The sequence below is a fragment of the Eleutherodactylus coqui genome, chromosome 3, assembly GCF_035609145.1.
Source record: "Eleutherodactylus coqui strain aEleCoq1 chromosome 3, aEleCoq1.hap1, whole genome shotgun sequence".
NCBI lineage: Eukaryota > Metazoa > Chordata > Amphibia > Anura > Eleutherodactylidae > Eleutherodactylus > Eleutherodactylus coqui.
Window position 1 is genome coordinate 138,159,798 of NC_089839.1, and position 72,089 is coordinate 138,231,886.

Sequence of the window (72,089 nt, forward strand, 5' to 3'; positions counted from 1 at the left end):
GCATTGAAGAGAGCAGAAGACCCGGACTGCGCAAGCGCGGCTAATTTGGCCATCGGAGGCCGAAAATTAGTCGGCACCATGGAGACGAAGACGCCAGCAACGGAGCAGGTAAGTATAAAACGTTTGATAACTTCTGTATGGCTCATAATTAATGCACAATGTACATTACAAAGTGCATTAATATGGCCATACAGAAGTGTATAGACCCACTTGCTGCCGCGGGACAACCCCTTTAAATCCTAGATCCCTGAAATCATTTTTAGAGATCCTTCATTACCTCTGACTTTGTCATTTGGAAAACATGGCACAAGATGTGCACTGGACAGCATTGCCAAGCATGGAGCACATTCTAATTTGGGGAGACTATTTAACGTGGCCTTGCACTTAGCTCATTGCTGTTTATTTTCGGTCTTCCTCTGTCTGTGGTGGAAGTCAGAGCTTGGTGCTGGATCTCCTGTTTGCCTGATGCTTCACAAAGCTAAGTACTGCTGTTACTATCATTTATATTTTGTTTTCTGTAGTTTTCTCCTATCACATGTAGGTTCTGCTAGTGGCCTAGATGTGTGGTCAGGTTCAGCTTTGTTGAGGGTGGGTTTTCTGCGTTTAGTCAGGTCCCTTTCCTGGTTAAACGTTTTATAGGGACAATGTTTCCCTGGTGTCTGTTTTCTTTATTGTTTACTACTGTTTTATGTGCACTTGCGGTCTGTTTGTTCACCGTCCATGAGTATTTCATGGTTATGGATCCAGTGCATCCAGGTTGGACATGACACTCCTGATATGTAGTAAGGCGCCTGCCAAATATATGTTTACTTGTCTTTGTAAGGTGCAACCCGTCATTAGCAAGGAGTCCATCATATAGGCAGTCCACTTCATGGTCTAGAATTCCAAATCTCTGCTGATTGCAGCATCAAAGTAGCCAGTTGTTCACCTCTAGAATCCTTTTTCATCTTCTTTTTCCATGGTCATCCACTGGCAGGATGGATGAGACCACCTGTGCTTCTAGTTCCTTTACCTTCCTGTCGAGGTCTTCAAAGTCTCTCCACATAGTTGCAAGGTCCTTTTTTGCAGTGTTATTTGTCCCTACCCTACATGTATCAGCAGAAATGAGTAGCGGTCTGTAAAATTGAAGAGTCTTGATCGTCTATCAAACACATTTTTGATTTGTGCACCTAGAAGACAGCACACCTCTCGTGAGGTTATGTCAGGTCTGCAGACAGCGGCCCTCGTTCCTCTCAGTGGTTGATAAGCGCAAATGCTGGGAAATCTCTACCTGTGGACATACGTCTTGAAGCAAACACAAGTATGTCTAACAGAGATTGCATTTACTTCAGCGTAGGCTTACTGGCTGCTAGGACTTTTTCCAAAGTATCATACAAACATTGCAATTTTTCCACAGGGAGCCTGAAAGTTAGGGAGCAGGAGTCAATTTCAATACCCAGAAAATGCAGCATGGTCCAGGGTTCCTCTGTCTTTTTCTCTCCAAAACATGCTAATAGGTAAACCAAGCAGTCCAGCAGAAAGCTGCATTGGGGACAATTTGAAGGACCTACCAATTGGAAATCATCCAAGAAGTGAATGAGAGAACTCAAACCCGTAGAAATAGAATACCTCAATGGCAAGAACATGTCACAGTAAAACTTCCCATACAACTGCCAAATAAGTCATATTTTGGTAAAAGTGCACCACGCCCAGCTTTTCTAACCAACTCCACTGTGCAGTCAAATGAGCTACAGGAAACTGCAGATTACTCCTTGCTGACCTCGCCATTCATAGAAGATCGCTTCAGATTTGGTAGATAGTAGATTAATTGGAATTTTCCAACTCCTTTTTGGAACAACCCCATGGGAAAAATCTGCAGTTTGGAGAACAGCAAAAAATCAAACACTTCTGCTAACCAGTCTAGTTCCACCTCCTTAAGAATCTTAGCCTCAGCCATCTTGGAGAACTCTGCAACTGATTTAAGGTTACCAAGAAAAAACAGGTTATTGTGAAAAACAAAAGGTGTAAAGACAGCATATGAAGAAAACAGTTCTTAGGGGAACAGCTTTACCTTTTTTGTAGTACTGCTCTAACCATGGGAGTATCTCTAGGATACAAATTGGTAAACTCTGACCTATCAGTCCCCTGAACCCGATTTGCCCTACTGTCACAGTTTTGACAATAAAGGACAGAATGCACCCATCAACAGGTAGAGCATTCATGACACAATATACATGCTCCATAAACCCTCCATGGCCATCAGTAAATAGCCAATAGACCCTTGCAGGGCAACAGACTCCACTTCGCTAGGGCTGGGAGGCACCAGAGTTGCTGGGGCAAAGTGTGACATCATCAACATATCCAGACATCTAGAATAAAAAAATCAGACAAAATACTCTATAGCAGTGCCACATGAATATTATACCATAATCAAGGATGGATGTACTAAGGCAGCCTTCTCAAATGACAGAACTGCTGTGGGCATTACACAGCATTTTTCAAAAACACTGCAGATTTGTTGAAGAAAGTTTTTACACTTTGTGAAGAGGATTTATGAAACCTCCTCCATGTGGCTGGTACTTACTGTGAATGCTGTCGAATTTCTGTAGCAATTCTGCTGTTTTGCCCCTTTTTTGTTGTTCTCTCCGGATTCAACCAGACATCTGTCACTTTTGAGTCCCAATCAAAATGAGGTCATAGGGCGCCACGTGTCCTAATCTCTTCATCGTAGTACCACCGCTTTATCTACAGTCACTAAATTAATGGATAATAGAGACCAGATATCAATATCTTCACCTTTTAAAATTCTGTCCTATACATGTTTCACAAGGTGGGAGCCAAGCGGGGTTACACTGCAAAAATATTTATTCCTGAATCCATTGACTGGAGAAGTAGAGATGGGAGTATTCTCCTCTGACGTTTTCTTTACAGGCTGGGCAGTTCCTAAATTGCACATCATAGCTCATATTAAAAACATAGGTTTGATACAAAGAACCAGCGAAGCCCCCCCCCCTCCCCTTCTGCTCAAGGCCTGAACGTTCTGCATAGTGTAACCCTGCAATAAGCTTCACCAGGGAACCCAAAAAGGAAACTGAAGCCAGAGACCATGCTTCTTCAGCTGAAGGAACACAGAGATCTGTAATTGCCAATATACCTCCAAAACTCCAACCGTTGCTGTACCACGATGACATTGACACCTGCATCTTCATGAGGAACTGCTAACATTAGATGACCCCAAGTGCAAGATGCTATCAGAGGACATCAATGATTCTGACACTGATGAAGGGTCCTGGACATGGTGCCTATGGTGTCTCTTGTAAAATGAGCTTTTGGTATTGCAGCATGAGCTGCAGTCACAGAGCCCAAATGCAATACCTATGACCCCCCACTAAGGCATAGTCTGAAGGCATGTGTGACGGGATTGCACTGGGCAGGGGCTATTTAGGATGTCCAATTGGTAGCACAACTAGGTAAGCTGGAATCATGCTGATTCTTTCCTTCTATCTCTGTCCTTTTACAGTAAATTCCCTCTCCAATCAAAAGAGATCCTTGGAAAGTCAAGCCCTGCATAGTTAACCACCACTTGCAACACTCCATAATTACAAGGCAAGGGGAGGGGACAAAACTACTAGCTGACAGTCATGGGCCCACTCATTAGGCACTAATGGGCCCTTAGGCATCCTACATGTTGCAAATCTGTTCCAATTCGCTGATAACAAATAATGGAGCAGATTTGTATCGTGGGCTTATTAGTGGGTAATTATGACTGTTTTTATTTATTTTTATTTTTTTGTCCGAGACACCAGTGCCTTTGGGCCCGATTTGTAGTACCGGTAGTGAGCAGTGAGGTGCTGAATAACACAGAGAGCCAGATATTCTGCTTAACTTGTAGTAAACATGGTGTTATTTTTAAGTCAGACAGGGAGATGGGGTAATCCTCTTCAACACACACAGTGAGTAACAAATGATATCTCCAGCAAATTTCCAGTGAATTATATACAATTTGCAACATTGAAGATTACTTGGAATTTTTTTTCTCGATCCCTCTTCATATCTACATCTCTTTATCTCAGCTCTCTCTTATCTCTCCTGTCCTCTGCATCTCAGCATCCCCTCTTCTCCTCACTGCAACAACTCACTCTCCCTGCAACAGCAGACTCCCCTCTACTCACTGTCACAGCTGACTCTCCTTCCCTGCTTCTCTCTGTTTCTCCACTACTCTCTTTTTTCTCCTGTGTCTCCCTTTCTATTCCCCTTTTTCTTCCTCCTGCAATTGCTGTGTCACTCTCTATATATATTGCCTTAGTCACCTGACCAGTCTGTCTGCAGCCAATCACAACCTATTTGGTTGCTAGGCTACCTGCATCACCTGAGTCTCTAGGCATTTTCTCTATCCTGTGCAGCTTAATAAAAACGACCTAACTGGTTGCTAGGTTACCTGTATTACCTGTGCAAAATGACTCAAATTAAACCTCTAAGGCCGGTCAATATATTACCGGACCCCGCAGCTAAACAGCACTATGCAGTACCCTTTTTCAGGCCACTTCATTTGCTATTGAAAATTCATCAGCTTTAGGCCTTAGTCGCACGGGCGTTTTTTCGCGCGATTTGCGGATCGCATGACGCTTGCGCATCCGCAAATCGCGTGACCGGGGCCAAAAAATCGCCTGAAAAATCTGCTCCTAGCCGCGTTTCATTAGAAATGGTCCGGAGCTGTCCAGCGCATTGAATTCAATGGAGCCAGCAATACAGCCGGCTCCATTGAAAGCAATGCGCTGTGGGCGATTGCGGGATGAATTGTCGGGAAGGGCTTAAATATATAAGCCCTTCCCTGCAATTCATCCAGAAAAGTGTAAAAAAAAATATATATATACTCACCTTGTCCCGGCAGATGGAGTTCAGCGCGGCCGGCCTGCAGTGGGTGTGAAGGGGGTGTGAGTCAGACTTGCCCCTGATTGGCTCAGCGCTGAGCCAATCCGAGGCAGGTCTCACATGAATTCATGAATGAGTGTGAGTGAGACCTGCCTCTGATTGGCTCAGCGCTGAGCCAATCAGGGGCAAGTCTGACTCACACCCCCTTCACACCCACTGCAGGCCAGCCACGCTGAACTCCATCTGCCGGGACAAGGTGAGTATATATATTTTTTTTATTTTTACACTTTTCTGGATGAATTGCAGGGAAGGGCTTATATATTTAAGCCCTTCCCGACAATTCATTCTGCGCTCGCCGGCAGCCCATTGCTTTCAATGGAGCCGGCTGTATTCCCGGCTCCATTGAATTCAATGGGCAAACATTGTTCTTCTCTGCCACAGCTGTAACAGAAGAATGATTTGTCTTCTATATGTTCTCAATGGGGTCAGCGCTGCTGCCGCCGGCCCCATTGAGCGCATATAGAGAAGAGAACAGGAATCGCAGATCGCAGATAGGTGCGATCTGCGATTTCTGTTCTATAATTTATCGGACGAGCGCATAAAAAGCGCTCATGTGTCCGATACCATTGCAAAGCAATGGTTTTAAAAAATCGCCGGACGCATGCGCAAATCGCGCGAAAAAACGCCCGTCTGACTAAGGCCTTAGGGTGCGAATTGCACCAGAAAATTGTCTTACATGGTTTGCCCCACTTTTATGATGTGTTTTTAGATACTTTCGAGCACCTTTTTCGCAGTGTCCGATTCTTGAAAAGGGGGTATAAGAAAAAAGTATCATGTGCCAAATTTGTGCCAACATTTTCGTGCATAAACTAAGCCAAATCATTTTTGGCATAAAGTTAGACTAGACAGTCTAAAGAGTCTCCAGCCGTCACTGTGATAAACTGGCATATTTTAAGACTAAGGGTGTCTTCACACCAGCGTGTTTTTGTGTGTGCATGTGCACGCAAAAAAACATGCTTCTATTTGCAACAATGCTTTCCCTATGGTGTGTTCACATGTCAGTGCTTTACAGGCGTGTGCCTGCAAAGATAGGACATGTATGCACCATAGGGAATGCACACATTGTTTTCAATCGAGCCGCGGCCTCTGCCAGCAGCTCCATTGAAAACAATGGTCTGCCAGCACCCCTGCATTGTTTTTCAGGGAAGGGCTTTACATATAAGCCCTTCCCTGAAAAAAAAAATTTTAGTGTAAAAAATATATATATATATTTACCTGTCCGCCGCTGCCGCAACCCCCGCATGCGGCAGATGTTTCCTTCATCCCCTCCTCACTGTCCCCGGCTCTCTGGTGCTGATCTATCAGCAGGCGGGATTTAAAATCCCCGCCTGCTGAAAGAGCTGTTTGTGATTGGCTGAAGTGCTCAGCCAATCACAGGCAGCTCTCGCTGAATGAATGACAGCAGAAGAAGACTCGGCTGAGCCCCGGCAGCCGAAGAGAGGTAAGTATGTATATTTTTTTGTTTTTTAAACCACTTTTTCTGGATTTTCAGGGAAGTGCTTATATTTAAAGCCCTTTCCTGAAATCAATTGAAGGGGTTGCCAGCAGCAGAATTCCCTACCGCAGCTGACATGTGTGACAGCTGCGGTAGAGAATTGAAGAATTCCTCTGCTGCATCTGTCACAGATGTGGCAGATGTAGTAGCAGGGAATTCTTTTCACTAGTGGGGATGAAGAAAACATCTGCCGCATGTGGCAGATGTGTTCTTCATCACCGCTGGGGTCTTGGCAGTGGCGGACAGGTAAGTATATTTTTTATTTATTTTTTTTTTACACTAAAGTTTTTCTTTTTCAGGGAAGGGTTTATATGTAAAGCCCTTCCCTGAAAAACAATGCAGGGGTGGCGGCAGACCATTGTTTTCAATGGAGCCGCCGGCAGCAGATGCGGCTCCATTAAAAACAATGCACGGACCTGCATTCACGCGTGTTTTTGCACATACATGGGTGCGCACCAAAGTACGCACGTATGTATGCAGAAAAACATGCTTTTGTGAAGCCACCTTTAAGTTTATACTACCTAGTTATTACACAGATTGCCACAATGTATTTATAGTATTCAGTGCATTAAAGGTGGCCACTTAAACTGTACTGAAATGGTAATTCTAATGTCATAAGAGTATTAAGTACATTCGTCTTCTGCATTAACATTCATTCAAAAGTGAGCACAGTGTTTATATGAGTGTTTATGACCCATTAGAAGTAATCAACAAGTGCCTTCCTGCTTGCTGGCAGCTGGTAGCTCGCTGCGTTACAACTCATAGAAATCTTCTCTTGTTCGGCTTGAGATATTATAATGCGGCCTCTTTTTTCCAGACTCTCTACTGACACCTGTCTGAAACTTCCCCCACTTCTTGGAAGGTCTGCTCAAACTTCATTGACAAGATCAGCATGTTCAATAGTCATCTGCCCAAAACAGTACACAGTCTGAATGTGTGCGGCCACAATTTAATTACAGACTTTAATTGGATTCAGTCTGAGTCAATTTTTCTCTCTTCTTTTTCTTTTAGCTGGTTGTAATGAACAGACTTTCATCCTTTCATCCCTGACTGATTTCCTAGATGCATCTGCCTCATTGGCATTGTCTCCTCTAACGGCCATTACCCATCAAAAGGGTAGAGAGAGGTAGCAAATGAAGAGGACACAGAGATTGCACTGATCATCATTGATTTCCAGTCGGAAGCACCAAAAAAATAATATTGTCAACAACTATGTCATTAATGAAAACAGTCAGCAACTAAAAGTTTCTGATGAAGTAGAAAACATGTGACTACAATCCCACTCTGATACAGATTATATTCTTGGTATTTCTAGTATCAAGATAATAATAATAATAGAGTTATTATCCATCAGCATTATGCAGCGGCTCGTAGAGGAAACATTCACATATTGTATAGACTATTTACTAGTGGAACCTATTTCACAAGCACTTATGTACATACTACATGCTCTATTTTGGTGTGCAATTGTGCACCAAAGGCCCCCACCTGCATGAAATCGTGCACTGAAATGCATGATTCCACACAGAAAATCAAAAATACCTGGGACTAAGTAGGCTGGCCCACCTACATAATCGGTGGACCCGACTACTCAAATGTAGTGGCCCATAGTTAACGAGAACGTTCCATAAGTATGAATGTATTTGTCTCGTGCATTTTTATTGGCAGTGTCTTCTATGTGTGTGCATTTGTGATGTGTATTGCACCTCTGCAGCACTGAATGGGTTATTGTCTGGGTTATGTCTGGAAAATGTGTCTTGTTGTGTGTCACGTGATCATTTTTCATATATGTGTATGCAAGGATGCTAAGTCAGAGAGTTAGCAAAAGGCAGTTTAGAAAGAAGTCTGCAAGTTAGTTGGAGTGAGAACTTCTTAGTGAGTAAGAGAAACTGCACCTCATTCTACAAGGATCCCCAGGATGGAAGAGGCTGAGCAATGGTCTGCTGTGTGCCCTGGGCCCTATTCACTCATTCATCCTTGCTCAGAGAGAGTAAGAGGAGCCGCCAGGCTACGCTGAGTGCTACTTCCAAAATGTGAGTGTTGACCGGTAGAGAGCTGGAGAGAGAAAGAGAGTGGCTGGGAACAGAACCCCACAAATAACTAGGACTGTGGACTCGTCTGTCATCTTATGAATCCTCCCTGTCGTACCACTATTGTGTTTGCACTGGTGTCCTGCTGGCATGTCCTGCTGTAAAGTTTTGGACTGTAACCTTTATTTGGAGTAAACAAGCTCTACCGACCATTCCCGGTTTTGTTTATAAAGATATACCTGTGTGTGGACTACTTATTTCCAACTTCTGGATTCACCGCAGAGGATGAAACGTTGATGTCACGAGTGACAAGGACTTAAGGTAAACCGCATACTGGGTTACCCTGTGAAACTCCCCCAGCAGTAACTTGGTCGGGTTCGGTGCTACCCCCAGGGGAGAAGATGGTAGAGCCCCATGACAAGGCCTCAATCTACCCGCTATCTCCTTGGCTGTGGTCCTGCTCCTCAGATGCTGCAAAAACATGGCACTGCCAGAACCGCGCCGATGTGAGCGGTCCAGGCAGTGCAAAACAGTACAGTAAAAAGCACCACTACGGATGCGATAGCACGCAGCTATGCCCTACATAGCGTATATACCTCACAGTATCGCCCTAAGAGCTGCTTTATTATTATTTGCGCACAAAAATTGCACAGAGGATAGAATCCATTGATATCTAGGGGTTTGTACACATTTCCCTTTTTTGTGCACATGCAAAAAAAGTAGCATGCTCAATTTTTCTGTACATTTGTGCACCAAGGATCCCCATACAAGTCAATGGGGTGTGTGCACATTTGTACGCAATATGCAAAGGGGTGCATAAGACACTACGCAATTTTGTTATTAGATGAATTAGCCATTTTAATCAGGGCGTGGTTGATTCCCACGCATAAAAAAATATGCCTTGCGCGCGGAAAAAGTACAATAAAATATGAAGACACTTCTGCAAGCAAAACTCGTTCTTCTCACAACTACGTTGCCCTTAGTATTCATTACAAGAGATGTTCTGTCTACGCAGTGTCTGAATGAGGTAGAAGAACTGCTAGTAACAGGACTGGCGGTATCTCTGCTCATCTGTGAACATTCTGTCATTCAGAGTACTTGCACACAGACATGTTTCACCATTAAAAAGAAATAGCAGCTATTCATTAGAGTGCCCCTGCACACAGGCAGAAAATTTCTCTTGGGACGCAGTGGAATTTGTCGCTGTGGAATCCTGCATCCAAATCTGCAGGGCTAACTGCGGATTTTGATGCAGAATTACAGGCTAATTTAAGCCATTTTCACTCTACATTAAAATCCACATAGAACCCTGAAGGTTTTGCTACAGAATTTACTTTGTCTTGATGCACGTAATGTGAAAAATTCTACCTGTGTGAGAGGTCCCCTATTAGTCCAGAGCATGGATCCCCCAAAGGATCCTATGATCCTCAGACAGATTGGTCCAACCCTGGGATTTATGGACAATTCACAAGTATTACATGATGATATGATTGGATTTTGTTTCAGCTCCACTGCATTGAAAAACTACATCGTTGGCTGCTTCTGAACACTCCTTCACAGACATTAATATTTTAACGTTTTTATGGTACAGGAAGAAGACAGCTATCAGTTCCCCGAATATCCACCAAGGGCTCACACCCACTTGCATTTTTTTAACGCTGTGATATCGCTGTGTTTTTTTATTGCGATTGTCAATGGGACTTTTTAATGTTAAAAACGCATCACAAGTTTGTGCTTTGCGATTTTTGTGTGATGCGTTTTTAACATTAGAAAGTTCCATTGACAATTACATTTAAAAAATGCAGTGATATCGCATTAAAAAACGTACAAGAAAAATGCAAGTGTGCAGGAGCCCTAAGAGAAGCTTCTTCACATTGCATATGTTATCAGTGAGGGAACTTGGGGAAATGTTGTCGCGGCTTGTCGCTCGTGACAACGTTGCGGTATGGTGGCTTCAACACAGGCAAATATCTGTTGCCTGGTTAAGCAGGTCAAGGGTTAATGCATCATTTGCAGAGTTCTGCTAGTTTGATCTGACTTGCTGCATGGATGCATGCTAGATTAACCTTGCCTGAGAGTAGGGTGGGGGTGTGGTTTTCTATTCACTCTGCCATTGTTTCAGGTGCAGAGTGGCTATATATTCTCACCCCTCATGGTGATCAGTGCTGCTTATTCCGTTCCATAGTGGAGAACTTGGAATTTGGAGCTCTGCTGTGCTGGGTGTTTTTTTAACTTCCAGCTAAATAGCTGCTGGTCCATTTCCAGTTTGTTTTTGTTGCTTTTCTTTTCTGTATTTGCTTTGCGTGTCGGTTCATCGCTCAGGGGTTCGTATAGGTCCAATCAGGGCTCAAAAAGAAGACCGCTGGGCCGCCTTTTATCAAGGCAATATTCCCGCTTTAGGCAGGGACCCATCACCCTCCCTGCTAGGTTAGGGCCAGGCTTCCTTCCCTCTCCCTGGAGTGGTGCTACCGTCCCGCATAGCGTGGTGTGTGGCTATTTTCTATCATATGTACGTTCCCTGTCACCGTGCGGAGTGTTGTACTCTGGTGTTGCACGGGTCTTACTTCTGGGTTACGTACTTCGGTTTTGGTGCGCACTGTTCGTCAGTGCAATAGTTCATCAACTACAGTCATGGTTATCATCACCCTGCGTCCATGCTGAGCTTAGTGCTCGTGTGCTGCACGAATGTGACAAATGTGCTTAGCAGTCCCTTGCTGTACAGAACTAGTTGTTACACAGTATACTTTGGGGATGGAATCCAGAAGATTTCCTGCTAGCGTGATTTTCTAAAGTAAAAGTTTTGTATCATGTTTTCAGTAGAACAAAATGTTACAGCTCTCACAAAGAAAGCAGAATAATCTTGTAGCTATGGTGTTTAATGGCTAACAAATAAAATGATGATGTCACCGGGGTAATCTGGGGATTTTTATACTCACCTGAAGTAGTGGAGTCAGAACAGCCACTTCCGACTGAGTTCTGATGAGGGGTCATGTGGTATTGTGGCCCCTCCATTGTTGGTGACATCATCGCTGAAGTGTTGACATCACCAACAATGGAGGGGCCACAATACCACATGACTGCTCTATGGAACTCAGTTGGAAGTGGCTGTTCTGACTCTACTACTTTGAATGAGTTTTTAAAAAAATCCCTGAATTAACACTGCAAGCTTTTAAGGTTACATGGACCTCTTCATCAGGCTGAAAAACATATTCCTGGACTCTCCTATATTACAGACAACCTCCACATTTGAGAAATTATATAATCAGGAGTGCTTTGCCCTCTGACACACAAAAATGAACCTATCCCTCTAAGCTAAGAAGCTGTAAGACCTGCTCACATGTACTGACCCCTGACAGAATACAAATCCCCAACACACAGAAGGACTATAAGATCCCAGAGACATTCACATGTTCCACGTCCGATGTTGTGTACCTGATCCTGTGCAGTAAGTATACAGTTAGGGGCCTTTGTATTGGAGAAACAATACAAAAACTGTAAGCGAGGATGAAGAAAGAGGTACCTGTGGCAAAGCATTTTTGTAGCCAAGGACACAATATAGAATACATAAAAGTTTTTATATTAAAAGGCAACTTCAAATCCCAAAGACAGAGGAGGGTGTAGGAATAGAAATGAATAAAAATGTTCCTATACCTTGAACATTGGATTAAATCTTTCTGAAGGATTTATGGTGGGTATAACGTCTGAGAGATGTGGTCCAGGGATAATGCATGTACCAGGCCTTTGAACTAACAATTTAAAGACTTAAAACTTTCACACTCCTATCTGTGGACTAATTAAGGCCCTATTCACTCAGGTGAGGTTTAGTTCCACCATTAAAATCAATGAGGCTATTCAGACCAGTGTTTTTTTTCATGGACCTAGGTTCTGTGTCCAAAAATCTCAGCTATTCCTATCTGGTGCATTTCCACATATCAGAATTGCCCATTCAAGTCAATGGGCGAATGAAAAAAAATGAAATGCAGTTGCACGGCATGGAAGTGCATTCCATTTTCATCACATGTTGCTAGGTGACAAAAAAGAGACACACATTGATGAAGACCATAAGACCCAAAGTGAACAGAGCGGACAGGAGTGTCTTGTTAATAAAAATGCCTAGGTCTCTGAATGTGGGCAGGATTATTATTCCGGTCCAAGTGCACCCATAGTTATGGGACACAAATTTTAACTCGTACCAGGCCCACCACAGAAAGTAGACTTTGTTGGAGGATGTAGCAAAGATCTTAAGTGAAGGTCGCTGGGACTTGGCCCGAACTGGAGAGATGAGCCAAATGTGTAAGTAAACACTAGCTGAGAACCTGCATTTGACCCTTAACTTTTGCTGCAATCTGTTCTTTACAGACCCTGCACTACCCTCTGTGTCCACTTAAACTTTGTCACAGTCTATTCTTATATGAAGATTGTGGGTCCCCCACCAGTCTAAAGTTTTAGAATAATCTCACACAACATATACTGCATAGATATGGTACCAGACCCAACCTTACTTCATGCATACAATGCTACAACCAAGCATATTGCATAGATAAGATACCAGAAACAAGCTCACTACATAAATATGGCACCACAACTAGGCTTTTACTGCATAAATAGGACATTGTAATTGAACTCATGTTTGCCTTTGTCAAAAAAGTAATATTTCCACTGCCAATGTGAAAAACAAAAATAACAAAAGAAAATGTACACATCAAAAACAACATATAGTAGACATAAATCTCCATTATGGTTCCTTTTTTGTGAATATAACTGGATGTATTTGAAGACAAGGTGTGAATCTAGCCAAAGTCAGCTTGGGTTCACACTTGCGCTATTATTTCAATCATTCAGCTCTATCATAAGAATTGAGCAACAAAAATAACTGAAACGTTGGATACAGTGCTTAACCGACGTGGCCTAACAGATCCCACTGACTATAATGGGATCCAGCAGAATTCTGTCTTGTTATCCGCCGTTTTACTGCAGAAAATACTACAGCATGCTGTGCTATTTTGGCCATGATATTGTGTCAGATCTGCGTCAGAGACCCTGAATGGAGCCACTGACACAAATGTAAGAAGAGCGTTACAAGGTTAGAAAATATATCCTAAACTCCTGAATACATTTTTCATGTACACGTGTACGTTTTTACCTACATGCACACAATGATATGCATTTTACATACTGAAACACTTGCAGACACATAAACACATAGGTACACTTTTACATACATACAGCTTACATACATACAAACATACACAGCATACTTTTACACATCCAGGTGCACAGAAGTACATAGAAACACATATAATACATATCTACTGTTGTATCTAGTCCTTACATGAACTAGAGAATTAGGATGGGACTCGCAAGCAGACATAGTCCAAACTGACAAACACCCAAAGCACTTACCTAGCATAGTTGCACACATAAGCAGATGTAATGGCTACAGTACATACAAGGTATTGGTTTGTATTTTGGCTAAGATACTTAAGCCCACGAGCCTGAGACAAGGGTCCTCTTTGTCTCGTGGGTCCCTAATATTAACCCTAATAATCCTAAATCTGGTCTAATACTAACCCTGACCTAACTCTGGCTTCATTTTAACAATAGTTTAACAATATCCCTAAAGTAACCCTAGCTTTGATCTAACTCTAACACTAACAGTAGTCTAACCCTAAACCTGATATAATCCTAGCCCTACTAACCCTAACCTTAGGCTAACCATGACCTTAATCTAACTATAAAACCTAACCCTAATTCTAACCCTGGTCTAACCCTAACCCTGATCTAACCCTAACCATAACTCTGATCTAACCCTAAACCTAGCCATGGTCTAACCCTAATCCTGATGCAACCCTAACCCTAATACCCATAACTCTGATCTAACCCTAACCTTAAAACTAACCCTAATCTAACCCTAACCCTGGTCTAACCCTAAACCTTGTCAAACCCTAACCCTGGTGTAACCATAACACTGATGCAATCGTAATCCTGATCTAACCTTGGCCCATTTATGTATATACAAGTCTTGTTCAGATATGTAAATTATTACTAAGGGCTCGGTCACACAAGCAGAGATCCGCGCGTTTCTCCGAGTGGAAAAGAAGACACACTGCAGGTGCGGGCAAAAATCCGCACCTACCAAAGAAAGAACATATGGGTGGCAATGGACATGGTCATGCGGATTTTTTCCCGCATGCGGTGCATTTTTTTTTCCACGTGAAAAAAACGCGCTGATCTCCGCTCATGTGACCGAGCCCTCAGGTCTTATTCACACAAGCATTTTTAGCATTGGATTTCAATGCATTCATTCACATGGCCGATTACTAGCTGCATAAAAATGCCCGGCTGGCAAAGATAGGACATCGGCGGCAAAATACTAAAAAGACAAGTTTTGCCCTATCTTTCGGCCACAATCAGCCTGCAGCTCCCATAGAAACAATACTAAACTATGTTAGCTGACTCTTTGGAGCCAACTGAAGTATTTCCCGAAGGAATTCTGGCCCTGTGAGTGAGAAAACGCGAGAGTTTAGCCACGTCTTTGTCGCAGCTTACTCTCATACATGCGGTTTTCGTCCGCGTTGGGGGCAGACAAAGATCGCAATGCTCATGTGAAAGAGGCCTTAGCCTGATGACCCGGTAGTTTCCACAACCTGCACCGTTCACATTGTCATTTCTTATTAGCTATTAGTGCAAAAGCACAGGGGCGTATGTGCAACTATGCTCGCCACTACAGAGCTTAGTTGAACAGGATTTTTTTAAAAGAAAATTTAAGGCCATTCAAACTCCGCGCCATAGTGTGTCAGTTTGAAAAAAAAAAAGTGGGAAGATAGGTCCTGCCCTATCTTTTCTCGCAAGTGGTATTAACGGGCAAGATTACCGCTAATGAAAACGAAACCATTGAAATCAATGGTTTTGTGTCATCCCGTTATGCGGCCGACACGAAAGAAGAAGAAGCCCTTAAAGGTGTCATATCTAAAGATTATTTTGTTTCTCTTACTGGGAACAATAACAGTTTTCTAAGGATTCTAGTCTTCCCACAAATATTGTGTTTGCAGACATTGCCATCCCACTGTTGACCAATAAATCTGTTTTGCCTTTTGCATTTTCAGGCTAGTTTCATATGAGCGAATTTGCATGCATTCATAATACGGATCTGTTATCCGGACATTTTACATCTTTATTGCATCAATATTTATCGCCATATTTGCTCTCATGGATTTTATTCCTATAGCAGATATACAGATGACTAAGAAAATAACACCAATGAGAACAAAGTGATGATAAGCCTGCAGATCTAATACTGGTAGATCAGGACGCATCCATATTTTAATCACTTTCCATAGACTACAATGAACATATTTTTCATAAAAATAGACAAAAGAAGTGCAAGCTGAGTTTTTGAAACATGACGGTGAAAAATACGCCCATGGAAATACATCTATACATTTTCATTATCACCATATTATAGTCTGCATGGGTCAAGTATGAATAAAAAATACATAATGACAAAATATATCATCATGGTTACATCATATCCTAGTGTACTTCTCCAAAAAAAATCTAGACTTGCTGCACCCAATAGCCCAGTTATCCCCAACCTTACTACCACAGTGAAAACCATGAAATTTCATCCCTATAATTTTATCTCTACCTCGAAGAAGCTTGTGAGCAGAGGAAGTAAAGCAATGTCAAACTCTTGCCCAGCATTATCCTTATCTAAATGAGCCCATAAATGGCTCTTCTGGGGATTCCCTGACCAAGTTTCAGGAAACCCTCTTTGGGAAACACTGCATAAAGTTAGGTGATTCGTAAAATATCAGATCTCCTGGGTAATATAACACTGAGATGTCTCTCTTCCGTATGTTCTGTAAGACTTGCAATTTACCTGAAAAAAAGTAATCAGCACACTTTAACTGCTCTGGCTCTTATTACATCCATCAGGACTCACTAGTATGATATTTACAATATCTGTCACTTCTATAAATTTGTACATATGTGACTTATGAAAGTAGTCCTTAGAGCATGCTAACAGCAGATAAATTACCCACTTTTTTGAGCAACATATGGTACTAATTATTACCATGAATGGAAAGTTCTGCCTCTGTACTATAGTCACATGCTTCTGTGTATTAAAGGGGTTTTTCAGGCACAAATACTATTGATGGCCAGGTTCCTCAGGAACCTGGCCGATTGGCTTAGCTTGCTCTCAGCACAGGGATCAAAGTGGGAGCCACTGCTCCAACCACTGTGTAGTGGCTGGTGCTTGTAATTGCAGGCTGGGGTCCCATTGAAGTCAATGAGAGCTGCGCCTTCAGTTACAAGCGCTGGCCAGGGGTTGGAGCAGTGACTTCCACTATGACACCTGTGTATACCGGTACTGTCAGCGAGCACTTGTTCAGCTGATCAGCTGGGGTTTCCGAGCGGCACACCCGACCAATCAACTATTGATGACCTATCCTGAGTCATCAATTGTATTTGTGTCTGGAAAAACTCTTCACAGCCCCCTTAAAAAAAACATGGAGTGAAACAAAAAAACTAATTTTTTTTTTTAAATGCCCAATTGGCCAGCGACAATGGGGCCTGGATCCCAGAATTCTGGTGCCCAAAAGTCACAATTTTAGCACATGTGCCAAAGTTGGGACTTTTTGGTAGACATGACCACCCGTAGCCCATCACATTTAGGCCTTAGTCACACGGGCGTTTTTTCACGCGATTTGCGCATCGCATGACGGATGCGCATGCGCAAATCGCGTGACCGGCGCCGAAAAATCGGCCCAAAAATCGCCCGAAAATCTGCTCCTAGCCGCGTTTCATTAGAAACGGGCCGGAGCTGTCCAGCGAATTGCATTCGATGGAGCCGGCAATACAGCGGCTCCATTGAATGCAAGCGCTGCGGGCGTGCGCGGGGTTAATTGTCGGGAAGGGGTTAAATATATAACCCCTTACCTGCAATGCATCCTTAAATGTGAAAAAATAAAAAAAAAGGATGTACTCACCTGCTCCCGGCAGCTGGAGATCCCGGCGGTCGGCCTGCAGTGGGTGTGAAGGAGGTGTGACTCAGGCTTGCCCCTGATTGGCTCAGCGCTGAGCCAATCAGAAGCAAGTCTCAGTCACACCCATTCATGAATTCATGAATGGGTGTGACTGAGCTCAGCCTCTGATTGGCTCAGGCTGAGCCAATCAGGGGCAAGCCTGAGTCACACCTCCTTCACACCCACTGCAGGCCGACCGCCGGGATCTCCAGCTGCCGGGAGCAGGTGAGAACATCCTTTTTTTTTATTTTTTCACATTTAAGGATGCATTGCAGGTAAGGGGTTATATATTTAACCCCTTCCCGACAATTAACCCCGCGCACGCCGGCAGCCCATTGCTTTCAATGGAGCGGCTGTATTGCCGCTCCATTGAATTCAATGGGCAAACATCGTTCTTCTCTGCCACAGCTGTTCCAGCTGTGGCAGAGAAGAATGATTTGTCTTCTATATGTTCTCAATGGGGTCGGTGCTGCTGCCGCCGGCCCCGTTGAGCGCATATAGAGAAGAGAACAGGAATCGCAGATCGCTGATAGGTGCGATCTGCGATTTCTGTTCTCTAATTTATCGGACGAGCGCATAAAAAGCGCTCATGTGTCCGATACCATTGCAAAGCAATGGTTTTAAAAAGTCGCCGGACGCATGCGCATGCGCAAATCGCGGCAATAAACGCCCGTGTGACTAAGCCCTTAGGGGTCATTCCATGTCAGTTCAACCAACGCTCCCAGTCGACCATCTCAGATTTCAATGAAACTTTGCACAAAGATAGAACCTGGCCCTAAACTAAGATAGCCAGAATATAAGGCTTCAAAGTGCTTTGGTTCACGAGCTACAGGTCTTAATCTAGGGGGTTGTCATGTGATTACAGCGCACAACCTGAAAAAAGTGGCGATTTCAATCCATTGCCAAGCCAATTCCAATGACTCTAGAGCAATGAAACTTCACACAGTAGGAGAACTTTTGGTGCTGAATCCAGCCAAGCTACTCAGACTGCCACTCTTCTTATCATTCTGCCACCATTGCATGTCAAAGTAGCTGAAAAATTCTATCGCGCAAAATAAAACTCATATTTTAAGCAGTAATAACTCATAATCAATGCAATCCAACTCAGCTATGAATTTATCAATGTGTACTCCATAGAAATGTTTCTCATTATTCACATTATGGACCCAAAAGGATGCATAGCTCTTAAGATACAATGAGTCAAAAATGGCAAAAAACATTTTTATGCAAATTTTTACCTTTTTTCAGAGGCAAAAATCGGAATGTACTCCATTTTTTTTTTGCTCTATTTGAAAGAGAATTTTTTGCTCTACAAGATTTGATGTTTTTCATTTTGTTCCCAGACCTTCTAGATGGGAAATTTTTGTTTTGCGTTTTGTCATTAAGCTGCTTCATAGGATCTGTTGATCAGCCGGCATGCTACAGCTTGACATGGCATCCAGCAGTTGCGCATCCTTTCTGCTCATTTTTTACTTCATCTTTGCTGGTGCACAATCAGTCACTTGTAAACTATAGTTATTTATTACACAAATGCTAGCCTTAGATAATCTTAGTATCCAATATGGATAGAGTGCTAAATAAGCCCAGTGATCACTGTAAGTTTCATTGAAATCTGAGATGGTTGACTGGGAGCATTGGTTGAACTGACATGGAATGACCCTTAGGCTTTATTCCCACAAGTGTATATCAGCTGCCGTTTTCATGGCGGCCAATTTACACTACGATTGGGGGAGTAAAAACTCATGCACGGGTGCACAAATCTATCATTTGTGCGCCATTTCAGATGGCATGGGCCCCGGTGCATATTCGCCATGGTCGCCATGTGATGGCCCCTTCCCTTTCCCTCCCCCTTGTCAGCTCACCTCCTCTCTCCTCCCCTCTAGCTGCTCGCAATGGGAGGGAGCGGAGCAGGAGTGTAGCTGAGCTTCTCCCCACGCTGCCTTCTCCCATGGCTGGCTGCGGACAAGGGGCGGGAGCTTAGCTCCGACCCCAATCCAGCTCCCTCCCATTGCAAGCAGCCAGAGGGGAGGAGAGAAGAGGAAGGGAGTTTAGCAGTCTAAACTCCCTCCCACCTCATGATAAACTCCCTCCCACCTCCCTTCTCCGGATGTTGTTATTGGCTCCCATAGGAGCCCATGCAGCGGCCAACGTATTCCGGCCCAAAAGAGAGTTCCAGGACTATTTTTTGAGCCTGACGTAAAAACGCCCAGCGATATATTGGCCGGTCGGGCGCGTTTACGTTGCAGCAATACGGCCATGTGATCTGATGCATTGCAATCCAATGCATCAGATCATAGTGTATATCGGACGTATATAGAACCTTTACTATAAGCTATGCCAGAAACTGATGTAGATTGTGGCAAGGACGTCCTCCAGCTCCAAGCCGGGGTAGGCTTTCATCTTGTGCATGGAGGTGCTGTTAAATAAAACCTTTTAATACATTTGTCACTCATAGCCAGGAGCATTGGAAATGCCAATGTGGCTTGGTTTTCAATTCCCAATCATTGTTTTAAAGACTTGTTTAAAGGGTCTACAGATTGTAAGGAAAGGAGACAGCCCTAGGGTATACCTGGCTAAACAAACAATTACCAAGAAAATTGCCAGAGGGAAGAGAATAGTCTAATGGTTATACCCTCCCAAACACAAAGTAATAAATTGTATACTTTATTGACATATATGCACTCATAAAATGACAAGGACACTTTGAGGTAAAGGAGTAGTTGACTGAACTAGATCTGGAGTATGTCCATAGAGGAACTAAGTGTATGTTAGCTAGGCAAGCTAAATGGGTATGATATAAAAGTGTGAGTTAATAGAGGTGCTGAGCAAGCAGCCTGATTGTAAGTTTTTTAGGTAAGCTGAAAGAGCAGTCATTTATAGCCACTATCATATTCACACAGTATGATGTCCTCAGACAAATTACATTACAGCTGTGCTGCTGTGTTATCAAGTACACTGCTATGCTGATTGTGCATTGAACACAGTTGTGATAGAGATTACTAATGTCAGAGTGGTCTCTATTATATGCACACAGCATGCAGCGTTTTGGGAAATGGTATGACGTTTGACAGTCAGAGAAGTCTGTATTAAACCACAAAAAGACTGGCTAGATGCCAAACTATCTGTAAACATATATTGTATAGTGGAGCCATCCCTAAACCTAATCTAAAATACATATAACACATGCCCTCCCAGGCATGCTGTGTGAATATGATAGTGGCTATAAATGACTGCCCTTTCAGCTTACCTAGTAAACTTATTAGTCCTGTTTCAGATAGAAATTTTATTCAGGAATAATAGAATAATGTTCATAAAACATGTAGGCCATTGGATATGCAACACATTTTGAATGTGTAAAATGGAACCTTCTTTTTCAAGCAAGTTACCCATACAGAGTTATACAGCTATTTTCCTTGGATAGCATCTCTTAGAAACCCTTCAAACATTTTACCCACAAAAGAAGTAAAACTTACTGGCCTGTAGTTTCCAGGTTCATTTTTGACTGCTTTTTGAGTATCAACACCACATTGATGATGCGCCAATCCATTGGAGTCCTTAAATATAAAAACAACGGTCTGTCTATCACATTACTTTATTCCCTTAATACCCAGAGGTGTATACCATCGAGACCTGCTGATTTGTCTATTTTAATCTTTTTTAATGCAGGTCTGCATCTCATCTGACATTTGATTTTAAGCACACTGAAGAAAAAGCTATTTAATAGATTTCTTTTCTCCTTATCCCCCTCCTACTCTACAATTTCTCCTACATTATTTATTAAAGGGTCAACAATTTCAATGATTATCTTTTTACTATTTATATAATTGAAGAAAAGTTTAGGGTCAGTTTTACTCTCATTGGCAATAAGTCTCTCTGCCTTTGCTGCTTTTTTCTGATTTTTACATAATTTATTCTTTTTCTTATAGGATTTTAGTGCTTCTTCGCTGCCTTCTTGTTTTAGTAGTTAAAACACTTTTTTCCTCTTTATTGCTCCCTTTACATCTTTATTGAGCCCAATTGGTTTTCTTCTATTCCTAACCATATCAGCGCATTTTATTGTACTTTTTGCGCACACAGGGCAGGGTTTTTTCTTGATCTCTCCATATATGGTTCAGCTTTTATATGTTTTACATATTTCCTGAATATTATATTTACTATTACACTCATTATTAATATTTACTCATTAGATAAATTCATTTAAATCATTTACATTTTATGTTTCCTACTAAGATTAATCAATTAATTTGACTTAATTGATTTTGTCATCTAATTATTCGTGTTGTTAGTGCTTTGCTTCACATGTCATATTAGTAATATTTATCATATTGATGACCCATCGTTAGCTTTTATTTTATTGAACCTCCTCTACATGCATTAAAGTTGTCTTTTAATTGGCCTTGTCATACCTGTATGTATCTTTTATGGATTTCCTTTATTTTTATATGCATATATTTTAAAGGGGTTGTCCCGCGATGACAAGTTAAGTTAAACACTTCTGTATGGCCATATACATGCACTTTGTAATATACATCGTGCATGAAATATGTGCCATTCAGAAGTTATATACTCACCTTCCCTGCGCTGGCGTCCCCGTCTCCATGGTGCCGTCTAATCGCCCGATTAGACACGCTTGCGCAGAAGGGTCTTCTCCCTTCTGGTCGGTCCGGGCACGAGCGGCGTTCTGGCTCCGCCCCCTTCTATGCATCATCGCGTAGCTCCGCCCCATCACGTGTGCCGATTCCAGCCAATCAGGAGGCTGGAATCGGCAATGGACCGCACAGAGCCCATGGTGCACCATGGGAGAAGACCCGCGGTGCATCGTGGGTGAAGATCCTGGTGGCCATCTTGGAGGAAAAGAAGGAAGAAGTTGCAGAGAGGGGATTCGGGTAAGTAAAATTTTTTTTTTTAATTTCAACACATCCCTTGGGTTTGTCCTGCGCTGAACAATGCAAAAAAAAAAACAACATTTCGGCGCGGGACAACCCCTTTAAGCTCTCGCTAATTAAGTAATTAATTGTTTCCTGTTCATCTAGTGCATTATTCTAATGTAATTATTCATTTCAGTTTATACTATTTTTCCCTCTTGCCCACACAGTTTTTTCTTCCTGCATGTTCAGTGCATCCCCAATTTTACATGTTCTATAGCAGGTTGGTTTATTTCGTATATGCTTAGTATTAGCGATCCTGTAGTGTTTGAATTTACGTCTTCCTTTTTACCACAGTAATTACAGCAAATTAATAACTTATTTATACAGCGAGTTATTCCAATTGTTTAGTACTCTTTATTAATTAATTTACTAGTGTCCCAATTCTTAATTCAACCCTCCGGTCCTGGAGAAATAAAGATTGCCACACCACTTCTCTGACTACCTGATGAACAATTAGTAGTAGACTACTAATGCATAGGAATGCATAGTATGCATCAGGTAGTCAGAGAAGCAGTGAAGCCATTTTTGTTTGTCCAGGCCTTTGTTTGGTGTCTAGACCTGTTTCTTCAGTGATCTTTATTTACTTTTTCCCTTTTATTATGTATGAGTCTTTAGTGTTTCCTATGTAATTCTTGACATGGGTTCATGTGGTTACATAACATGACCCCATGACATCACCCGGCACTCTTTGTGATCTTTGCTCTTTACTATCTGTGAATGGCCAAATGAAGGTGCCTGTTCGACATGGAAATGCATTGCCTAATAAAGTTCTTCATTACTGTTCTCCTGGGTCCCTGTCAGTGTGCGATGGTTTCCTTTGTTTCTTTCCTTCCTGCTTGTTCTACACAAAAGTCAATTTTTGTACAAGCCCTTCAATAGTAGAATATTCCAGCTTAATGCCTAGGGCAGTGCGAGCTGTAAATACGGCCCTGGGAACCAGATTCATACTGCACTAATTAAAAAGTCTTTTACTGATGGCAGTATTGCATGACCAGGTGTGTTTACATAAAGTCATAAAAATATACACTTTGAACCAAACATTTAAAGATATATTTACTATCAACAATCTATAGAATTCATAAATTCAGTGTTTGCACATATCTTAGCTCACACACCTTCTGTATGTCTCCTTTTTATTGTAGTATTCCATAATGCAACAATTTGTATAAATGATTCCTGACAGCTCTTCACTACTTCTCATTTGACCTGATGGCATAGTTCTTAACTAGAGATGAGCGAGCACCAAAATGCTCGGGTGCTCGTTACTCGGGACGAAATTATCGCGATGCTCGAGGGTTCGTTTCGCGTAACGAACCCCATTAAAGTCAATGGGCGACTCGAGCATTTTTGTATATCGCCGATGCTCGCTAAGGTTTCCATTTGTGAAAATCTGGGCAATTCAAGAAAGTGATGGGAACGACACAGCAACGGATAGGGCAGGCGAGGGGCTACATGTTGGGCTGCATCTCAAGTTCCCAGGTCCCACTATTAAGCCACAATAGCGGCAAGAGTGGGCCCCCCCCCCTCCCAACAACTTTTACCTCTGAAAAGCCCTCATTAGCAATGCATACCTTAGCTAAGCACCACACTACCTCCAACAAAGCACAATCACTGCCTGCATGACACTCCGCTGCCACTTCTCCTGGGTTACATGCTGCCCAACCCCCCCCCCGCACGACGCAGTGTCCACAGCGCACACCAAAGTGTCCCTGCGCAGCCTTCAGCTGCACTCATGCCACACCACCCTCATGTCTATTTATAAGTGCGTCTGCCAGAGGAACCGCAGGCACACACTGCAGAGGGTTGGGACGGCTAGGCAGCGACCCTCTTTAAAAGGGGTGGGGCGATAGCCCACAATGCTGTACAGAAGCAATGAGAAATATAATCCTGTGCCACCGCCATCAGGAGCTGCACACGTGGGCATAGCAATGGGGAACCTATGTGCCACACACTATTCGTTCTGTCAAGGTGTCTGCATGCCCCAGTCAGACCGCGGTTTTTTATAAATAGTCACAGGCAGGTACAACTCCGCAATGGGAATTCTGTGTGCACCCACAGCATGGGTGGCTCCCTGGAATCCACCGGCTGTACATTAATGTATCCCATTGCAGTGCCCATCAGAGCTGAGGTAATGTCATGTTTAATGAAGTGGGCTTGGGCCCACACTGCATGCCCCAGTCAGACTGGGGCTCTTTAGAAGTGGACACATGCAGTTACAACTCCGTGTGGACCCACGGCATGGGTGGCTCCCTGGAACCCACCGGCGGTACATAAATATATCCCATTGCAGTGCCCAACACGGCTGATGTAACGTCAGCTGTAATGCAGGTGGGCAAAAAATTAATTGGATTACACTGTAGGCGAGGGCCCCCAAAAATTGGTGTACCAACAGTATTAATGTACCTCAGAAAAATTGCCCATGCCCAACCAAGAGGGCAGGTGAAACCCATTAATCGCTTTGGTTAATGTCGCTTAATTGGTAACTAGACCTGGAGGCAGCCCAGTTAAAATAAAAATTGGTTCAGGTGCAAGTTTCAACGCTTTAATGAGCATTGAAACGTATAAAAATTGTTTACAAAAATTATATGACTGAGCCTTGTGGGCCTAAGAAAAATTGCCCGTTCGGTGTGATTATGTGAGGTTTCAGGAGGAGGAGCAGGAGGAGGAGGAGGAATATTATACACAGATTGATGAAGCAAAAATGTCCCCGTTTTTGATGGTGATAGAGAACGATGCTTCCATCCGCGGGTGCAGCCTACGTATTGCTTAGGTATCGCTGCTGTCCGCTGGTGAAGAAGATAAGTCTGGGGAAATCCAGGCTTTGTTCATCTTGATGAGTGTAAGCCTGTCGGCACTGTCGGTTGACAGGCAGGTACGCTTATTCGTGATGATTCCCCCAGCCGCACTAAACACCCTCTCTGACAAGACGCTAGCCACAGGACAAGCAAGCACCTCCAGGGCATACAGCGTGAGTTCAGGCCACGTGTCCAGCTTCGACACCCAGTAGTTGTAGGGGGCAGTGGCGTCACCGAGGACAGTCGTGCGATCGGCTACGTACTCCCTCACCATCCTTTTACAGTGCTCCCGCCAACTCAGCCTTGACTGGGGAGCGGTGACACAGTCTTGCTGGGGAGCCATAAAGTTGGCAAAGGCCTTGGAGAATGTTCCCCTGCCTGCGCTGTACATGCTGCCTGATCTCTGCGCCTCCCCTGCTACCTGGCCCTCGGAACTGCGCCTTCTGCCACTAGCGCTGTCGGATGGGAAGTTTACCATCAGTTTGTCCACCAGCGCCCTGTGGTATAGCATCATTCTGGAACCCCTTTCCTCTTCGGGAATGAGAGTGGAAAGGTTCTCCTTATACCGTGGGTCGAGCAGTGTGTACATCCAGTAATCTGTAGTGGCCAGAATGCGTGTAACGCGAGGGTCACGAGAAAGGCATCCTAACATGAAGTCAGCCATGTGTGCCAGGGTACCTGTACGCAACACATGGCTGTCCTCACTAGGAAGATCACTTTCAGAATCCTCCTCTTCCTCCGGCCATACACGCTGAAAGGATGACAGGCAAGCAGCATGTGTACCCTCAGCAGTGGGCCAAGCTGTCTCTTCCCCCTCCTCCTCATGCTCCTCCACCTTCTCCTCCTCCTCAACGCGCTGAGATATAGACATGAGGGTGCTCTGACTATCCAGCGACATACTGTCTTCCCACGCCTCCGTTTCCGAGTGCAAAGCGTCTGCCTTTATGCTTTGCAGGGAACTTCTCAAGAGGCATAGCAGAGGAATGGTGACGCTAATGATTGCAGCATCCCCGCTCACCATCTGGGTAGACTCCTCAAAGTTTCCAAGGACCTGGCAGATGTCTGCCAACCAGGCCCACTCTTCTGTAAAGAATTGAGGAGGCTGACTCCCACAACGCCGCCCATGTTGGAGTTGGTATTCCACTATAGCTCTACGCTGCTCATAGAGCCTGGCCAACATGTGGAGCGTAGAGTTCCACCGTGTGGGCACGTCGCACAGCAGTCGGTGCACTGGCAGATTAAACCGATGTTGCAGGGTCAGCAGGGTGGCAGCGTCCGTCTTGGAGTTGCGGAAATGTGCGCTGACCTGGCGCACCTTTCCGAGCAGGTATGACAAAGGTGGGTAGCTTTTCAGAAAGCACTGAACCACCAAATTAAAGACATGGGCCAGGCATGGCACGTGCGTGAGGCTGCCGAGCTGCAGAGCCTCCACCAGGTTACGGCCGTTGTCACACACGACCATGCACGGTTGGAACGAGTATCAAGCTCGGACGAGTACGTTCGCTCATCTCTATTCTTAACTCTCCAAATAGCTATTTGCCATGAAACCACTGCCCCTCCCTCTTAGCAGTTCATCATTTGCCCGACATTCGTCCTGTGTAAATGGACCCTTAGTTTTTGTATTGGTAGATTGTCTGATATGTTTTTTGCCAGCAAATGCCACTTATCCATGAAGACAATGTATTGTACTCTAATAGTCATTGTAACTAAAAGGTCTCCATATATCATGTAACAGTGAGACAGTTTCCCACTTGGAATAAGAACAGGACATTTTTCACCATGTTACAACCCTTTTCTGCTGCTTTATTAATCTGATCCCTATGTTTTTGCTGGTTTAGGCCCCCTGTTCACAGCAGTTCATTCGCATTGCTATGGAAAGCGCCGGAACCTGTTCACGAGTGGAGAATCATTGCATTTCTCTGCTCGTGGAGGGCAATTCGCAGCATGCTGGACAGCCAGCCTTAATAATTAATGACTTGATAGAGGGACTGTACAGTAAAATATCAATATTTGCAGATGATACAAAATTATACAAGATAATACAAAGTAGGACAGTGAACGGCTACAAAAGTACCTAGATAAGCTGGGGGCTTAGGTAGAAAAATGACAAGTGAAGTTCAATATTGATAAATGTAAGGTAATGCACATGGGCAGGAGAAACGGATGTCACCAATATACACTAAATGGGGTACTGCTAGGGAAAAGGGATATGGAAAAAGACCTGGGAGAACTAGTTGACTGTAGACTTAACTGAAGCAATCAATGCCAGTCAGCTGCTGCAAAGTCAAATAAACTTTTGTGGTACATTAAAAGAGGTACAGTGGCGAGGGACGAGAGCATTATTCTTCTGTTATATAAGGCACTTGTTAGGCCTCACATGGAATACTGTGTACAGTTCTGGTCACCGGTGCTCAGGAAAGATGCTGCAGTGCATGAGAGGGTTCAAAGAAGGGCAACTAAATTAATAAACAAAACAAGAGGACTGGAATACCCCGAGAGGCTTTCAAAATTAGGATTATTCACCCTAGAAAAAAATACGGTTAAGGGGTGACCAAATAACTATATATAAATACATTAGGGGACAATACAAGGATCTCTCCCATCATCTGTTTATGCCCAGAACCAGAGGCGAATTTTGAAGCTGCTGGGCCCCAATGCAAAATATGTAACAGAACCCCTAACTATAAAGCTATAGAAATATAAGGCTGCCAGCAGCACCCACACTCTTCATGCAGTTTGAAAAAACTTGCTAGTCCACGCCTCAAAACAAGGGACTGGATCCCGTTGTCCCAAAAAACAGTCACAGTATATATGGTAAAAGGCAGCACTCCTTACAGCAGTAGAATAAAAGAAATATGACCTTTATTCAATCCATGGTCAAACAGAATGCCTCAGCAACGTTTTAACCCAAGCGTGGTTTTTTTTCAAGCTGAATGCTCACAAGACAGACACAGCTATAAAAACATATAAACACACCCCCATCACCAAAGGTATCCAATAAAACAGAAGACATTATTACCGGCAGGTGTGTGGAAATCCAGTCGGCATACTTCTAATTGTGGTGTCCATGTTCAGATAACATGGTGTCCGCGTCCTCCCATATGATCCGCGCATGCGCGGCATTTACAAAGTCTCCCGAGAATAAGAGGCTTATGTCATAGCTGATCACGGAGGAAGTCGGCATCCAACGCATGCGCATCGGCACAAAACATGTGTGCAAAACGTCGGGCAAGGGAAAGCCCAAAGGTGGGGGCTGAAACTCCTCATATCAGCGTTATGCTGAAAACATATAATACGGAGGCCATTTAAATAGCCCAGCAGCCTACAGAGCATTATCATTAAAGAAAAATAAATATACCAAAAAAGAAGACATTGCATAATTGTATAAATAAAAAAGTATACAAAACACAGATGAATAAATCTGCATAAGTGTAATTTATTTGCATAAATCATTTCATCAAAAGAATGTGTGTATATATTAAAGGGGGAAAAACGGAAAAAAGCTCAAAAGCATAGATCGTATACATTTGGAGTCAATATATCCGGGACCACAAAATCAGAAGATGTACGACATAGAAAAATCTGCAACCTTCGGAATAATCCTCCATGGATCTAAAAACACAAGATATACAAAAATTAAAAGCATAAATATACAACAAGTATACTAAGAAAATGCTAGTAAAAAACACCACAGGGGTCAATGATGTAATTATATGCATAGTGCCGTATTAAATTCCAAATTGAGTCCATTTGGGTGTAGTGTGTCCAGGTCAAAAATCCATTTCAGTTTCTTTCTTAATAGGATCCCTTCCCGATCCCCACCCTTGATGTTAAACGGGGCATGGTCGATCACTCTGAACCTAAGTTGGCTGACAGAGTGACCGGCCATGACAAAATGTTTGGGGATGGGGAGATCCACTTTTTTGTGTGTATTGTGCTTTTATGGCCAAGAATCCGCTAACGTATTTCATTGGTGGTCTCTCCCACATACAGGAGGCCACACGGGCACGAGATCACATAAACCACATATGTGGAACGACACGTATATCGAGATGCAATGGTGTATTTATTTGCCTGTCCGAGGATGAGAAAATGTATGTATAAATCTATAACTATTAGAGATGAGCGAACGTGTTCTAAACGAACACTTACGCACCCAGACACCAGCTTTACCGAGGACTTCAGTGTCCGCGCGTAAAGATTCGGCCGGCGCCGGGGGGCGGGGAGAGGCGCGGCGGCGCGGGCGGCAGCAGCGGGGAACAGGGGGGAGCCCTCTCTCTCTCCCTCTCCCCCCCACTCCCCGCCGCACCCCCCCGCGCTGCCACGGCGACCCCCGAACTTTTTTCGCCCGAGCACGGAATTGCTCGCAAAGTTCGGTGCTCGGGCGAAAAGGGGCGGAGCCGAACACGTTCGCTCATCTCTAATAACTATGTTTTTGCCACTGCTTCAGACCACTCAGGTTTTATCAGTCATAATATAAGTTAAATTGTGAATACTTTTATTGCCTGCATTTCAATAGAGACCTGTTTTGTTTTGGGGACTACCTGCAATATAAATGGAGACAGAAAAGTAGATGTTATTCCTCTAAAAAAATGGTATTTGATGCAGATTGGTGCCAATATATGTTACCATCTTCTAAGATCAAACAGCTGACCTAAAGCTACTATCTCTCTATCAGAAAAATTCTCATTCAGTGCAACACCCAAGGGGCCAACAATTTGTCATTTCATCCCCTTAAGTTGTATAAACTCATTAGAATTTAATTTGGTAATATTTATGGCAATTTATGCATCTCCTGGCTTTACAGAGATCACGTTCCAAACCTCCAGAATTAAAACTATAGGACTTCAAAAAATACAGTTATGTTCAACAATAATTCTGTGGAAACATGTTGAAAAAATACTAAAGATGTCAACAACATTTGCACTATAAATTACCACTTGCACCGGATATTCTGGAGATCCTCAGATTTTGATCTCTTGTTCATTCGTCTACGTATCCTCCAGACACCTGTTGACATAGGGCTCGTCAATCGGTTGGATTCCAAATTCAAGCTTTTTGACTTCAGCATGTATCCCATTCTGCTATGGAGAGTCCAGCGTTTGAGTACTGTACTTGTTTATATTTCAGATGAACTATCTGTTTAAAAAAAATCCCTTCTACAAACATGAATGTAACAAATATGGCAGTATATATACCGAAACACTTGTACAGTCGTCGGAAGATGCTGGTTTCATAATCTATTGCTACGATCCTGAAAGTCTGGCAACCCATCTTTGTAAAAAAAAACGTGCATGTCGTACATAGCGCAAATGCATTGCACCAAGGCGTGCGCAGAAGCGCATATGTTTGTGTGAAGAGGGCTTATTGTGAGAACAGGTACAACTCAGCAAACAATGCCGTCTGTTGTCTGCATGTATATGTTTAAGCAGTCTGTAAATCTGAACATTTATTATACACAGAAACATTAATTCTGCTGATATTAGAGAGCTGTAGGCGTTTACACGTGTGCGGGCCGCACTCAATTAATGAATTAATGAAATAAAGAATGGGAACCAAGAATCGTGATATAAACATGGATTGGATTAGCTGGTTTTTCTTCTCCTTTTTACTTGCAGAGTGTGTATATTCTGTGATTATTTAATAATTGATGAATGTCATGAATTACAAATTGGTTCCCAGCACTGAGGTCTATCAAAGTGTAACAGTACAACATTTGTAGAACATTGTGACAGGGCATATTGTCTCCGCTGACTTTGATCTTAAAGACATTCTCCTACATTCATGTTCAAACAAGCTTAGCCTTGGGTTGTAGGAGCATCTGTTATGGTTCCATATTTTATAATATACTTTCCCATTAGCATTATTTGTGTATCTTTCTATTCATTAAGCAACATTCTAACATTTATATTTCAACTAAATTCTCCATCATAATAGATAAATAGATAGAGAAAGATAGATATGAGATAGATAGATAGATAGATAGATAGATAGATAGATAGATAGATAGATAGATAGATAGATAGATAGATAGATAGATAGATATGAGATAGATAGATATGAAATAGATAGGTAGATATGCGATAGATAGATATGAGATAAGATAGACAGATAGATAGAGAGATATTAGATAGATAGATAGATAGATATGAGATAGATATAACCATAGGATAAACATAGTATATAAGGCTGAAAAAAGACATATGTCCATCCAGTTCAGCCTATTACCCCACAATGTTGATCCAGAGGAAGAAAAAAAAAGCCAATGAGGTAGAAGCCAATTTTCCTCAATTAGGGGAACAAAAATGTAACTCATTAGTGACCATCCACAGGCCTTTTGACGGTGGCCACTAATGGGCTTTTGTCTTTTTACAGTGCTACATCAGAATAAAGGTGTTGGGAAGCATTATAGCTCCTTGTTTCAGCTACCGGAAGCTGCAGTGATTGGTCCCTGGTCATGTGATCAGCGATATTCAATGGATAACGGCATTAGCTGAAAACAGAGGAAAAACTGAAGGCTCTTTCCATTTCATCTCCTCTTGTCATTCCGACCAGTAAGAAGAGATGAAACATAGTACCGGAGGTCTCTAGGACTTTCCCCCACTGCTGATCTTCATCCTCCTCATAAGCTATATGCCAAGCTGCCTTTGGAAGCAGTTGGCACATAGCAATCAGTAGGGACCTTGTCTGTAATACACCTATGACAGCGATTCCTGTCATTTGTTTAGTAAATAAAGCAGAGGATTAGCGCTGATTATGGGTGCGGTTGAGAATAAAAAAGTTGCAGAAAATACCCCTCATCAGCCTGTGATCACGCCCATCATCATCTCCTGATCATCCCCCTTATCACGCTGTGATCATCCCTTCATCACCCACAAAGTGAAGTACACCCCTGTTCACTTTTTTCTTTTCTTTGATGGGTCGCAGCGCTGTATAGGTTAACCGCTGTTTCTTTTCTTTTCTTTTTTTAAAGGAAAAAGATTTAAAAAAACAGCAAAAAAAGCTAGCAGCATTCTGTTTAGTGGTTTATGTCTACTGACATTTTCTCAGTTTTCGCTGTTTTTTTGGTTCTGACAGCATTACATTATTATGTCTGTTTCACCGCAGTGCTTGAGGGGGTTCAAAAAAGGGCAACTAAATTAATAAACGGAATGGGAGGACTGGAATACCCAGAGAGGCTATCAAAATTAGGATTATTCTCCCTAGAAAAAAATACAGTTATGGGGTGACCAAATAACTGTTTCTTTTCAGCTTATATGCTGTTCCTTACATTAAAGAAAAGTTGTTCTAAAATGGTGCGTAGGAGGTATACCGCAGAGCAGTATAGGCAGTGCTTTGTTCCAGCAGTTCTGGTGGCGATACCGAAACTGCATCAGAGGCAGAAATAAATTCTGGTAGTGACAACCCTATGGTGGTTGAAGCAGTTATTGAGTTGTCAGGGTTGAGTACTGCGATGCCAGCCGCAATGTGGAATTCTGAAGATGCATTTTTAAATTATACCAGGTGTGTGAGAGCATAACAGGATCTACCTGCGATTTATTTATACAAGAAGGCAGGGACCACCACCCTAATCCCCCAGATTGCCCAAACAATATTGGCATCGATGGAAAAATTGTTTAGGATCTAATGGTGCCGTTTTTGCACAAGGGGTACCATGTGTATATGAACAACTACTATACTAGTGTCCCACTATTCACATCACTACACACCGTAAATACAGAGGCCCGCGGGACACTAAAAAATGCAGATGGGATTCCCACAACCCCTAATGTCCATCACTAACTAATACTAAAATTGTTGGTTACCAACAGAAGGAAAATTTACAATAACCGGAAATATAAATTTTAGATAGATAGTATATGAATAAGGGTTAATAATACCAAGATAACAAATAGTTAATAAATTAATTGATGTCTGTATAAAGTATTCATTACAATATGAAGGTTTTAGAATGAATTATGGTATATTTCATAGGAACTGAGTGTTCTATTGGTTAATATTTATTTATTAATTTATAGTTAAGTGTAAAGGTATATGATAAATGGGAAATGTTAAATGGAAGTAACATACCCCTTTGAACGAATGAACTAATTGTCTATGGCTACGGGATAGATCTACTACGAACCCGTTATTATGAATAGATCTAGTGTAATGACGAAGTCAATCACGTGACTAGAATGACGTGGGGCATCACATGAGATGACCTCGTGACACCAAGATGGCGCCCGCACCGGCGTCCACCGAAAACAGGCTGTGTAAGTTAGAATTTAAATTACATGTATTTATAGTCGTGTTATTTTTATGTTACTTTGTAGTTGCTTGAGAAAGGCAGGTATGTTCCGCCGAAACGCGTTGCAATAAACGTTTGAAGAATACAATAAGCTGCTAATCATTTCCTGGGCTCTGGAGCGCGGGGGTACTTTTATACTGAATTTGGATCTGCTTAATAAATTATAAATAGTTTTCACCAGTTTTATATTAATTCCTGCAAAAAACTGTGGGGACAAATAACGCAGTACACCTCTAGATGAATTCATTAAGGGGTCTAGTTTTTAATACGAAGTCATTTGTGGGGGTTCTCTGTCATTTTGGCAGCTCCATGGCTCTACAAGTATGTAATGGGGCGAAAGACCTTTTAACAAAATCCTGCAAGCCACCAGCTGCCCCTTTCGGTTCGGGCCCCATTGTGCATGAAGACATAAGATTAGGGCCACAATGGGTATGTTTCTGAACACAGGGAAACAGGGGATATGGATTTTGGTATGCACTATACAAAAACTGTCTTTAAAATGATATATTTGCAAAAATATGACATTTTATTTTTTTTCCTCCTCTAAATTGCATTAACTCCTGTAAAAAAAACTGTCAAAATATTCATGACACCCCTCAGTGAATACATTAGGGGTGTATTTTTTTTTACAATGGGGTCATTTGTGGGGGTATCCATCATTCTGACAAGTCTCTATAAGTCTCTCTAAGTCTTTGCAATCCTGTCTCCTAAATTAAAAAAATAAAAAAAGTTTTTGAAATGTGCTTTCACAATAAATTAAACAGATGGAAATATATATCTCATCAACAGTGTGTACAGTATGTTTGCCCATATTTGAAAATATGAAAAATGTCAATTATTAAAAAATTATTTGCAATTTTGGCATTTTTAATACATTTACACAAATTCTGTTGGACTATTTTTATCACCTAAATGAAGTACAATATTTGGTAAAAAAAAAAACAATGTCAGAATTACTTGGATATGCAAAACCTTTACAGAGTTAGGGCTACTTCACATGGGCATATTGATTTCAATGGGTTTATTCACATTTCCCTTTTTTCCACGTGCATTTTTCGCATGCGCAAAAGTGGGGCTAGTTTATCTGCTGCACATAAATAAACATGTCCTGCGTGCGCAAAAAGTACAGTAAAATATGCTGATACATGTGCAAGAGAAAGCCTCATGCATAGCGCATATATGTAATCAAAAAAGTCCCAAATTTTAGAGCAAATATTGCGTGTACCAAAAGTTATGACATCTTAATGCTAGAAAATAGGCACAATTGCTTTGATAAATCCCCCCCCCCAATAAAACATGAACAAGTCCCCGTCCCCTACAAGAATGACTATAGAAGAACCCCAACACATAGAATTCTTTGAATTTATTGCCAAGTTCCCCCTCACCCTACAGAAATAATCTATAAATTACCCCTCAAACACCCCCCCCCCCCCGCGCTTCCACACATAGAAGCCGTGATTAAGTTTCCCCCCAAAAATATTCTATATGAGATCTCCCCTCTCCCATACATTTCATTTAGAGCAGATAAATTAACATTTACAATCTGGAGCAGCTTCTCTTACCAGACTTCCAGGGTCCAGGTAACAGCCTTCATTCTGCAGTGATAGAGATGCTGGAGAGGAGGAGTAGGGTATATGCACGCTGCTGAGCTGTCAGGCAGATATGTGTCATAAGAAATAAAGTTCCTGTTTGTTTCTACTGCTGGTAGAAGGTTTGGGGCAATGAGCTTGCAACCTGGGGCACAGGATCCAGATCGGAAAATTCAGCTATGCCCCTGATTGGGAGAACAGGAGTGGCAGTGGGGAATCAGTGGCCAGGGCGTGAGGTTAGTATTGTGGAATTTTTTAGTATTACTTTCCCCCTACTGTCACCAATAATTAAAGAAAGTCTGTCACCTGCTCTCCACTCCCCCCCCCCCCCCAATCTATGAATCCAATCCATAAAGGGGAAATGAAGACCATTCTATCTATATCTTGTTTTTTTCCCCAGCAAATTCAACTTTTTGTCACTCTGCGTACCATGTGCTAATAAGGATTAAACTATTCAATTGGCAATTCAGTCCTTAGCACTAATCCAGCTTCCACCCCTCTCTTCTATGATAGCTATGCCTATTGTTATATTGCCTGCCCTAAATATTGGAGATACCACGCATTCATGACACTGAGTGTGCCACATTACAGGAAGGGTGTATATGCAGTGACTTGTCCTACTGTCATCACAGGCTCGCCAAAGTCACTGAGGAATTCACAGATGAAGGGGAAGGAGTAGCACTTCCTTTAACATATAGACAATCCTTTTAAGGATATTTTAATTTGAGATGAGTTCTAAGTTGAGTTGCTCATCTTGATTGGCCAAGCAATAAAATTGAACTGATTTTTGCCTAATCAAATTGGGTAAATTCAATCTGATTTTTGGCAAAACTCACATTTCTTATAATGCCTGTTACAGAGGACAGTATGCAGCCAGTCAGTAGCCAGAGCACCTTGATGATGTCATCAAATGTGGGCATCACATAACCTACCCATGTAGAACAATAGGTGCAGTTTAACCATTTTGTATTTGAGCACAGGGCAGAGAAGCTGTATCATGTTTATATGCCTGTATAACACGTGGTCTGTTGTTAGGGTCAGATATTCTACAGAGAATATATTGCTGCTGGTGTGAAAGCTTGTATACTGGGGTTCTATTGGAGGGAACAGAGAAAGAAGCTGCATCACGTTTATATGTCTATATGAAATGGGGTCCGTACATAGGGAGGGGGGATATTTCGGCTGCTGTCAGACAGACAAACTACATTTTGGAGTGGGGAATATTGCAGATCTCTGTTTGTGGCCTCAGATGTCGTTCAAAGTCGCCAATCCAACCACTACTAATTATTTTCAGGGCTTACACAGCTTGCAGTTGGGTTTGGAGAATTCATTATATGTAGTTGGCGGTGGTGATTTTTGTTTATATAAAACAAAGCGAAGACCAAACAGAGAAACAGCAAATACACACAGCGTGTGTCAGCGGCCTCAGATGTCATTCAGTTATGAGTCAGACCACGACAATTTATTTACAGGCCTTAGGCCACTCTCACACAGGTGTTTTTTACAGTTTTTAGCACAGTGTTTGAAACGCCACGCTAAATGCTGTAAAATGCCTTCATTGATTTCAATGGGACTTCCCAGGTGAGCATTTGAGTGCTGCATTTCTAATGCTTTTGAATGCTGTTTGCTCTATTTTATTGTGTTTTAGCTATTTTTAACACACCTCATCATGCATTGCAATGATGCGGTAGACTTTAAAATGCAGTCGAGCGTGTTTGAAAATGCTGTAAAACGCTGGGATTAGAGTTGAGCGAACGAACTTTTCCAAGCTTGATGCTCGTTCGAGTGCTAGCATACTCGATGGTGCTCGGTACTCGAGCGAGCATCATGCCGTGTTCGACTCCGCCCCAGTTTTGGCCCCTTCCTGCCGCTGACGTGTCAGATTTGACCCCTCCCCGCTGCGACGCTGCACACGTCAACGGTAGTTTGTGGCTGGCTTGGCGAAGGAGAGAGAGAGAGAAAGAGAGAGAACACGAACACAGGGGGAAAAAAAGAAAGCTCGGCAACCTGCGGGTCCCATACAAAAATGCTCGAGTCTCCCATTGAAGTCAATCGGGTTCATTACTTAAATAGAGCTCTCGAATTTTATGATTTATGATGCTCGACTCGAATAACGAGGACTCGAGCATTTTGGTACTTGCTCATCTCTAGCTGTGTTTAAACACACCACATTTTTACAGATGGCTGTGTGAGAGCAGCTTTATACAGCTTGCAGTGGTTTTCTCCAAAATACAAAAATGGGTGAAAAGTTACATAAAACTACACTAAAAAGTGAACCAAAAAAACTGAAAAAAAAAGGTAACATGAAGAAAGCACTTCAAGTGGCTCCCACTGAAGCAACAACTGCACATTCTGCAGGCGCTGTGGCAAGCCGCTGCCATTTATTAGAAGGGGTTCTGCCCATGCGTTACAACCGCAGCATGCTGAACAGGTCATAGAGTGGATGACACAGCATGCCTCAACTACCACCACCTCCTCTTCCTCCCAGTTACGGGCATACAGCAGTCAGTCTTCACCAATCAGCCATCAGCATTGCCCCTTTACTTCACCCCATGTCAAATCCCCCACGCCCCCCAAAGCAGTCTAAATGGATCAGTCTGAGGAGCTGTTTGATCATTCAGTGTAATGGATGTCAACTGGATAGTCCAAACAACTGGAGGGAAAAGACCAAGACATTGAATGTACTGATGTCCAACCATTTTTTCCTCTGAAGAGGTAGATAAGGGCAGGTCAGTGTGCGCCGTCAGCCCTCCACAGTCAATGTGTACTTAGGGGACGCAGAAATGGAGGTGCCAAATCACTGTGACATAGAGTCCATTCAGGAGGAGAAGGATGATGAAGAGGAGGTGGAAGAGTACGAAGTACTTGATCTAACATAAGGAGTTAGGGAGAGCCATCATAGAAGCTGGAAGGGGGGGAGGAAGAGGCAGATGTTGCGGGGCAGCACCCTGACAAGTTGTAGGGTGACACAGAAAAACAAAAGAGTGGTGCCACCACCATCAGGTACTGCAAGTCACAGCAACAGCAACATTATAGTTATAGTTATACAGATTTTGACAGTTTTTTTAGAATATGGACATTCCATAGCATTTCTGCGACATGTAAACATCTCCTAAGTCAGCTTGCAGTATGCTGCCACGTGCAGAGTAGCCTAATAATAGTGCTCCTCTATACCAGCCCCAGCAATAATAGCGACCTCCACAGTAGCCCCAATAGTATTATCGCTCCCCTATACCAGCCCCAGCAATAATAGTGACCCTCCACAGTAGTCCCAGCCAGCAATAATAGTAACACCCCTATAGTAGCCCCAGCAATAATAGTAATCCCCCACAGTAGCCCCAGTAGTAATAGTGACCCAACAGTAACCCCAGCAATAATAGTGACCCCCCACAGTTGCCCCAGCAATAATAGTGACCCCCCCATAGTAGTCCCATCAATAATAATAATCCCCCACAGCAGCCCCAGCAATAATAGTGACCTCCCCCCACAGAAGTAGCATAGTATTTGCGTTCCCCCTAAGACCCATATACTTAACTCTTCCTGGTCTTCACAGCACCGTCACTGTGTGCGCCTGCAGCAGCGCCTCCTCCCCTCCTCTCCTCTTTTTTAAAACCAAAGAGGGGAGTTCAGGGGAAGAGGGGATGAAGATCCTGGATGTACACACTGCTGTCAGGGTGTGGATCTGGCCACGGCACTGCAGACGTCTCATCACCTTTTATTTTATCTCTAAAGACTGTTGAATCATTCTGCTCTCTGCGCTTTGTAAAACTGCTGAGTCACTCTACTCTGTCTAAACGTCCTGTCAAATAGATACATACAATGTAAGGCTGCCTGTCCATAGGCGGGTTTCAATTGCGTTCCCCGCAGCGATAATCCGGCCGCGGGGAACGCAGTGAAAGCTCTCCATAGCGTTGCTATGGAGAGCCCTTCCCCTCTATCCACAAGCGGAGAATAATTGCGATTCTCCACTCACGGGCGGCAATTCGCAGCATTCTGCGAATTTACCGTCATTCTCCGTGGTCAGCCTATCTGACAGCGGAGATCCATCTGCCGACTCCTGCTCCCGGGCAGATCTCCGCCGCAGGATACCGCAACGACCGTGGACAGGCAGCCTTAGTAACATTGAATGAGCACAACTGGGACCCAATAGGAAAACACGGAACTGGGTCCTCCCCCAGACCTCTGCCACCTATATTGGAGACAATATGTCAATAAGACAACTTTTATAACACAGCAGGTTTAAATACATGCACTTATCTCCAGTATACTTCTAAAGAATGCAGATAATAGTCAGATTCCAATTCTACACAGTGATAGTGATTACAGTATAGTTACCTTTAGTAATTACAGGCAATATATTTTCTGATGGGTGATTTTTCTTCTCTATCCAGGTGCAGACTGTCATGAAGACTTCTTTCAGTCACACCTCATCCTTACACACTCTTACATCCTGCTGCTAACCTGTACCTTCAGTGCCTCCCCCATAGTACTAATGCTCCCTCTGTGGCCTCACAAAAGACTAGTGCCCTTGAAAGCTATAGTGCTCCCACCTCAAAACTGTGATTAGCACCCTTTCCAAGTTTGGAGAGCACCATCATTACACCCTATACTCCAAAAAAGACAGATATCCTCTACTCTCCAGTGCTCATATTGTACTCTGAGAGTTTGAGACTGGGGGAAGGAGTTGGGTTATGCTCGGAGCATAAGGGAGAAGCATGGATTATGAAGAAAGCTCTGCTGATGTCATCCGGGAAAATTGGGTGAGAGAAGAAGCGGCCAATTGGGGCATAAGACAACTGTCTCTGAGGAATGGTGGTGATGACACCCCAAACTCAGGAGAAGTGTTCTGTTTTATACAGCTGCACAGGTCACACGCCTCCTAGATTATCCCTGCAGCCTGTCAGTCGCACAGGTTTCCTATGGACATCTGTGCATCTGACAGGGCAGCGGAGGAGTATATCTGCTCCTCACTGACAAAAAGGCCAGGAAGATGGTTAGCTCTGCTTTTCTTGTATTTTTATATTTGTATCGATTCAGGATCTCTCTCATATTGTATTTTTTTTTTCATTCATCTGCTTTATATTCCGAGAGAGCTCTGTATCTCTATAACATCAACAAATGTGGCCATAGGCATGGATTGCAGGATGCATACTTACTTCTAATGCAATTCACTGTAAAGTACAAAAATGCTATAGGTATTTAACCTTGGACTATGCAAGAGGCTAATTGATGCAGTTACTGAGATTTTTTGTGTTCAAACAATGTTGCCTAGTAACTAATTATCCGCTTCAGGCGTTGACAAGTGGATTTTGCCTCACTCTTTTTTCTCTTTCATGAGCGTTCACTGTATCTTTTCAACATGCAAACAAAACTCTAGTTAGAATATTTTAATTTGACAGCGCAAACATCTCCGTATTGCATAAGATATATACGGTGCATGGTGCTGGGCTTTATAGATTCATATTACAAGTGTAAAGCTTTTGCAAGGGGAGCGCCCTGCTGTCATAGACAACCAAAAGCCTCGGGAATAACAATTTCTGTCATCTTTCAGCATACACAGCATTAGGCCTTATTCACATGGGTGTTTTATCGTGGCGATTTTGCCACGATAAAATGCCAGCTGAAAATCGTAACCATCGGAAGCATTGGATTTGAATGCACTTGTTTAGAGAGGCGATTTTTGGGGCGTAAAACCGGCCGATCAGACAAAATAGTGCCAGAAAAGAGAGGGTGACGGGAGCTAGCATCTTTAATTTCCTCCCCCTCTCTGCCCCTTGCTGGCTGCCCGCAAAGGGACGGGGCGGGACAGGAGATTAGTACACTAGCTCCCACCCTGTCCTGCCCCCACCCCGACAAATATTGCACTCGCCTGTGTAAATATGGCCCAGCTGGTATCACCATATCCATAACAACCCATACAATAAAATATTACACTATTTATCCAGCATGGTAAACTGAGTACAAAAAAAATGTAAAAGATAATGCCAAAATAGTTGTCTGTTTATCTTGCTTATCCTGAAAGAGAAATAAAAAAATTGTATATACCTCAAAATAGTACTATTAACAACTACAGGTTCTCCCACAAAAAAACAAGTCCTCATACAGCTCTGTCAACTGAAAAATAAAATGTGGTGCCACACAAAAAGTCTTTGTAAAAAAAAGTGTTTATATTGTGCAAAAGTAGTAAAACAGAAAAAAATCTCTATAAACTTAATGCTGTCAAAATAGTACTGATCCACAGAATAAAGCTAACTTAATATTTATACTGCATAGGGAACACCATAAAAATAAACCCCAAAAAAGAATGGTGAAATTGCTTTTTTTAATTGCCCCACAGCAAAAAATAAAGAATAAATGTTATTCAATACACAATATGGACCCCAAATTGGTTCCTATAAAAACTAGAACTCTTCCTGTAATATACAAGGTATCATAAAGCTGCATTGACAAAAAAAATAAAAAAGTTATGGCACAAAAGAGGATACAATTTATTGGCTCTTAAGGCTAAAATAAGATATGTCACTAAGCATACATTTTAGAGGGGTTGTCCATTTGGAAATTATTGATTGCCTATTTTTGGATAGGTCAGCAATACTGATCCCCACTGATCTAGTATTGATGACTTGTCTTGCAGATAGGCCATTAATAGTTTACAATTGGACAACGCCTTTAAAGCTCCTGAGTTATGCATCAAATATCCTGTGGTTCTATCCTGAGATGGAGATACGCTCATTCCCCAGATGGAGCAGGAAAGCGGAACCCCAAGGGTAGTTGTAAAACCACTCTTAACCCTTTCCTGTCGGACATCTAAAGACATTCTGATTGAAGGCTGTACAGCTCTGATGTCGGAAAACGTCCAACAGGGTATTCTTACTGTATATTACTGGCTGCTCAGTTGTCCGGGGCCTCTCCAGCATGTCACATACTGCAGTACTTGCTTTAGCCAGCAGACGGCGCCATTGTATAATGGCAGAAAGAGAAAGCCCCCTAGGAAACCCTGAATCCAAAATTGGATTGCAAAAGGTTAATGACCCTTCATATAGAAAAAGTTGCTAATATAATATAGAATATCTAAAATGGTAAGAATGTTTTTTTTTAGCGCATAACATGCGTTCCTTGGTTGTTATTTTAGAAGTCTTGTCTTTTTTTCTTGCTTCCTAAAATCAAAGGCAATATTTGTTTTCCTTTGCAGGAATCTTGAACAAGAGGAAAAATCTTGAATCCTTGCCTTTGCTGAAGTATATGGCCTCTACCCTGCAGGACCTTCTTTGTTTTGTCTACTGTAGAAAACCTAGAACAATGGAATAAAATTAGACTTAAAAAAGGAAAAGAATACGGCACTAAGAGACTCTGTAATATTTTACATACTTGCTGTAGATTTTAAATTTTCTCCACTATATACAGTTGAAAGGAAAAGTAAATGAACTCTCATAATTGCCTGGATTTTTGCATCGATTACTAATAAAATGTGGTCTAATTATGTCTAGAATTGTGACTAACACAATAATCTAAACTAACAATAGAAATACAGTTGTCCCATTCACATCTTTTATTGAACACATTAAATAAAGATCCACAATGCAGTGAGAAAAATTAAAGGGCCACTCCAGCAAAAATGCATTTTTTCATCCCTATCCTCCTAAACTGATTGCCTGTAACACTCTGGAGGTCTCCTTTGTATATTGCAGTCACTTTCATGCAGTGCAGCCTTCTAATTGATTCTTATCCGGCACCATCTTGATGCTGAGATTTCTGCTTTCATTCTTCTGCGCTATCCATGATGCATCAACACAGTATTACATGAACAGCTAGAGACTGTACCATCTCTGCTGCAGGGAAAGCACTACCATTACATTCTGTATTAACCTAAATAAGCTACAGACCATAACTATATACCGTAGTCAGGAGGATGAGCTGTGATCTTCTTCATTATAAGTGTGTGATCATCATTAGTAACTGTGATAGGAATGTCTGTGTCCCTTTCTGAAAAGCATGTGTGGTACATTCCATGTAATATCATGACACAGAAATTAAGTTCACTTAGAAACTAACTAGTTTGAGAATACATAAACCCATGTAAATATGAGATGACCAGAGTTGAGATTAGCCACCTGAGAAGAAAGAGGCCAGGAATTTCTGATAGAAATGAATAACTAACCAAGGTAATACTAACTGATTTATACATGAGGAGATAACGCCCTCGTATGCCAGGGAGATAGCTACATCTATATATATAAAATTGAATGTATGCGTGTATGTCTGTCTTTCTGTCTGTGTGTGTGTGTGTGTTTGTCCTTTATGCGCTACTACACCATTCATCCGATCGCCATGAAACTTTGGGAAGTTGTTGAGTACACTCCTGGGAAGATTATAGGCATAGTGCAACTATCCTACGATAAATGGTGCGCGTGCGTGCGTCGTCGACAGTTACGCCCCCACGTAGATCGTTCGATTTCCATCACTGCCACTAATTCTCTCACTTCCCAATGTCGTAGAAACATGAAATTTGGCACGAGCATTGATTATGTCATAAATAGGAAAAGCTAATGGGTCCCAACTCGATTATTCAATTGTAAGCGCCAAAGAATTAGCGTCCAAATTTTACGTACGGAATCGAATTCTCTCGCTTCCCAATGTAATAGAAACGTGAAATTTGGCACGAGCATTGATTATGTCATAAATAGGAAAAGCTAATGGGTCCCAACTCCATTATTCAATTCTATGCGCCAAAGAATTAGCGTCCAAATTTTACGTACGGAATCTAATTTTCTCGCTTCCCAATGTCATAGAAACGTGAAATTTGGCACGGGCATTGAATATGTCATAAATAGGAAACGCTAATCGGTCCCAACTCGATTATTCAATTCTATGCGCCAAAGAATTAGCGTCCAAATTTTACGTACGGAATCGAATTTTCTCGCTTCCCAATGTAATAGAAACGTGAAATTTGGCAGGAGCATTGATTATGTCATAAATAGGAAAAGCTAATGGGTCCCAACTCGATTATTCAATTCTATGCGCAAAAGAATTAGCGTCCAAATTTTACGTACGGAATGTAATTTTCTCACATAGAAACTTGAAATTTGGCACGAGCATTGAATATGTCACAAATAGGAAACGCTAATGGGTCCCAACTCGATTATTCAATTCTATGCGCCAAAGAATTAGCGTCCAAATTTTACGTACGGAATCTAATTTTCTCGCTTCCCAATGTCATAGAAACTCGAAATTTGGCACGAGTATTGAATATGTCATAAATAGGAAAAGCTAATCGGTCCCAACTCGATTATTCAATTCTATGCGCAAAAGAATTAGCGTCCAAATTTTACGTACGGAATCGAATTCTCTCGCTTCCCAATGTAATAGAAACTCGAAATTTGACACGAGCATTGATTATGTCATACATAGGAAAAGTTAATGGGAAGTTGTTGAGTACACTCCTGGGAAGATTACTGGCATAGTGCATCTATCCTACGATAGGTGGCGCGCGCGCGTGCGAGCGTCGTCGACAGTTATGCCCCCCCACACAAAGATCGTTTGATTTCCATCTCAAGCACAAAAGCAAAAGGCATTACGAGTAACGGGATGAGTGTTCAACTACAAAATGATGCATCCGCAGAACGTATCACAACACAATTCCTGGATATTGAGAATGCTGAGGTAAAATAAAAGCTGTGCTGTGATTGGTTGCTATATATTATACCGCTGAGGTAAAATGAATGCTGCACTGTGATTCGTTGCTATTTTTTATATTGCTGAGGCAGAATAAAAGTTGCGCTGTGATTGGTTGTTATTTCTCTTACTGCTGACGTAACATGAAAGCTGCGCTGTGATTGGTTGTTATATATTATACCGCTGACGTAACATGAAAGCTGCACTGTGATTGGTTGTTATATTTTATACTGCTGAGGTAACATATAAGCTGCCCTGTGATTGGGTGTTATATATTATAAAGCTGAGGTAACATGAAAGCTGCGCTGTGATTGGTTGTTATATATTATACCACTGAGGTAACCTAAAAAAGCTGCGCTGTGATTGGTTGTTATCTACATATATAAAAACGAATGTATGTCTGTCTGTCTTCGCAGCAACGCGCGACAGGTAAGCTAGTCATGAATAAAATTGAACTCTTACATTTAATCAACTATGCATTCACCTTTAACAGCAATTACCTCCACCAAACATTTCCTGTAGCTAGAAGTAAGCTTTGAACAATGTGAAGTAAGATCTTTGGACCATTCCACATATTCACTAGATCAATATTTCTGAGATGCCTTGCATGCACAAACTTTTCCAGTTAATGTCATAGCATCTCAATAAGTTTAGGGTCAAGACTCTAACTTGGCCATTTCAAAACAGAAATCTTCTTTTCATCCATTAATTATTTAATTAGCTTGTGAGCTTTGACGCATCATCTTGTTGCATCACCCAACTTCTCTTCAGCTTGTGGTCATGGACTTATGTTCTCCTGTAAAATGTATCTCTCATATCTATCTGTCTCCTATCTATCTATCTGTCTCTTTCATATCTATGTCTGTCTGTCTATCCAGCTATCTATCTGTCTATCTATCTATCTATCTATCTCATATCTGTCTGTTTATCTAGCTAGCTATGTGTCTTCTAGCTATCTATCTCTATCTATCTCATATCTATGTCACTCATATCTATCTATCTATCTCATATTTATCTATCATATCTATCTATCTATACATCTGTCTCTCTCCTATCTGTCTAACTCATATCTATCTATCTATCTATCTATCTATCTATCTATCTATCTATCTATCTATCTATCTATCTATCTATCTCTCTTATATCTATTTATCTATCTATCTCAAAGATTAAACTAAACTAATACATTGAATGAAGGGACTGAAATACCCAGAGAGGCTATCAAAATTGGGATTATTTACCCTGGAAAAAAGACGGCTAAGGGGTGACCAAATAACTATGTATAAATACATGAGGGGGCGATACAAGGATCTCTCCCATAAGCTGCTTATACCCAGGACTGCGACTGTAACAAGAGGGCATCCGCTACGTCTAGAAGAAAGCAGGTTTCATCACCAACACAGAAAAGGGTTCTTTACTGAAAGAGCAGTGAGACTGTGGAACTCTCTGCCTGAGGATGTGGTGGTGGCAAAATCCATAGAGGAGTTTAAAAGGGGACTTGATGTCTTTCTAGAGGGGAAGGATATTACAGGATATAAATCTTAGGTCAATTGTTAATCCGGGCATACAGGCAGGTAGGAACTATTAGGGGTTGATCCAGGGATTAGTCTGATTGCCATTATGGAGTCGGGAAGGAATTTTCCCCCAAATGGGCTAATTGGCTCCTGCCTTTTGGGGTTTTTGCCTTCCTCTGGATCAACAACATAGGAGGATAAACAGGCTGAACTAGATGGACATTGTCTTCATTCGGCCTTACATACTATATTACTATGTTACTATATCTATCTATCTCTCTCATATCTATCTATCTATCTATCTATCTATCTATCTATCTATCTGTCTCTCTCCTATCTATTTAAATATCCAATATTGGATAAATGATGAACAGTGGAGATAAACAATGGAAGCAACAGAATGCTCAGATCAAGCACATAGCAAACTAGTTAAATCTCTATATCGATCTCAGTATATCACTAAAGAGACCTCCATAAGACTGCCAAAAGCAAATGCTACATTCACACCTTCTTAATTTCAGCATGTCCCCTATTTTTCTGCCAGTGCGTTCAAGATGGCAGACTCAAATAATTGAAGATGCTGCTGATGTTTGGCCTAAACAGCTCTATAGAATGGACAGACTTTCATTTCCACCATGTACTTATATGACAATTTCTGGCATATGATATGGGGGTGCTCTTTCTTAAATTCATTTTGGAGTCAGGTAATTGATCTTATCTTGCTTATATGCTTATATTGGAGATTCCAGTCCCTCTTGAACATTTATTTTGCTTATTTGAAATATCAAACTACTAACAACGACCTGTCTGTCAGTACGTGAGTGAGTGGGTTTGTGAGTGACTTACATGCTCCCCCACTGATCACATGACAGTGACATCATCAAAGGTCCTTCACCCCAGTGAGGGAGTTACATGCTCCACCCCTGATCACATGATGATGACATTATCACAGGTCCTATACACTCAGGGCTGCTGTCCGGCTAGGTGTTTGCTAGCATTCTATAGCAACTGAGGCCACAGGGGGTTTGTAGTCCACCAGTAATCTACACAAGGATGCAGGACCTTTGATGACATCACTGTCATGTGATCAGGGGCGGAGCATGTAAGTTATTCACTCAGGATGAGCTTCACCGTCAATGACCTGGGGCGGACCATGACAGTGACGTCATCACAGGTCTTTCATCACCACTGCTGTGCTGCTTCTGATCCCTGTTGTATTGGATGAACAATACGTACTGTATATGTATCAATGCTGTGTGTGTGATGTGTATGTAGCACAGCTGTGTGGCGCATTGTGCCACCAGAGACACTGCTACTATAATTTCCTTATAACACTGCTCAACAACATTTTTGCATCTGGTGTGCGATATATAAATTCTTATGGATTTGGGGTGTAGAATCCAAATTTCCCTTTAGAAATGATGTATCACGTAAGGTTTTTATGTAATTTAGATTTTTTCATTTTTTTTAAAAGGTTTTTGTTTGTGCTCATTTTCTGGTGAATTATTTATATAAAATTAAATCAGTGACTAAGCTAAACTCTTTATTTAAATGTAATACACAGTGGGGGGATTTCAAAAAATGGTCACTAGATGGCAGAACAATGTATTGGAATTATATGGAGGAATAAATTGTCACTTTTTGCTAAAGACGCCTGGGATGCTGCCTCTCTACTTGCTGTGAATTTGAGCAGGAAGGTTACCAACACAAGCCTATCTGTACTGCTGTTTAGTATTTGTTGTAATCTGCATAAAGCACTTCTCTTCATTCTTACCTCAGCATATTGGTGCTTTTCGAGTTTCATTCACACATACATTACCAGAAAAACATTGAGTTCTGAGTGTTATTTTTTTTTTGTATTTAAAACCAGACAATATTTTGCAATACTGTATTATTGTCTATGTAATAGTGCTAGGTATCTCAGAAATGTGATGTGATAGATAGAATCTGATTCTTCCACTGATTCTTCCAGCACCCCAAAATTAGTTGAACCAACCTGTTTTCAAACCAAATACAGAATTTTTTTTTGATTTGTTGACCAGTGTAATTACTAGTCAAAATACTAACGACCTCCTGTCCATGAGTGATTGTCTGAGTTGCATGCTCCGCCCCTGATCACATGATGGTGACATCAAAGGTCCTCAAACATAAAACATGCAGAGCCTGACAGAAGTCGTGTGCTTACAGGACCTGTGAGGATGTCACCATCATGTGATCAGCCATCTGGGCTCTGTGTCCTTGAGTGAGTGAGTTATATGCTCTGCCCTGATCACATAATGGTGACGTCATCACAAGTCCTATATCCCTATGCAGATTATGGGTGGACTACATTCCCTACAAACCCCCATGGCCTCAGCTGCTATGGAATACTAACGGCCACCTGTCTGTAAGTTAGTGACTGTATGAGTTACAAGTGAAGATGCCACTATCATGGGATCAGTCATCGGGCCTCTGAGCTTTGCCTCTGGTCACATGATGGTGACATCATCACAGGTCCTTCACTTTACTAAAAACCTGCAGAGCCGGACAGCAGCCATGTGCTTACAGCACCTATGATAATGTCACTGTCATATAATCAGTCACATGACCAGGGAGTGATATGCGTGTTCAGGACTCTGCTGTGCTGGTTGTGATCCCTGTTGTATGTAGCAGAGCTGTATGTGATTTACATGTAGCAGAGCTGTGTGTGTGTGACGTGCATGTAGCAGAGTTGTGTGTATGTGACATGGATGTAACAGAGCTGTGTGTTTGTGACGTGGATGTAACAGAGCTGTGTGTGTGTGATGTGCATGTAGCAGAGCTCTATGTGTGATCTGCATGAAGAAGAAGTGTGTATCTGTGATGTGCATGTAGCAAAGCTGTGTGTGTGTGACACACATGTAGCAGAGCTGTGTGTGACATTCAGTTAGCAGAGCTGTGTGTGTGTGATGTGCATGTAGCAGACCTGTGTGTGTGTGACATGCATGTAGCAGAGCTGTGTGCGAGTGACATGCATGTAGCAGAGCTGTGTGTGTGTGAGATGCATGTAGTAGAGCTGTGTGTGTGTGATGTGCATGTAGCAGAGCTGTGTGAGTGTAACATGCATGTAGCAGAGCTGTATGTGATGTGCATGTAGCAGAGCTGTGTGGGTGTGATGTGCATGTACCAGAGCTGTGTGGGTGTGATGTGCATGTACCAGAGCTGTGTGTGTGTGACGTGCATGTACTAGAGCTGTGTGTTTGTGACGTGCATGTAGCAGAGATGTGTGTGGGACATGCATGTAGCAGTGCTGTGTTCGTGATGTGCATGTAGTAGAGCTGTGTGTGTGTGGCATGCATGTAGCAGAGGTGTGTGGTGCATTGCACCACCAGAAACACTGGTGCTATAAATTCATAATAATTACAATATGCATAATAGGCACTGGCAACACTGCCACCGTATTTTTTGCTAGGCAAGCTATCATTATGCGTTAGATTGATCTTCTGATTTTGTCTTGGTGATATCGAAGATAAATCAGGTGATTACCTTTCAAAAAATTGTTTAAAAGAGCCGAAAATGCGCTGATAAATTTTTCCCCTTTCCCCAATGGCGTGTGACACAGGATCCTAACAAAATGATTGTTGCTACTACTGAATGTAGTTTTATTTTTTTGCTATAGTATGACACCTTGATAACTATCTATTTTATATTGCCGATATGTAAATGGCGTTTGCTTATTACCATTTTTTTATGTTGGATTGGCTGAACATCTTGATTATGCTATTTTCTCCCAATAAAATATATTGCTTTGTTCAATGAAACAAATTTAAAAAAAAAACAATTCTAAGCAAAAAGTTTCTCCACACGCTGCATTGTATCAGTATCGAAATATTACATAACAATTACAGGAAAGATTCATTGAAGCTGGCTTAGTTGCTCAATGCTGAAAGTCCCCAGTATGACTTGTAGTTTCTTTCTTAGTTTTTGAAAACATTTTTGTAGAAATGACTGGTTAGACTTGTATCTACCGGCTGATGCAGCAATGTGACATGATAAATATGAAGAATACCAGAAATGACAAGCAGATATCACTACATTAAAATTGATGGGAAAATACAAATTTCCAAAGATTGTATTCAGCCAGACTTTATGGCTCCATGAGCTGCAGGGTTCTATAAAGAAAGCTCCTGGATCATCATGGTATCCCATCAGCACAGATACACGTGCACCCATGAATATAGCGCAGAATAATCCTTGGATACCTCAACTTCATGAGAAGTAATAAGCAAGCGCCAATGACATTACATGCTGTTGATGTTACTGGTTGATGTTAAAGTGCACATAGAACCAGTCCTGATGACTCATGCATACATTACATTGTCTACTGAAACCTGGATACTAGGGACATACCCTGCGAACAGCGCATAGATGCACCACAAGCACTTAGTGGCACATTATAAGTAAAGATATGTGGCCACATATAATTTTTGAATGAATTTAGATCCTCACATATAAGTCCTGCTCACACTAGTGTCATGCCTGTAGACAGATAATAAAAAATGTATGCACAACACAAAAATGAAATCAAGTGGGAAAGACATTAATATTCAAATATGTCAAAAATACATAGTAACATAGAAAGTAAGGCTGAAAAAAGACATATGTCCATCCAGTTCAACCTATTATCCCCTAATGTTGATCCAGAGGAAGGCAAAAATAAACAATGAGGTAGAAGCTAATTTCCCCATTTAAAAGAAAAATTCCTTCCTAACTCCAATCTGGCAATCAGAATAATCCCCGGATCAACAACCCTTCTGAAGTTTTTAATGATTATAACATATAATATTGTATTGCATATGAGTCAAAAACAAAGGATGAGTATGTAGAAGCTTAGAGGGGTATTCCGAAACCAAAGTCAAATTCCAAAATAGTAAGAAATCATCTCACAGTTGTATAGTAAATCCATCCATTACCTTTCCTTTGCTTTTCCGCTGTCCTTTGCATTCTGCAGCTCTCACTGTTCTTTGTTGTTGTTTACATCAGTACTTCCTGTTCAGAGTCTTCCTGTGTTTATCTACTACATCTCCCAAAAGCCTCATGCCTACGGCTGTGGCGGACTCCGCTGGCGGAATATCGCAGCAGAGTCCGCCACAGTGCCCCCCAAAACCCCCATACTCACCTCCCAGATCCCCCGCTTTATTCCCGTCCCTCGAACCGGCGGGCATGTGCAGTACAGCGCATGACATGCCAGCAGTGCGGGATGACGTGGCCGGCGGCGGGCAGGGATGCATATTCACATGAAACTTCCGCTGTGCTACGGCGGAAGTATAGAGTGACGGGCAGCTTCCAATGACTACAATGGAAGACGGACGCACGTATTCCTGTGGCAATTAGAGCATGCCGCAGTTTCTTTCATGCTGCAGAATTCCGTGGTGGAATTCTGCATCGTGAACATTGAGCTATTAGGTTCAATAAAACGCTGCAGAAATCCGGCCATGGGCATTAGCCCATAAGCTCTGCCTGTTCATTCTGTATCCTCCTCCCACACAGCTCATGAATACTAAATCCCACCCACTAAACCAATGATGATCATCTAGCTCCTCTTATTGTTTCACAAAACTAAATAAGGCTGCCTTTCCACGTACAGGTACTGACTTGTGGTTGACATTTTAGCCAGCTGTGGCCACCAACGGAAGTGCAATCTTGTTGATAAGGTTGGTAAGATTATGCAGCTATTGGCAGCTGTGGCTAAGCAGAGCTGGTACCTAAATGTGGGAACGCAGCCTAAGAGGTAGAGGATATAAAAAATCACCAGAACTCAAATCCCTATGCTCAGATGTCACATTACTGCCGGTTGTTGACCCAGCCACTAATCACATTTCCTTTATGTTTCCACTTATGGGCTTTACCTCTGTCAAAATCCATTTGATTTCTGGAAAATTAGCCATACTTATATGATATTTGGCAGATGCACCATATTTAATAGATTCATTTTTGGATATAAATGCCTATCCCACTTGATTTCATTTTGTACTGTGCATAAATTACTATTTTAATCTGTCTATAGACGTGACACTAGTGTGAGCAGCGTTAGTCTCCTTTCTTGCTTGATTTCTAAGGGAACCTGTCATCACCTTTGAGCACCATAAATTGTTATGGGGTGAGGGAACCCGAGGTCTGGGAAGTTGTATTTCATGTTCACCATGTCTCCTATTCTTGTGCTGCATCCCCATGAAGTTGATGGACACTCAAAAATTGACGCTTTTCAGCCTGTCCTGTACATGCATTCAACCCATTCACCTATATGGTTCTCTTTAAGTGTTTTTAATTATGTGTTTCTAGATTTGCCTTATGTATCTCTTTTTATTGTGAGAAATAAAGAATTGTGCATATTGTCTTTAATGTGCTGTGTGACATTGTTTTTTATGTGTCCCCTCTTTGATATATTGTATAGCTCTCTTTGGTGCCTATCTTGTTCATGTGTTTTATGGGTCTGTATATTTGACACGTTTTTAGAGCCTTTGTAAGTGATATATCTATGATATGAGTTATTGTATTTTGATATCACATATTTGTACATATGTGTATAACATGTACATGGCTCCAGATATTTAATATCTTTCCAGAGCTTTTGTAAGTGCTATGTTTTTTAGGGGGATACGGTGCATGGGGGTCACTCTGTTTTTTTTCCCTTATGATACTATTTCATGATTTTTAAATGAATTTAATTGGTCTGTGGTTGTTTTTAATGCACTGCTAATAAAATGTGTTACTTTGGGAATTTTTTGAATTTTTTTCTTTCCTATATAGTTTGTGTGCCTTCTTGTTCTCACCCATATGTACTTTTGTTTGCGCACCCATAAAGACTCCATACGTTTACAGCTGTCCCCAGTATCATCAGTCAGTACAGTCTTAAGTTGGATTTTGCAAAGAGACACTTCCTCCCCCTTTATTATCTCTTCTATCCTTTTTGAGGTCAGCGTAGCTCTCTACATTTGTCGCCAAGTCAAGACTCTCATTCTGCAGGGCTCCAGTCATATCCAGTATATCATAATTTATGTCTGTTATTAGGAACTCTCATTTGCACATTTTATTTGTAAGACTTCTTGCGTTTACCAGCAAATATTTAATATTACCAGCACATTTATGCTTCCTATGTACAGATATTTCTACTCACCTCCCTACAGCCTTGCAAATCCAAATACCACCAAATCTCCACAGCCCCCAACTGTAGCCCTCTCTCTATCTCTTTGACCCTCACTTTTATATAACAACCCTTGCTTATTTCTAGATCTTGGCCAACCACAGTCCTTTTTCAAGAGTTTTCAAGATTTTTTTACCCTTTCAAGTCCCTGATAGGCAAATTTCTTATCCCTGCAAGCACACTCATTGAGTATTGCTAAATGAAACATTATGAGCCAGTTTGGGGCATTTGTCATTTTCCTAACTACCCTATTTGAATATTTTCCAAACTTATAGTCTCATCAATGGTTTGACCAGAGGCATAATGTTACATTTGTCCTAGACAGCTGACAAAACCATGTGGAGATTTGGCACTGGAGCAGTCAGGATGGGCATATAAGCTTGCTACACAGGTGGCTAGACGCAATAGCAGACAGAAATGAGAGGTAGTGATCAGAGTGGGGCACTCTGAACCCCTCCGACAGAACCCACCTCGCAGCAGAGCACCCGTCCCGAAAGGAATGACCACACTTTTTCTACGAGGACAGGTCCAAGTTCAGAGGGGAACCAGAGTGCAGAAAACCAGGGACAAAAAGAAACTGACAACAAATAAAAACAAGAAAATAGAATGCAAAACAAACAGAAATACAGAGGACAAACCAGAAAACAGGAGACAGACAGACAGGAGAACTGAACAAGCCAACTTTATCAGAAACACTGAAAATAACCGTCAATTCCCAGCCAGGAAAATATGGGTTATATAGGGAGAGGGAAGAAACTGATTGGCTGACAGAGCTGTCAATTACTAGCCACTATCTCAGCTAACAGCTGCAGGACTAATTAACCTTACTAGCTAGGAGAGAAGATATTAACCCTAGGTAGTAAGGATAGAAACCACAGTCGAAAAGGTGTGCTGGCAGTGATGTGACACATAACTAGTAGAGATGAGCGAGCGTACTCTTCCGAGCTTGATACTCGTTCGAGTATTAGGGTGTTCGAGATGCTCGTTACTCGAGACGAGTACCACGCGATGTTCGAGTTACTTTCACTTTCATCTCTGAGAAATTTGTGCACTTTTCTGGCCAATAGAAAGACAGGGAAGGCATTACAACTTCCTCCTGTGACATTCCAGCCCTATACCACCCCCTGCAGTGAGTGGCTGGGGAGATCAGATGACACCCGAGTATTAAAATCTGCCCCGCCCGCGGCTCACCACAGATGTATGCTGACAGAGATCAGGGAAAGTGCTGGTGATGCTGCTGCTGCTATAGGGAGAGTGTTAGGTGTTATTTTAGTCTTCAAAAACCCCAACGGTCCTTCTTAGGGCCACATCTGACCGTGTGCAGTACTGTTGAGGCTGCTTTTAGCATTGTTGCACAATTTTTTTTTTTTGTATATCGGGCGTGCAGACCATAGCGTCCTCAGTCTGCAGTCATTTTACTCAGTATAGGGGCAGTACTGGAGAGGCAGGGAAAGAGGTATACTGGCTATATAGGCAGTGGGCTTTTTCCCAAAAACTTCCAAAAAATACTGTATTTGGCCTGCCTGTCACTGCCTTCAGTTTACTGCATCTCTGCTGGGGGTAGTAGTTGTTGAATTAATACCCAGGCTTGCGCATAATTGTTGCCTGCCTCTGCAGTGCGTTACTTACGCAAAGTCAGCCTCCAACAGGGAAATCGAAATACAGACTATATCACAGGCAGTGTGGTTGTTCACAAAAACATCCACAAAAATACAATATTAGGCCTGCCTGTCACTGCCTTCAGTTTACTGCGTCTCTGCTGGGGGTAGTAGTTGTTGAATTAATATCCAGCCTTGCGCATAATTGTTGCCTGCCACTGCAGTGCGTTACGTACGCGAAGTCAGCTTCCAACAGGGAAATCGAAATACAGACTATATCACAGGCAGTGTGGTTGTTCACAAGAACTTCCACGAAAATACAATATTACGCCTGCCTGTCACTGCCTTCAGTTTACTGCATCTCTGCTGGGGGTAGTAGTTGTTGAATTAATACCCAGCCTTCCGCATAATTGTTGCCTGCCTCTGCAGTGCGTTACGTACGCGAAGTCAGCCTCCAACCACAGGCCAATAAGCGGCACATTTAATTACAGCGTTCTGTTTCTGCTAATCTCGTAATACACCATGCTGAGTGGTAGGGGTAGGCCTAGAGGACGTGGACGGGGGCGAGGACGCGGAGGCTCAAGTCAGGGTGTGGGCACAGGCCGAGCTCCTGGTCCAGGTGTATCGCAGCCGACTGCTGCGGGATTAGGAGAGAGGCAAGTTTCTGGGGTCCCCAGATTCATCTCACAATTAATGGGTCCACGCGGTAGACCTTTATTAGAAAATGAGCAGTGTGAGCAGGTCCTGTCGTGGATGGCAGAAAGTGCATCCAGCAATCTATCGACCACACAGTCTTCTAGGCCGTCCACAGCTGCATCTCTGATTCCTCTGGCTGCTGCTCCTCCTTCCTCCCAGCCTCCTCACTCCATGAAAATGACACATTCTGAGGAGCAGGCAGACTCCCAGGAACTGTTCTCGGGCCCCTGCCCAGATTGGGCAGCAATTGTTCCTCTCCCACCAGAGGAGTTTATCGTGACCGATGCCCAACCTTTGGAAAGTTCCCGGGGTCCGGGGGATGAGGCTGGGGACTTCTGGCAACTGTCTCAAGAGCTTTCAGTGGGTGAGGAGGACGATGACGATGAGACACAGTTGTCTATTAGTGAGGTAGTAGCAAGGGCAGTAAGTCCCAGGGAGGAGCGCACAGAGGATTCGGAGGAAGAGCCACTGGAAGATGAGGTGACTGACCCCACCTGGTGTGATAAGCCAACTGAGGACCGGTCTTCAGAGGGGGAGGCAATTGTAGCCGCAGCACAGGTTGGAAGAGGCAGTGGGGTGGCCAGGGGTAGAGGCAGGGCCAGACCGAATAATCCACCAACTGTTTCCCAAAGTGCCCCCTCGCGCCATGCCACCCTGCAGAGGCCGAGGTGCTCAAAGGTGTGGCAGTTTTTCACTGAGAGTGCAGACGACCAACGAACTGTGGTGTGCAAGGTTTGTCGCGCCAAGATCAGCCGGGGAGCCACCACCACCAGACTCACCACCACCAGCATGCGCAGGCATATGATGGCCAAGCACCCCACAAGGTGGGACGAAGGCCGTTCACCGCCTCCGGTTTGCACCACTGCCTCTCCCCCCGTGCCCCAACCTGCCACTGAGATCCAACCCCCCTCTCAGGACACAGGCACGACCATCTCCCGGCCTGCACCCACACGCTCACCTCCGCTGTCCTCGGCCCCATCCAGCAATGTCTCTCAGCGCAGCGTCCAGCCGTCGCTAGCGCAACTGTTTGAGCGCAAGCGCAAGTACACCGCCACGCACCCGCACGCTCAAGCATTAAACGTGCACATAGCCAAATTGATCAGCCTGGAGATGCTGCCGTATAGGCTTCTGGAAACGGAGGCTTTCAAAAACATGATGGCGGCGGCCCCGCGCTACTCGGTTCCCAGTCGCCACTACTTTTCCCGATGTGCCATCCCAGCCCTGCACGACCACGTCTCCCGCAACATTGTACGCGCCCTCACCAATGCGGTTACTGCCAAGGTCGACTTAACAACGGACACGTGGACAAGCACAGGTGGGCAGGGCCACTATATCTCCCTGACGGCACATTGGGTGAATTTAGTGGAGGCTGCGACCAAGTCAGAGCCTGGGACCGCTCACGTCCTACCCACCCCCAGAATTGCAGGCCCCAGCACAGTGGTGGTATCTGCGGCGGTGTATGCTTCCTCCGCTAAACCACCCTCTCCCTCCTCCTACGCAACCTCTGTCTCGCAATCAAGATGTGTCAGCAGCACGTCGCCACCAGTCGGTGTCGCGCGGGGTGGCAGCACAGCGGTGGGCAAGCGCCAGCAGGCCGTGCTGAAACTACTCAGCTTAGGAGAGAAGAGGCACACGGCCCACGAACTGCTGCAGGGTCTGACAGAGCAGACCGACCGCTGGCTTTCGCCGCTGAGCCTCCAACCGGGCATGGTCGTGTGTGACAACGGCCGTAACCTGGTGGCGGCTCTGCAGCTCGGCAGCCTGACGCACATGCCATGCCTGGCCCACGTCTTTAATTTGGTGGTTCAGCGCTTTCTGAAAAGCTACCCACGCTTGTCAGACCTGCTCGGAAAGGTGCGCCGGCTCCGCGCACATTTCCGCATGTCCAACACGGACGCTGCCACCTTGCGGACCCTGCAACATCGGTTTAATCTGCCAGTGCACCGACTGCTGTGCGACGTGCCCACACGGTGGAACTCTACGCTCCACATGTTGGCCAGGCTCTATGAGCAGCTTAGAGCTATAGTGGAATACCAACTCCAACATGGGAGGCGTAGTGGGAGTCAACCTCCTCAATTCTTTACAGAAGAGTGGGCCTGGTTGGCAGACATCTGCCATGTCCTTGGTAATTTTGAGGAGTCTACCCAGGTGGTGAGCGGCGATGCTACAATCATTAGCGTCACCATTCCTCTGCTATGCCTCTTGAGAAGTTCCCTACAAAGCATAAAGGCAGACGCTTTGCGCTTGGAAACGGAGGCGGGGGAAGACAGTATGTCCCTGGATAGTCAGAGCACCCTCATGTCTATATCTCAGCGCGTTGAGGAGGAGGAGGAGGGGGAGGAGCATGAGGAGGAGGGGATAGAGACAGCTTGGCCCACTGCTGAGGGTACCCATGCTGCTTGCCTTTCCACCTTTCAGCGTGTATGGCCTGAGGAGGAGGAGGATCCTGAAAGTGATCTTCCTAGTGAGGACAGCCATGTGTTGCGTACAGGTACCCTGGCACACATGGCGGACTTGATGTTAGGATGCCTTTCTCGTGACCCTCGCGTTACACGCATTCTGGCCACTACGGATTACTGGGTGTACACACTGCTCGACCCACGGTATAAGGAGAACCTTTCCACTCTCATGCCCAAAGAGGAAAGGGGTTCGAGAGTAATGCTATACCACAGGACCCTGGTGGACAAACTGATGGTAAACTTCCCATCCGACAGCGCTAGTGGCAGAAGGCGCAGTTCCGAGGGCCAGGTAGCAGGGGAGGCGCCGTTGATCAGGCAGCATGTACAGCGCAGGCAGGGGAACACTCTCCAAGGCCTTTGCCAGTTTTATGGCTCCCCAGCAAGACTGTGTCACCGCTCCCCAGTCAGCGGGAGCACTGTAAAAGGATAGTGAGGGAGTACGTAGCCGATCGCACGACCGTCCTCCGTGACGCCTCTGCTCCCTACAACTACTGGGTGTCAAAGCTGGACACATGTCCTGAACTCGCGCTGTATGCCCTGGAGGTGCTTGCTTGTCCTGCGGCTAGCGTCTTGTCAGAGAGGGTGTTTAGTGCGGCTGGGGGAATCATCACGGATAAGCGTACCCACCTGTCAACTGACAGTGCCGACAGGCTTACACTCATCAAGATGAACAAAGCCTGGATTTCCCCAGACTTCTCTTCTCCACCAGCGGACAGCAGAGGTACCTAAACAATACGTATGCTGCACCCGCGGATGGAAGCATCGTTCTCTATCACCATAAAAAATGGGGACCTTTTAGCTTCATCAATCTGTGTATTATATTCATTCTCCTCCTCCTGCTCCTCCTCCTGAAAGCTCACGTAATCACGCCGAACGGGCAATTTTTCTTAGGCCCACAAGGCTCAGTCATATGACTTTTGTAAACAATGTTTATACGTTTCAATTCTCATTAAAGCGTTGAAACTTGCACCTGAACCAATTTTTATTTTAACTGGGCTGCCTCCAGGCCTAGTTACAAATTAAGCCACATTAACCAAAGCGATTAATGGGTTTCACCTGCCCTCTTGGTTGGGCATGGGCAATTTTTCTGAGGTACATTAGTACTGTTGGTACACCAATTTTTGGGGGCCATCGCCTACAGTGTAATCCTAGTAATTTTTATGGGCTTCGCCTGCACTCATGCTACAGCAAGGTGTGTGGGGTTGGCCTACACTTTTGCTACATAAATGTAACTGGGGCCTTGTCTATACTGCAACTACTGAAATGTGAAAGAGACTGTTATCTCCCTAAACTGCTGCAACGGGAATGTTACTGTGGCCTGTCTTGACTGCTACTACTACTGAAATGGAACTAAGACTGTGTTCCCCCTATACTGCTGCTTCGGAATTGTTACTGGGGCCTGTCTTGACTGCTACTACTACTGAAATGGAACTAATACTGTGCTCCCCCTATACTGCTGCTTCGGAATTGTTACTGGGGCCTGTCTTGACTGCTACTACTACTGAAATGGAACTAAGACTGTGCTCCCCCTATACTGCTGCTTCGGAATTGTTACTGGGGCCTGTCTGGACTGCTACTACTACTGAAATGGAACTAATACTGTGCTCCCCCTATAATGCTGCTAGTGATATGTTACTGGGGCCTGTCCCTAATGCTACCGCTGAAATGTTACTAATTCTGGGCTCTGCCTATACCGCTGCTAATGCTATGTCACTGGAAACGGAGGCTTTCCAAAGACATGATGGTGGCGAGGCCATTTACCACCAACGCGGTTACTGTTAAGGTGCATATAACCACGGACACGTGGAGAGGACACGTAGTGCCTCAAAAACATCCCCCTCCTCCTCCAACAATGAAAACATTCTTGGCAAATACCTTTGCATTGGTCCGTCTGGTGGCAGTCCAAGAATTTCACCTTTACCGACACAACAAGAGAGCCCCCCACCATCGCCCCGCCACGGCCCACTTAATCCTGGCCACATTCTGAAAACCAACTAAATAAAACCGCGCTACTAGGTCCTCAGTCACCACCACATTCCCACTAACGCGGTTACTGTTAAGGTACATATTACCAGTCTGACTGGGGCATGCACTGTGGGCCAAAGCACACCTGTATTGTATGTGACATTAGCTCTGCTGAGCAGGGCACTGCAATGGGATTTATTTATGTACCGCCGGTGGGTTCCAGGGAGCCACCCATGCTGTGGGTCCACAGGGACTTCACATTAGGGACTTGTACCTGCCAGTGTCTATGTATTAAAAACCCCGGTCAGACTGGGGCATGAAGTGTGGGCCGAAGACCACCTGCATTTCATGGGACGTAACCTCGGCTGTGCTGGGCAATACAATGGGATATATTTATGTACCGCCGGTGGCTTCCTGGGACCCACCTATGCTGTGGGTCCACACGGAGTTGTAACTGCATGTGTCTTATTATAAAGAACCCCAGTCTGACTGGGGCATGCAGTGTGGGCCGAAGCCCACCTGTATTTAATCTGACGTTAGCTCTACTATCCGGGGCATTGCATTGGGACAAACTACAGGAGCAATACAGCGCTAATGAGACGTGCACAGCTACGCTAGCATAGGAGTCCGCTGTAGGCATGCGATTGCAGAGGGTTTGTGCAGAGGCCTATGTCCTTGGTGCAGTGAAAGTCCGCTTCCTGCCTAGGATTGCTGAAGCTGTGGGCCGAGGCCTATGTCGTGGGCGCGGTGCAAGTCTGCCATGTTTGGCCGCTCAGATCAATTTTTGGTTCATGTCTTGGGCTTCCTAGGACCCCCCTATGCTGTTGGTGCAAACTTAGTTCCCATCGCGGTGTTTGACCTGCCTGGCACAAAGGCACTGACTGACTTAGGTAGAGGGCAGAGCGCTGACGGCTTTCCCCTTGCAGTGCGGATTGAGCTATGCGACACCTTGACAGAATGAATACTGTGTGGCACATGGATTCCCCATTGCTATGCCCACGTTTGCAGCTCCTGATGGAGGTGGCACAGGATTGGATTTCCCATTGCTTCTGTACAGCATTGTGGGCTATCGCCCCGCCCCTTTTAAAGAGGGTCGCTGCCTGGCCCTGCCAACCCTCTGCAGTGTGTGCCTGCGGTTCCTCCTCATGGCAGACACACTTATAAATAGACATGAGGGTGGTGTGGCTGTGAGGCCAGCGTGTGGCATGAGGGCAGCTGAAGGCTGCACAGGGACACTTTGGTGTGCGCTGTGGACACTTGGTCGTGTGGGGGGGTTGGGCAGCATGTAACCCAAGAGAAGAGGCAGGGGTGTGTCCCGCAGGCAGTGCTTGTGCTTTGTTGGAGGTAGTGTGGTGCTTAGCTAAGGTGTGCCTTGCTAATGAGGGTTTGTCCGAAGTAAAAATTGGTAGGGGGGTGGGGGCACTCTTGCCGCTATTGTGGCTGAATAGTGGGACCTGGGAACCTGAAATGCAGCCCAGCATGTTGCCCCTTGCCTGCCCTATCCGTTTCTTTGTCGTTTCCAGCACTTTCTTGGGTTTTGCAGATTTTCACAAATGAAAACCTTAGCGAGCATCGGCGATATACAAAAATGCTCGGGTCGCCCATTGACTTCAATGGGGTTCGTTACTCGAAACGAACCCTCGAGCATCGCGAAAAGTTCGACTCGAGTAACGAGCACCCGAGCATTTTGGTGCTCGCTCATCTCTAATAACTAGGGATTCAGCACAGGGGTATGGGGGGGCTTGGTTGGCACCTCCGGGTTGCCCCAGGTAAGTCCATCATCTCCTATTTAGGAGCTTTTTTGTTACTGAATATATGATATCAAGGCGCTGTCCTACTCACTTTGTGAATATCTAAAGAATGGCTTCATCTGGCCCTCTTCCTTTCGGGTGGGAGCACCCATATTCTTAGTTGAAAAGAAAGATTCTACTCATCAACCATGCATTGATTACTGGGAACTAAACAAGATCACTATTAAGAATCGCTAAACTCTCCCGTTAATCCCAGAACTGGTAGAGAGGCTTCGGGCAGCCAAAGTCTTTACTAAACTGGATCTCAGAGGAGCATATAATCTGGTATAGATCTGCCCCAGAGATGAATGGATAATGGCTTTCAGAACACGGTATGGGCACTTTGAATCTCTAGTAATGCTGTTCGGCTTTGCAATACTCCCACCACCTTCCAGCACTTTATCAATGACGTATTTCGAGACCTGTTGGACCAATTCGTAGTGGCATATCTGAACATCCTCATCTTTTCTGATAACTTGGAGGAACATTGCAGGCACATTCGGTGGTCTTGGAACAACTCCAAAAGACTAATCCCTACATCAAACTAGAGAAGTGTGAGTTAGAACAGACCCAAGTACAATTCCTAGGATACATTTTCTCCCCCAGATGGCCTAAGTATGGACCCCAGCAAGATTAAAGCCATCCTTGATTGGCCCATTCTAAGAACTTTGAAGGAAGTAAAGCACCTCATCGGTTTCGTAAATTTTTACAGAAGATTTATTAAGAACTTCTCAAAGATCATCTCTCCATCACCTCCCTCACAAAGAAAGCACATATGTTTTCCTGGTCCCTGGAGGCATAAGCCGCTTTGAAGAAATTAAAGACTCTTTTTCTCTCAGCACCAGTATTGATCCACCCAAGACCAGAATTGCCTTTTGTTCTGGAGGTGGATGCCTCGGATTCTGGGAGCTATCCTGTCACAGTGAGTCGGAGATAAGGTACACCTACATTCTTATGCATTTCTGTCCTACACCTTATCACCTGCAGAGAAAAACTATGACGTTGGGAACAAGGAACTTCTGGCCATCAAGGTGGCTTTCACCAAATGGAGGCACATCTTTGAAGGAGACTATCATCCAGTAACGGTTTTTACTGACCATATAAAATTTGAATTTCTCCATACTGCCAAGAGGTTATCTGCGAGACAAGCACAATGGCCCCTGTTCTTCTTTAGCTATAATTTCATTGTGTCCTACCACCCTGGTTCCCAAAATGGCAGGGCAGATGCCTTGACCATGATATTTTCGAAGCCTCAAGAGAGGTCAAATACAAACTGCACAATTTTGTCCCCGAGAATTTTTTTGGGTATCCTGAAGATCTCCCAGCAAAGCGTAATGGAGGCTATGAAAGTGACCCTTTCCTGTGTCGTCCTTCTAAGGATGTGAAGCTTTCTTTCAAGAATGGACTTTGGAGGCGAGAACCCCAACTACGTTCCCGGGACTGGTCAACTTGAAGTCTTCAAACTGGTCCATAATTATAAACTGGCCGGTCACCTTGGGGTCACAAAGACTATGGAACTCCTGCTTTGTTTCTTCTGGTGGCCCGACTGCAGGAGGAATGTGAAGAGGTATGTCACCTCTTGCGAGGTATGTGCCCGGGACAAGACACCACAAGCTCACCCTCTGGGTTTCTTACAGCCTCTTCCAGTCCCATCCAGACCATGGGGATCTATATTGATGGACTTTATAGTGGACCTGTCCCCCTCAAAAGGAATGACTGCCATCTTTGTTGTCATGGACCGTCTTATGAAGATGGCTCACTTCATCCGCATAAACAAGGTTCCCAGCGCCGAGCACAACGTGGAGTTGATGATCTGGGAAGTTTGGGAAGTTTTCAGACTTCATGAAATACCAGATGATGTCGTTTTGGACAGGGGGGTACAATTCATATCTAAGTTCTGAAAGAGTTTTTGCATGGCCCTGGGCATCACTATTATTTTGTCTTCTGCTTTCCACCCCCAGTCCAACGGTCAGACTGAAAGAACAAATCAGATACAATATCTCCAATGTTTTACCTCCCACCTCCAGAATGACTGGGTGGATTATCTATCAAGAGCAGAGTTCACATACAACAATGCCCAACATAGTTCTCCCACCCAGAGCCTTTTCTATTGCAACTACGGAACACACCCTGTTTTCAATCCTGGCCTTCCCACCAACACCCCTGTCCTGACAGTCAACCACAGACTGGCAGCATTGGCAGATATTCAAAAGGAATTAATGAAGGCCTTACAGGAAGCCCAGGATGCCTGAAAAAACAAAGCAGCAGACCGACATTGTCAAACGGCTCCCACCTTCCGGATTGGAGAAGAAGTATGGTTGTCCACCAAGAATCTTAAGGCTCACGTACCCTCTCCCAAACCTGGGCAAAGATTCATTGGCCCATTCCCAATCTCAGTGAGGGTCAGTCAGGTGTCATTCCAGTTGAAGCTCCTGGGCAGCTTGAGGATTCACCTTATTAAAACCTTTTCAGGAGAACACCTTCATGGGAAGGCAGCAACCTCCTCCCCCTCCAGTAAAGGTGCAAGGTCAAGACGAGTTCATAGTGGAAAAGATCCTTGACTCCAGACGGCACAGAAGAAGGCTAGTATCTAGTGCAGTGCAATTGTTATGGGCCAGAGGAGAACTCATAGGAGCTGGACCAAAATGTGCATGCTCCCAAGCTCACGGGGGAATTTCATAGGAAGCATTCAGGTAAGCCAACGCCTGGGATGTCCCAAGATCATCCTAGAAGGAGGGGGCTACTGTTAGGGATCGAACCTAGGACCTCCTGTGCTCCAGTTAGTAGCTCACACTACTAAGCTATCTAGCCTGTGGACAGGTCCCTTGCATGACTCTCAGCTGTGTTTCCTGATCCCAGTTACCTAGTTCCTGCCTCCTATTCTGTCCCCGCCTCTGGTTTGATTGCACATCCTATAAAAACCCGTCCCTGCCACTCCCTCAGTGCATGATTATTCTGCTCTACAGAGCCATTTAATCAAGCTCCACTTGTCTGTTCCTCTGCTATTTCTACAAGACCTCCTTATTATCCCTGTGGGGATTAACAAGAGTTTACAGCCGGACATTTAAAATGTGCTTCTGAGTATAGCGGCGCCAATGCTGTTTGGCAGAAATCCTCCTAATGACTTGTAATCTTCTTTTCGGAGTGTCGGGAACAGCTAAACTCCTGTTCCCATAGGAGTCTATGGGAACTCCTGCGCATTACACATCAAAGATAGGTCAGGTCCTATCTTTTCACACAACACAGACTTTAGATGCGGGCATTGTAGCCACACATGTCCTACTTTTTGAAGGTGCAAGTTTTTTGCCCGGCTAAAATTCCTTCTTCTGAACGTTTCTATACGTCAGGCATTGTTTTCATGCGCCTATTGTCTGTGAAAATGACGCCTGTGTGAAAGAGACCTAAATCTCACATCTATATTAACTGAAATGAAATTAGAGTGTATGTGAGTAATTAAGAGTAGAAATAAGAAAGTGGAGACAGAAGGGAAGTGAATAGTGACATCATTACTTTCTACAGTCTGAGACAATCGTGCACAGTTATAGCAATTACTCAACAATGAATTATTATACAATGATGTGTGAAGTGATGTGGGTGTACATACCTCCTTCCATACTACACTAAGCAAGTTCCAGAAATTATTATGAGCAACAGTAAGATGTAGAGCTAATATTGTTAGTCAGAAAAATCTCAGTAAGGCCGCCTGCACACGGGCGGAAATCCCGCGGCAGGATTTCCCGCGGGATTTCCGCTGCTCAAAGCCTGCATAGGAGTGCATTACAAAATGTCATTACGAAATGTCACGCGGCAAGCAAACCGCGGCATGTCCTATTTTTGTGCGGGGCTCGCAGAGCCTCGCACAGATACGTCACTCACCCGGCCGCACATGAAAGAGCCGGGGCCGCCGGGCGCGGGTGAGTACGCGCTCGTCTCTGCAGGCGCTCGGGTCGGGTCCCGCGGCGAGAATTCTCGCCGCCGGATCCGACCCGCTCGTCTGCAGGCGGCCTAATGGTAAATACTCTTGTATAAAAATACACAAAAGTATGATAGAGGTGATATCTTTCTTGGGTAACTAGAAAAGTTATATATGCAAGCTTTTAAGCCTGTTAAATGCCCTTCATAAGGCGTTTGATGAAGGGGCAATAAACAGCTGTAAACGCTTGCATATATCATTTTTTATAGTTAGCCAATAAAGATAGCACCTCTATAAGAATTTTGTGTTTTGCATACATGAGTATTTAAAGAGGTTGTGGAATTTTCAGCGTGGATTTCATCTCTTCAAGTATTGCAGTTTTTGGCACAGATTTGGCACTGATCTATACCAAAATCCGCAAGAAATTTTCTCCTGCGGACCATAGACTCTAGGAGTATTCAAATATGCCATCACTTTATGATTAGCAGGGGTCTGACCTCTTGGACCCTCGCTGTTCTTGAGCATGAAGGGGCTGCAGTGCTCATTCATGTCTGTGGCCTGTAATATACAGACTGTGTCCCAGCCTTATGGCAATAGGAGTGCTGCTTCTGTGCATATACATGTCCTAATATACAGCCCAATGATGTGCCAAGTTTCATTTGTTTAAACTGTGTTAAAGTTGAGTGTATATGTGTTTCTGTGATTCTGGTCAGCAGCCCCTGTACAGGGAATGTGATGCTGGAGGGACACACCCCTATGAGGTCAGCCTGCCAGTATGAGAAGGAAGCAGGATGTGACGACACAGAGAGAGCAGCAGCCATCTTTGCAGAGAGAGAACCAAGTGTCTATGCTGCATTGAGAGTGTGTGGAGATCTTATAGGACTTTCCTGTGCAGCTAACCTGTGTGTAATTCAGTCCAGAGGCAGACAGAGTATAAAGAGACAGAATGTTCAGTGAAGCCATGCTGAAAGGATTGTGCCCAGTGGCTAACCAGTAATACTGACATTGTGGCTGTGGACATTGCCACCAAAGCTAAAGACTGGCAGTGCTGTTGAGTACCGGACGGTAACTGCACAATCCCTGGCTTATATAACACCGCGGTGTATGGATTCTGCAGGACTGTCAGTGTACTGAGCTACTTGCTGTTGGATCCCATATCATCCATTTTGTTTTCCTGCCTGCTGAGAAGAATCTTATTGCCTCAGATGTTGTGATAACCGTGAGGAGAGCACACTTCGCTATACTAGAAAGGGACGACATCGGGCCCCAACGCGCGCTTCTACAAACTGTAAGCAGTCCACCCGGACCACTGGTAAGAGGGGTGCGCATCCAAATGTGAAGTTAGGGTCAGTTAGGGATAGTTTTGGGACTATTGTTCTTTCAGTGTCCGTGCTGTGGAGGTGGACATAGTAAACGTGGAATATATTGTGAAATCTAACTTGAATTGTTCAAACTATACTGTGTATTTTGCTTGTCCTTATTCCTGTTCTTTTACCATTAACTTGCCTTTATTAACCTGTAGTAAATACATTTTTCTTAACTTGACCACCCCGTGTGCGTCCTTTCTGGTTGCGGAGACCAAACCACCTGCCTTGCTCTCGGTTCACAAATTGGCGTAGTCAGCAGGATCCGCTTTCCAGAATGTACGTCAACGCACCAGTTAGAGGGGATGGTGCCAGAGGAGGAATGCCAGCAGGGGCTATAGTGAGTCAGTTAGTTAAATTTGATGGCAATAATATGTCTGTGAGTATGTGGGTGGAGCAGATAAGAATGGTACAGCGAATGTACCAGACCGCACCAGAAGTACTAGTAGAGCTAGCAATATTGACGTTACAAGGTGATGCTAAGACCACAGTGATATTAAGGCCATTTGATCAAAGGCAGACATTTGAGCAAGTGGTACAGATTCTAGAAACCATCTATGGAGAAACAGCATTGCTGGGATCCCTGCAGACTCGATTCTTCCAGAGAGTGCAACAGGAGAATGAAAGTCTCCCCCAATATGCAAATGCCCTACAAGAACTGAGATATTCAAGGAAAGGAAAGAGGCTCACCGGCCTTCTGTAACCCTGATCGGACTCTCCGTGACCAGTTTGTTCTGGGGATCCGCGACGGCAGTTTGACTGTTGCTATGCAGGACTTTATACGACGAGAGACTAATGCTAAATTTCATGACGTGCAGGTAGAGGCTATCTCACGTGCCAATAATATTGTCCCAAAGCCCCAGACCGCAGTTGGAGTCACTTTGTCGCAGGGGGCTAGATCAAGCCTAGAAACAGTAGAAAGAGTGCCAGCTAAAGAAATTCTAACAGTAATGCAGAAATTGCAAGAGCAAATGGAACGCTTGCAAACCTGTTGTAATGAAAACTCTATGAGAATTGCAGACTTCAAGAGAACTAGAGATGAAGGAGTGGGCCGTCCACACCAAGAAGGTCAGAACCACCCACAACCCCGCTGGAGGGATGAGAACAGGACCTACCGAAGGGGTCCCAATAATTTAGTACAGTGCTCAGGAGAAACCGAAGGGGCTTACCGAAGGGGCCCAAATCGATGTCCAGAACGACGGGAAATACGCTGCTGGGAGTGTGGACGGATGGGCCACGTTGCTGCCAGATGTCCAGACCAGCAACAAGCTTATGAGAGACTGTCGTTAAACTAAGGTCCCCTGCTGCTGTAGGGCACGGAGTAGGGGAGACTGAGAAGGAGATTATGTGGGGAAAATGCCCTGATGATGACCTAATTGCTGCAAGTCCTGTCATCCAAATGGAATTAGAAGGTATTCCGGTTATCGGGATGATTGACACGGGTTCTCAAGTAACGACTCTGAGTAGAGATTGTTATGAACGGTACTTCCGACAACATGTGAAATATGATCCCCATACATTCGTACGAGTGGTCGCAGCCAACCAGTTACCAGTCCCAGTAGTGGGAGTGACCTGGATGAATGTCCGGTTATGTGGTCAAGATCTAGGTAAGAAAGGCATTGTGGTGGTACAGGAGCCACATGAAGTAAAGGCCCCTGTCATTTTGGGGATGAATGTGCTAAAAGAATTGGATCAGATCCTCTTTGAAAAGAAAGGTCATGGTTATTGGAAACAAACTACCACCAATCGGCCTACTCGAGCAGCGTTCCAGCGGCTGATCCGGATATGTGGCTTACAGGAAAGCTCGGATGCACAGCGTCCTCTGGCACGAATTTCTGTCCCTATGCATACAAAAGTTACACTGCCACCCCGTCGGGAGATGATAGTGTCCATGCCTGTAGGCACCTGTCGGAAATTAGAAGGCATAGCTGTCTTGCTAGAACCACTGCCAGCAGCCGAAGGAGGTGTTGATCCGCTAGTAGCCCGTTCCTTGGCAATAGTTCGCAATGGGAGAGTACCACTCCGATGTGTAAACACCCGGGACCAGAGTGTAGATCTGACACCAGGAAGGATGCTGGCTAACATCTATGTAACTCTGGAAGAAGTAAAGGGGGTAACGCCGATGCATCTGAAGCCGTCTGAAAGAGATGAGTGGACCATAACCGTGTCTATGGGAGAAGATGAGGGTCCCTCCTCTGAATGGAATGGCTGTGCAATTCAAGAACAGATGAAGATGGAGACTTATTCGTGTTCTCCAAAACAGGTCCAGAAGATAGATGAGCTGTTGTGGGAAAACAGAGCCACTTTCACGCGTTACGCTGAAGATTTTGGATGTACAACTGGGGTCTGCCATGAGATTCCCACAGGAGACACCCCTCCAATTAGAGAGCGCTACCGACAAATTCCTCCACAGTTGTATCAGGAAGTGAAAGAACTGTTGACTAAGATGCTGCAAGGTGGGATCATCCGAGAAAGCCAAAGTCCCTGGGCAGCTCCAGTGGTGTTAGTAAAAAAAAAAAGATGGGTCTCTTCGGTTTTGTGTAGACTATCGGAAGTTAAATGCCTGCACCATGAGAGATTCCTACCCCTTACCCCGGATTGAGGAGTCCCTCTCAGCACGAGGGAGAGCACGGTACTTCACCTCAATAGATCTGGCTAGTGAGTATTGGCAGGTGCCGATGGCTGAGAAAGACAAGGAGAAGACAGCTTTCATCTTGACCATGGGACTATATGAATTTAACCGGATGCCCTTCGGGCTGACAAATGCACCCGGAACGTTCCAGAGATTGATGGAGAAATGTCTCAGTGACTTCAACTTTGAGTTTACTCTCATCTACTTGGATGACATTATAGTGTATTCTGCAACCTTTGAAGACCATCTCTACCAACTGGGTCAAGTATTTCGACGATTGCGGGAACACGGGCTCAAATTAAAACCCAGCAAATGTCGGTTGTTCCAATCTGAAATTGATTACTTGGGTCATCGCGTATCAGGAGAAGGGGTGAGACCGTCGAGGGACAAGATAGCGGCTATTCAGGATTGGCCGACACCAACTACCCTGCGAGAAGTAAGGGCGTTTCTTGGAGTAGCCGGTTACTATCGACGGTTTATTAAGGATTTTGCCAGGGTAGCAGCACCACTAAATGCCCTCCTACGGGGCACATCCGGTGGTCCAAAGAACCGGCCTGTGAAATGGGGAACTGAACAGGAAAAAGCCTTCCGGGAACTGAAGGATGCTCTGACAACGACCCCAATCTTGGCGTACTCTGATTATCACTTACCGTTCCAGCTATATACGGATGCGAGCCTGTATGGTCTTGGAGCAGTGCTTTCCCAGGTTCAGGATGGCCAGGAGCGGGTTATAGCATACGCCAGCCAGTCTTTGCGGGATTCTGAAAGAAATCCTGAGAATTATAGTTCATTTAAGTTGGAGCTGTTTGCACTAGTATGGGCCATGACTGAGAAATTCTCTGAATACTTGACTGGGGCTGAAGTTTTAGTACTGACTGACAACAACCCATTAGCTCATCTGGAAAATGCCAAGCTTGGGGCTTTAGAGCAGAGGTGGATAGCCCGAATGTCTAAGTTCAATTATCACATTAAGTATCGGTCCAAGACAGAGAACCAGAATGCTGATGGACTTTCTAGGGTAACTACCCAGACCCCCACAGGAGATGTGGATCACGAGTTAGAGCATGTGGAGGTGCCTGACTTCAGCAGATTTTCACAGGCCTTGTCCACCGCTAATCAGTGGGAAATGGAAGGGACTGAAGTGGCTCCTTTCTTTGGTCCCTCAAGACAGGAATGGGCACAGATGCAGCAGGCCCATGAGGGGCTGGCACGGATGATCAAGTTTGTTGAGGAAGGCAAGAAGCCCTGTAGAGAGGAAAGAGAACGACTGACACGGGAGATATTATCGGTTCTGAGTCAGTGGGAGAAGTTGGAGATGAAAAATGGAGTTCTATGCCGAAAGGTTTATCTACCTTCTGAAATCGACGTTCGATACCAAATTGTGGTGCCTAGTGAGCTGGCTCGCTCATTGGCGATGGAGGCTCATAACAAGAATGGTCACTTTGGTCACGAGAAGACCTTTAGTTGGTTACAGCGTCTGATTTACTGCCATGGTCTCCGTCAAATGGTTGAAGAAGTATGCCGCAGCTGTCGAACTTGTGAGATCCATAAGGCAATAGAACAGAGGGCTCCCCTGCAAACCATAGTGACCCAGGAACCTTTGGAAATCGTCATGATAGACTATCTAATGGTGGGCCCATCCAACAGCGGGCATCAGTATTGCCTCGTAATGGTGGACCACTTCACCAAATTTGCAGTGGTAACCGCCACCAAGGACCAGACAGCTGAGTCAGCAGCTCGGGCTCTGTGTCAAGATTTCATTCGAGTGTATGGGTGTCCTCAACGCATCCACTCCGATCAGGGAGCCTGCTTTGAGGGCCATGTAATGAAGGAAGTTCAACGTATCTATGGAATAGAGAAGTCGCACACAACTCCATACCATCCGCAAGGGAACGGGGCCTGTGAAAGATTCAACAGAACTCTACTACAGATGCTGCGGACGCTGGTGGAAGACAAGAAGTTACAATGGCCTCAGTTCTTGTCTGAGATTGTCTGGGCCTATAATAATCAGGTTCATTCTACAACGGGGTACTCCCCCTATACTCTCTTCTTTGGGCGTTCTGGGCGAAGTATGGGAGAATTACAGCTGACTGATGTGGATGGGTTCCCTCCAAGGGATCCAAACTCCTGGGTACGAGCACATCGGCAGAGACTTGAGACGATCCATCGATTGGTACGGCAGCGTCTACGAGAACATTCTCATTCTGATAAGACCCCAGTGCAAGAAGCACCATTGCAGCCAGGCGACCTGGTTCTG

The 72,089-nt window shown here is 43.9% G+C and overlaps 1 long non-coding RNA gene across 3 annotated transcripts; it reads right to left on the bottom strand.

Annotated features, from left to right (window-relative positions):
* Positions 1 to 28,604: 28,604 nt before the first annotated feature.
* LOC136619820 (uncharacterized) lies at positions 28,605 to 38,737 on the bottom strand. Of its 3 annotated transcripts, none has more exons than XR_010791051.1 (3): positions 38,603 to 38,737; positions 30,126 to 30,269; positions 28,605 to 28,800 (listed from the first exon to the last, which is right to left on the bottom strand). It is a non-coding gene; the product is annotated as an uncharacterized lncRNA (long non-coding RNA). The 3 variants fall into 3 exon arrangements; XR_010791050.1 differs by lacking the exon at positions 38,603 to 38,737 and adding an exon at positions 35,041 to 35,273; XR_010791049.1 differs by lacking the exon at positions 38,603 to 38,737 and having other exon boundaries at positions 30,126 to 31,053.
* Positions 38,738 to 72,089: the final 33,352 nt, after the last annotated feature.